We start from the raw sequence: 71,534 nt of genomic DNA, 5'->3' as shown, positions 1-71,534 counted from the left end.
TACTGAGCTGACCTGGACATGACAAATCCACTGCTCTCATCGACTAACGCCCTGCACCGCGGGGGCCACACATGAGGGACGCTTTAAAAGAGAAAACATGCTTTTAGTCTACGACAACTGAAATATTCATAAAGCAAACATTTCAGAGTAAAGTTTCAAACATGGCAAACAGGGCTTCAACGGGGGGCAGGAACAGGGGCCTCAGAGCTTCAACAGGGGGCAGGAACAGGGGCCTCAGAGCTTCAACATGGGTCCAAGTACAGGGGCCTCAGAGCTTCAACAGGGGGCCAGAACATGGGCCTCAGAGCTTCAACAGGGGGCCAAGTACACGGGCCTCAGAGCTTCAACAGGGGGCCAAGTACAGGGGCCTCAGCAAAGGGTCTCCTCTCAGCCTTCATGGTTGTTATATATGAACTAACTCCACAGACTGTAAATTAAGAATGGACTAATAACTCTCTTATCTGAAGCCGGCTCCGGACGTTCCTTGCTCTAATGGAAACGTGTTTGCCCGTCTTTCAGCCACTTGACCTCCGCGTGTGTCTCAATACTCGCATCTTTGTCCCATTTTTTCCCCTTTTGCTATTTTAACATTTGCCCTGTTCTAAATAACAGAGCTGGCTCCTAAAACCTAGACAGTACTAGCATGAACGAGCTTCAGTTAGCCCACCCTGAAAACTATGGGTGGAGCCTTCCTCTCTTAGTTCCATTCTAAATTCAGTCTTTGCTAAAAGCGAGTGAATGTCTGACCGAATGTCAGGAGTGGCCCACAGAAAAAGGGTCAAAAACAGATTTTTAATATTGGAGTAAGGCTTGTTTGCTTCTTTGAATTTTTATAAACAGGTGGAGAAATTAAACACATGTAGATTGTTAGCCAAGACTTGCATATTTGACACAGGGGATTGCACATATACAGGTATTAACATTCTGTAGAGATTATAACATAGTACTTGGCCGAGGGATAGATATCTGTTGGGAGAGTACATTCGGAAACAGGCTTGTGGCTGGTGCAGGCTTTTCATCCAACACAGCAAAAACATTCACCTTTCCTTAAATTACATTTGATGGACTGTCAATACACAGATATTTTTCTTATCGGTTTACAGTAAGACAAAGAAGGGTTTGGCATATAAATAAGTCTGCAGTGCAGCTACACAAATGCAGCAAAGCAGTTAAAGCAGGTGGCCAATTTCAGTAAATGATTGTCCATCCACATTTTTAAGTACACAAAACTTACTAAAAACAATTTTAACAAAGAATTTATACTGTGTGGCCAAAAAGTCCAAAAGCCTGGATAAATACAAGAGTAAACATATCTGTGTATGTGCTGCCACCAGAGCAAACAACAAGCACCAGAATGGTCTAATGTTGGCTTAAACTTCAACTCATTTTACTGTAATATACAAAGTTAAAATAAGTTTTAAGGTACATTTCTTTCCTGTCCATTTTATTGGAGGAACACAGAGTGTTCAATATGACACAGAGTACACAGTGGGACCAGAGGGATTTCATACAAAAACAGATGATCAATTGTGCTGGCAGTTTAGTGTCCGAGGTTCGACATCTTTACCACTGAACAAAAATAAACGCCTCAGGTCAAACACTGACCACATGAAGGTAGGACTCTGAGCAGAAACTGTCCTGTGCTTGTACAAAATGAACAGCCAGCGTGTTCAAAGGAATGCCACTCTTTTGCGAGAGTGGCCTATCAGGAGGAAGAATATTCCTGAATAAAACAAGTTTCCATTGGTTTTCAGAAGTCAGTGTGACGTGGGGCGTATGTTTTAGTTCTGTGTATTGCATCTGCATTGACTAATATTTTGCCGACCATCTCCATAATGTGAGGTGAGCCTGTGTTGTGTTATGATGGTGATCTGTATTGCCCTCTCTGGGATGGAGCTGATGGGACACACTGCGCCTCTTGACTGAATGAGGGGTAACGGTGTTGTGGGGGCTCGCTGAGTGGCTTCGTCCTGTGCTGGTTCAGAGCTGGTTCAGAGTTTGGACCAATGCTCTTCCACTGTAAGACAGAGAACACATGTTACCAAACCAGGACATGTCACCTGGGGCCTGTTGTCTGACTAAGGGGTTGGTTGTCACATGGCGTATTCGTATAAATGCTTGTAATAAATTGCATCATTAACTTTCGTTGAGGACATATTGTTGTACATTCCTACAGTTTGACTGCTGTAGGCACACCTGGCGCCATGGGTGCACCTGTACCCAGCTGTTCAGAGTGCACGTCTGTGCTCCACTCATGTGTCTGGTGCATGTCAATTCCACGTGTATGTTTGCCATCCCACAGCGCATGGAGCTGTATGTTGTGAAAGGGCACAGAGCAGAATCGAGCTGCTAATTGTTGGGAGCTTATTTTTAGCTCAGAAATGCAGATGCAGCAGACGTTTGCTCAGACTTTGAGTTTACATGAAGTTTAGTTGGTTTTAGGAAGTTAGCTTTGGGCAAACAGGCAGCCGTTGGTGTCGAGAGGGAGTCATATTTTGATAACGAGTGGCTTATGTGCAGATAACTGATATCTGCAGATAAGCCACTTCCGCAAGTTTGTCAAACCATGACATACTCTTCCCCAACTAAATTCTTAAGTTTCACAAAGCGAACCAAGTCCTACAGACCAATAAGTGCGAGCATGCTCTTGGTTTCCCCTGTGGAGACCACACACCTGCCTCACGTCTCTCGCTCCTTCTTAACAGTGACATCTCCAGCCGTGGCCCCTGGTCCTGCTGCAGGAGCGGGACTGGGGCCCGGTGCCGTGGCAGGGGCTGGGATGGATGCAGCTCCCGCTCCACCTGAGCCCAGGATGGTGGTGACCTCCCCCTGCATGAAGGCCCAGGGCGGGCTGTTGGGCGTGTTATCCAGTGGACAGCGCTCTCCACTGGGGCAGTACACTTCTCCGTCCGCCCTACGGCTCTGGATGTACACACGAGTGCAGGGGAAGCAGAACCTGAGGACAAGCACAAGAGTGTCATCTTTACTCTTCTTTTCCATCAGAATGACTCACATTATTTTGTACAATAATATTCAGTCAATGTACATGTTCACAAAAGCTTATGTAACAATTGGTAGTATGAATGTGACAATGAGGTGTGTCCGGTAGATCATTGGACACTGACCTGTGTCCTTGCACTGAGGGACACTGCACAAAGTGTGTGTCCTCCAGTCTCTCGTGGCACAGGGTGCAGGACAGCGTGTTTCCCACAGCGTGGCCGCTGCTGCCTGATACGGAGCCCAGCTCTGATGCTCCTCCGTGGGGTAAGGCTGGGGCAGTGGTGGCTGCTTCTACAGATGTGCTGGAACTCAAGGGCTCTCCTCCGGGCCGAGTGGCCAGGGGGCGTGGCTGTCTAGCAGGAGAAGATGCAGGCTTGGGGCTGGTCTGGCTCACACCTCCAGCCATAACTGAGGCAGTGAGAGGGAGACCTGTGGTTTTCCCGCAGCTGCTGCCCGCCACAGCAGAGTGGACCGGCGTCTGGGACTTGGACTGAGTAGCACTCAGCTCACGCTCCAGCTCTTGGGAAATGAACGGTCCTATGCCCATGCCGATGCCCAGCTGTCTGCGGCTCATCTCGGCCAGCACAGGGGCGGGAAAGATCATTGGGTTGCTTAAAGGGGCTGGTCTGGCAGATAAGCCCGCAGGCAGCAGCCCCGGGGGTATTCCAGCGATACTCTGAGATACAAGGCTGGGAGGGATGGCAGCACCCAGCATGGGCCGCCTGCTGCCACTGGGACTCTGGCGGTTCAGTTCCTGGGGATGTCCATCTCGGTGTAGTCCATTGGGGGGGACCCTGACTGCAGACCCGACACTCTCGCCTCTCCCCGCTCGCTCGAAGCGGTCAGTGTGCTGTGTCCTGGCCGTGTCCGCAGCCGCCTCTCTGCCTGACGTGCTGTGTTTGTTTGGGGAGGGACCCGGGGACCGCACGTTACCGTCCTGCATGCCGTGGCTCCGTTTGAGCTGTCGGGCGTTCGCGATCAGGAACTCGATCTGATTGGCGCCCTCGTAGTTGACGCAGCCACGGCACACCACCTCACTGAAGTCCCACACCACGGTCCAGGGCATCTTCGGCAGGTCGCACAGGTAGCACCACTGGCGCCTGGACGAGGACGGAGACGACATAGCGAGCGGCTAATGCTAGCTCCAGCCTCCACATAAACAACAGCAGCCCGCCGCTAGCCTGCTAACGGAGGCTACACGCTACTGTCGTGTTCAGCAAACTACAAACAACTAAAATATTACAGTTCCAATGGTTTCCCAACACTCGTGCCGCACATCACTGAGAGGAGATAAAGACATAGATTTGTTCGGAGGCGACGCTCTCGGACGCTTGTTTTGTTTGCAGACTTCGGCCTACTCTTCTCTGCTGTCAACTCCCGACAGGCGAAGTGACGTTACGTAACATAGTAATGGTGCATTGTGGGAGTTGCAGTCCCTAGTCTTCTTCTCTCGCGCTAGTGCAGCATCACTGGAGATACATTAGAAACTACTCTAGAAAAGGGAGCGGAAGTCACGTGTCCTTAGTCAGAGGTCAGAGTTCGTCATAGAAACGTGCGCATTTCAGAGCCACGCGCTTGGGCAAAACATCCGAGAACATTGTTTATTAGTTATTTATGAATCTTGAGTTAAAATGCCTCACGGCAGATCATCGACGTCCTCGAGGGAAAACGGGGATCCTGGCGCTGATGCACCGGCAGATCCAGAGCGGACAGGTAATGTTTACCCCCGACACACACGGGGCAGGGGAGAAACCTCCGTTCCTTTGGAGGATTCTGAGACATATTGTTATTGTGTATCAGAGATCAAACACCTGCTGAAGTAGTCTACTCTGAAAATGTACGTTTTCTGCTGGACGAGTTAGTAGTTAAACCATACGGTACTTTTTTTTACTTCTCTTTTTTACTTTTATTTGAGTAATATCATAATGAAGTATTATACTCTTACTTGAGTAAAAATCAAAGTTACTCATTCCACAGTGAGTAAATCTTAAAGCGGCAAAAACTTTAAAAATAGTTTGTTTCAAATGTACTTTTTTTTTTTTTACGGTGAAATTATGTTTTTCAGGCATTTCCTTTGGAAATACACCGATTTTTTACTCAATTTCATGTCTTGTTTCTCATCATTATGTCACAAGATCGTGAATCACACTTACTCAAACAGTATTCCGTACTCACACTACTCAAGTAGCATTTTCCTCAGGTACTTTTTGACTCTTACTTGTCATTATTTTGGTCACTATGTTTTACTTCTTGAGTCAAACCCTTTCAAAGTAAGGTTACTCTTACTTAAGTAAAGGTAATCTCCACTACCCACCTCTGGGTAATAGGTCATCAAGTCTGAACAGAACTGTGATTTGAAATGTTCTTGCACTTCTGTCGGTAATATTGGAAACACTCATCGGACATGACTTAGAGAAAGCACTAACATATTTGTGACTGCAGTTAAGCCTTGACGCCTAAACTTGTTAGACTTCGTTTAAGATGAAGACTATTTTAGCTTTATGTCTAATCCTAACCCTAACTCCTCCCTACAATAAATCATAGTTTGAACAAATACCGGTGTGCCAGTGAATCAAAGTGTGGTGTTTTTCCAGAGGGGGACAGGTTCCAGTGTCCGGCTGACTTTGTGCCCTTCAGCTACAAACCCTGCAGCTCCACTCTGAGCAGCAGTGACGGCAGCGACACCGAGCGCTGGCTCATCAAAGCCCCCGCCGGCTTCAACCCTGAGAGGTCAGTCACAAACACACATTTACTCTGAGCCGACGACTGCCTCATACACTGAAGGAGTTTGTCCTGGTCTGATTCTGGGCCAGAGCTTCAGAACATTTGAATTTCCACTATTGGCTCTGTGATTGTTGCCTCAGTATAGTTTAAATATATTGACTCTGGTGATTGTCTTTGATTCTACGTCACTGTTGGGAGGTCAGAGGAGTGGACTGGACATGGCTTGATCTTACCCACAGATGACATCTTTTACAAATAACAGACTATTGAAGCAGTTGAAGTGACTGAGCCTCGAATCACAGTTGAATCACTCCACAGTGACATCTAGTGGCAAAGTGTCATTACAACCACATTTCCAGTGTTTCAACCATGTTATTGATATGTCTGTGGGTCCAAAGTCATATGGTTTGACCATGTTTCAACACAGACGCCCCAGTGAAGGGTTTTTAAACAATGGTGTTTCATGAAACACTTCAGCCTGAGTCACGTGACGTGTGTTTCCGAGCAGTGTTTTGAAAAAGATGCGCTTTGGGATAGAGACCTGCACGGGAATGGATTTCAATCCCGCCCGCCTCCGACGCCCCCTTGCCCGCTCCCGAGTCTCCCGCGGGAGTGTCCTCACCTGGCCGCCAGAGGGAGTCGCACGGGCCCCGACAAGCGTGTGGGTGTGTTGCTCCTGATTTACTATTGGAAACTGTGCGTATTATTAGTGCCACAAATGTGATATGCAAATGACTTAACTGCGCGAGCACAGTCTGCGCAAACTGCAGCGGCTCTTACTCCAGACTTATTTACAAGTTATGACGGATAAATGACAGATGTTCACAATCAATAATGATCACTTTTTAATAAAACAGTAATTATTATTAGGCTGTAGCAAATAAATACTCTTGGCTTTAAAGAAAAAGCCAAGATTGACTGGGATTTGCGTCTGTTGCCTTTTAATTATTTTATCGTGCACATGGAAAGGGGGAAAAAACAAAAACAACTCCAACTCCATGTCAGCTGCTGCAGTACGGAGCGCACAGGCCATGGTCATGTCTGGGATGGAAACTAGCAGGAAACAGCTGAGCAGTGGATGTTTGTCCGAAGACTATGAGGTTTGTATCATGGACTCAAAAGCAGAGAATATAGATCCAGCAGGAATACACATGCTTTCCAGCCCGCATTTTGGCGACGCCCGGGGACGAGCGGCAGGTGAACAGCGAACATACGGCTCGTGCCTGCTCATGGAGCCATCATCAATACGCCGTCACCGTTGTGCACAAACCCCGTGGATTTTGTAAGGATTAAGGACTTTAAAATGACATGGGACAGATTCGTTTAACCTTTTTAATTAATGGATTTGCGGTTGTGAACTGCATTTAAAGGGACTATACGGAGTTTAAAAATGTTAAAATGAAGTATTTTCCTCCCCCTACATGTTTCAACAATGTCCTAATGTGTAGAATGAGCTCAGACCTGTTCACCACAACTGCCTCTAAAATCCTGCACTGTCACTCAGAAAGGTGTTAATTCGGGTCCAAAGTGCCATCATGCACAAGCTTAATATACAAGCTGCAGTTACACCTATGACCTGAGGTGGCAGTAGTGAGTATAAAATGGCTAGCTTGCATCTAGCCCCTTTAAGCATTTCATATATAAGGAGGAAAGGAGAGTGTTTCATAAAACATGCAATATCTCCGCTTCTAGGAAAAAAATCTGTGATTTTGATCAAAACTAGCCTCTGTTTAGCTTAGATTTCTGTCATGATAATATTGCGACTTAACAGTTTAATTGTACGTGCCTCGGTTCCTACCGAGGCACGTACAATTAAACTGTTAAGTCGCAATATTATCATGACAGGCCTAAAACCACCTAACATGTTCTGAAATGCATGTGTCCATATTTCAGTCTGTTGTCAAATCTAAATGCTCCTGGATGAGTTAAATCTGGACAATGTGGATAAATGTGACATGTTTGTGATTTCCCGTGTGGTGCAGCAGGACCTAACACTGTCCCGTTGTAGTTTCAGCGGCGTCCAGCTGCCCCTGCGCGGCCTGGAGACGGTGAGCATCACGTCGGCAGATGGGACAGAGCGGCCCTACAGCGTCCTGGGCTCCTCAGACCGTTGTCCTGAGCTCCGCCTCCTCACCCTGCCCACCTCGCTGGCCCCGCCCTTCTCCGGACTCATAAGCATATGCGAGAGCCACGGCGATCACGGCGGTGAGCAGACTCCTCACGTAGTTCGGGCCATCCCGCCCCCCTGCCTGCCCTCGGGGCTCAAACAGCGGTTTCAGCACTTTTCCGCGGCCTGTCCACGCCAGGCCGAGTCGCCGAGGAAGAGGAAGAGGAAGATTAAGAGCGAGCCGCAGGAGGCGAGCGAGTGTGTGGACGCCACGGTAACCGAGACGGTCATAAAGACTGAGGTCAAAGACGAGCCGCTGGACATGGGCTTCGCAGAGCAGCCGGAGGTCAAGAAGAAGAAGAAGAAAAAGAAGTCTAAAAGTGCAGAGTAGTTTGTGTCAAAGAGACTCACCTTAAAGTGATAGTCTGTAAGTTTAAATGTTTTACAAATGTTATAGATGTGTATAATTGACCGCCTAGGTCTGAAATTTGAGGTAACATAATTAAGTAATTTTTAATAGTCATATTTTTTCAGACACTGATCAGAATCCCTGGGATACCACTTTGACCAATGAGACAAGCTTTCCATGAATCGGCCTGTCCGGTCCAATCAGGAGGGAGTGGGAGGAGATTTCTCTCCTCACTTTGCAAACTTACAGACTATCACTTTAACCCTCACACCACCAGGTCAGAGCAGGTCTGTTCTCTTCGACCCCATGGAAGGGTTTTTGGTGTATGATATTTGTTTTCTCTCATCAAGCACCCATATTTGACCCATAGTTCAAAGGGGGGGGCCCGTGCTTACTCCCCCAGCCCCTCCGCTTGTGTTCGCACTGAAACCTCACTAAGAACGGCAAAAGATTCCTGCAGCACGGAAATGTAAATGCTTTGGTGATGAGCATTAGAAGTACTGTATGTTTATACGCTCAACCTCGTCCATCTGTCTTTGCTTTGTGCATCATGAGCAGAAGCAGTGACCCTGAATCCTCAGCTTTGTGCAAAGCCGAGTGCGATCTGGAGCCTTCGGACACTCTAAACTTTGTTTAAGCACAGTGACAGGTTCCACTATTCCAAGGAATAATATTCTCTGTATGTGCCTGTATATGACTTTGACAATAAAAACTCAACTGAACAGTGAGTTTTACTGTGTGCTCTGACCTACCAACAATTACTTAGTATTATATACTATATACTATATATACTTAAAGACATTTTATAACTATTGACGGCTATATGACGGCCATATGAAGGCTATATGACGGCTATATGAAGGCCATATGAAGGCTATATGAAGGCCATATGAAGGCCATATGAAGGCTATATGAAGGCTATATGAAGTCTATATGAAGGCTATATGACGGCTATATGAAGGCTGTGACGCCTACATTATTGTGAAAAATTGTTGCTCATCTGACTTGACTTGCATCGCATTTAGGGCTGTTTCAAACATTTTATATTTAATAAATATCTGTGTCTCGGGACAATTCTCCAATCAGAAAGCAGAATAAGCACTAAGAGCTTCTTACAATACAATTAAATCTGCAGAATAAACGATTACTAAAATGTTCATTAGTTGCTGTCTTATGGCGTCTGTCCTGCTGCTCTCACAGCTTCAGCTCTTCTAAGAACGTATAAGAACATATCTCAGTATGGAAAGATGAACTTATTGTTTGAATCACCTCTTCTCCCTTGTTTATTAGAAAGGTACTTGTGAAGTGACTGTTTCCTCTCCAGCCCTGGATGAACTCTCCCTCTCCCTGAGTTACAGGGAAAAGGACTGTATATGATTCTCTTTTGCATCAAATGAATAACTTAAACTTCCTTTAAGAACCTCTTCAGTCAGACCCTGCGCCAAAAGAAAATATGTGAGGTGACCAGCAGAGGGCAGCAGAGCTCTGTCGTAGTACAAGTAGAGAAAGGAGGGTAAATACATCTCGTGTTTTTTATTTATATTAGTGCTGTCAGTCGATTAGTTAATTGCTTGTGAAATTCGATTAATCACAGTGAATTTTTCTCTAGTCAATGTGATCATTATTAATACTTGGCCGATAAAACACCCAGGTTTAAAGCATTTGCTCTCATTTCATTAACCAAACATTCACAGTTTCATAATTCTAAGGGAAAAGCCTCAGTCTCAGCCTCAACAGTCTCGCTCGCCCAAGGCTTTAACATTTCTACAGGCACTTCATGATGACATTTTAGAGACATTTTCTGGTGCTGAACATTAGGAACAGAATTTGTAATAATTGTTTCAGTTCTCAGCCCCTCACTCCATATGTGGCTGAAGGGAACCTGCTGGATGACTTGTGACTGATGGTTCATAAAGGAGAGTTGAATTAGCATCGAGACTGCTGGATCACAATGTGTCGTTAATACAAGTGCTTAGTCTTCAGATCAGGTGTGATCACACGAGTGTGTGTGCGATGCAATGATGCGATTAATTCATGATTAATGCACTCATTATTTTTTCATTGAGAGTTTTGTATTATAGCTTTTATGTTTTCATTGAAACGATCCCCGTTAGCGCTGTTAAACTGTCGCTATTCTTCTTGGGGTCCAGTTAAAGATTTGACTTTGACAGCCTTAATTTGGAAAACATATTAGTTTTTGACATTTGTTTTATGTGGTGTAAAAAGTAAAGAAGTTTGTTAAATACCGGAGTAACTGAGCCTAAATCTGTTATACCTGTTTTAACGTTGATGTAATCAGACTGACATGAAGAATTCTGATGTTTCTAAAGTGTAGACGGTCATGCTTGATCAAAGTTTCAAAAGTCATACAAGAAAGTTTAGGTTTAGGAAAGTTAAGGATCATGTTTTGTTTAACACCTCACCCTCCTCGTACAGGTCTGGGGTGTGACTTACTCCAAATGCATCAAAAACATGATCAATGGGTAACTTAAAGCAGTATTAAGTAACTTGTTTACCTTAATAAATCCTTTCCGTAGTCCCACTGGGGGTAATACAAGTGTTAATGGGATGATTGGGGGGGTCTCTCATCTCCCCCTGGTGTCTCTGGACAAAAAACCACACTTGCAACTTCACTTCCACCGGGTCAGAGTCACCAATACACACTAATGGAATCACGGAGAAGAAGCTAACAGGCTAACAGGCAAAGCTAATTGCGGGCTAGCAACACTTAAACAGTATCTAGATATAAATAAAGGCTGGATATCTCATACACGCTGCTGGCCGATGGAGGGCGAGGTCCGCACACGGCGGCCATCTTGCCACAGGAAGCTCACTCATAACATTGTGTTTTATGGTGCATGTACTTTTAAATAACCACAACTTGCTCAATTTTCTACAGATTTTCAAACAGTTTGGTTTGTTATAAACCTCAGAGATGTAGGTATGGCACTGCATATGAATAAAAAATAAACTCTATATTTCAACATGTTCCATTCAGAATTATAGCCACGTTAAAAACGTTTGTAAGAAACCAAACCGTTGAATCCGTGAAGATTTGAGCGAGATACAAGGATTTGTGTTTGTGCTAATCACTCACTCACTTGAGCTCGCCAGAAAGCTTCCCTGTGGCAAGATGGCCGCCCGTTATGCCGAGAGTGACTCTGCCTTTTAGACATCTAGCCTATGTATCTATGGTATTTACAGCCAAGTTTGAGTGAAAAAAAAATATCTCCATTGTGTAATTGAGTTGTGGCAAAATGAACAATATCCCTCTCTCCCTTTGTCTGTTCTGTCAGCGTAGTATTTACTCTCACGGACAATTAATGAGTCAAAAACCGCAACATGCTACGACACCTGCAGTGGCGCTTACGGCCTCCAGGGGCACGAGTTACTTAATACTGCTTTAATCGTTCACTACTTGTTTATTCAACAAAAAAAGCCAAAATAGACTCTTTATTTCATTGTTTTGACAGTTTTTAATGTATAAAAAATGCACCAAATTTTGGAGCTAAAGTAACATTTGTGAAAGTTTATCAGGAGTTTTCCGCCTGTGTGCAGCCCGAGTCTGGACTTGGAGCAATAAAGCGAAGAATGCTGCTGGACGCTGAGTTTACAGTTGAGCTCACGCCTCACTTTTTCCACCTGGCCCTGGCTCTGATCCTCGACTCTGGCTCTGGCTCTGCTCCCGGGGCCCACATCTCTCCACCACACGGACACACGGACACACAGAAGACTTCAGCACCATGACACCAGGGTGGACCACGTTATCGGGGCCCTCTGCTGTCCGTCCTCTTTCTTGATGAGATAGACACATGTCCGTTTCCAGGCGGATTCAGGACGCGTCGTGGAATTTCTCTGGCCCTGATGGTGGGAAGACACTATCTCTGCCTCTCAGGTTTAGGAGTAAAGAATAAGTGTTGGGTCACTTCAGAGATGGATGGCATTTATGCAGTCAGGGATGATACGGTCGTTCTGTGACGACAGCCAACCTTGACTGTAAACAGTGTGGGGTTTTTAGGCCCATATTATGCTGAATGATCTTTTATAATCTCTTTAAAGGAACAGGCCTCCGTTTTTTCGTACTGAGATATGTTCATACCTGAGCTTAGACAAGTTGGTCTTTGTGCGTGCGCTCAGTCACGCAAAAAGACCAGAGACGTTGTTAGCATTTGGCCTCTCCCAGCATATTCTTATAGCTCCAAGCTGGGGTGAAGTCAGAGGCAACCAAGCTCTTCCTCATTTTCCCTATTTAAATACAGTTACACGATCCAAGTATGATTAGGATTAAACATACAAAAAGGAGTGCTATATTGTAAGGCGTAATAATGAAGCTGCAGCGCAAAATCAACCTGGAAGACGTACGTATCTCCTCATCAACGGCAGCCTTCACTAATCACCCAATCACGGCCCCAGAGCAAGCCGCACCTTTGCGTCAGCCAATCATTGCAGCTGCTTATTCAGCTTCAGCCACTCATCGTCCAGGTTCCCCTTCTTAAACTCCCTGGTCAATCAGCCGTTTCCCAGCTGTGCTGCGACCCTCCTCCGCCCCTCCTCCGCCTGGCCTCCCCTCAGGCTCTGCTCATTGAATTGACCGGCCGCATCGGGTCTCATCCTGAGGTCTGTCCTTGGGCAAGACACTTCACCCAATGTCTATGTGTGAGTGGTTGGTGGTGGTCGGAGGGACCGTTGGCGCAGATGTGTGCGGCCTCGCTTCTGTCAGTCTGCCCCAGGGGAAACTGTGGCTACAAATGTAGCTCACCACCATCAGCATGGAGTGAATGAACCCCCTTCCCTTTCATGTGTGAAGCGCTTTGGGTGTGACTTGTGTCATATGAAAAGCGCTATACAAATAAGATCCCCTTCCCTTCGTCCTACCATCATCCTACCATCGTCCTACCATTGTCCTACCATCATCCTACCATCGTCCTACCATTGTCCTACCATCATCCTACCATCGTCCTACCATTGTCCTACCATCATCCTACCATCGTCCTACCATTGTCCTACCATCATCCTACCATCGTCCTACCATCATCCTACCATCGTCCTACCATTGTCCTACCATCATCCTACCATCGTCCTACCATCATCCTACCATCGTCCTACCATCATCCTACCATCGTCCTACCATTGTCCTACCATCATCCTACCATCGTCCTACCATTGTCCTACCATTGTCCTACCATCATCCTACCATCGTCCTACCATCGTCCTACCATCGTCCTACCATCATCCTACCATCGTCCTACCATTGTCCTACCATCGTCCTATCATTGTCCTACCATTGTCCTACCATCGTCCTACCATTGTCCTACCATCGTCCTACCATCATCCTACCATCATCCTACCATTGTCCTACCATCATCCTACCATTGTCCTACCATCATCCTACCATCGTCCTACCATTGTCCTACCATCATCCTACCATCGTCCTACCATCGTCCTACCATCATCTACCAACGCCATGTATTTCATCTGATTACTGCAATCGTCCGCTGGGGTCTGAGCCCCAGTCATGATTCACGTTCAATAAAACTTTCTAATGCAGTCTGTCTCTGTGAGTCTTTTCAGGTTGAAATACTTTAGGAGCACTTCGACGTCTGCGCAGTAAAGTTGAATTGCTAACTTTTCACGTAACCGTATTTAAATAGGTAAAAGGTGAAACAGCTTGGTAGCCTCTAACTTCACCCCCTGCATCAACTCGTCTAAGCTCACAAATGCAGCTTAGTTTGCTAAGTTTAGGTTATAAGAAGTGGGTTTCTACAGGGCATAACAAACGCCTTAAAGTCGTTAAATTAATTGTGCCAAAGTCAAGACCTTAAATGTCATTAAAAGCATTGAATTGGATTCAAGCTGGCATTAAATGTACATTTCTTGGAAAATCATGACGTTGCTCAACATATTTTACGGTACAGTTAAGTTGTCCTCCATGCCACTGGGACAACCTGTCGGAGCAGAGAACAGCCAGCACAGGCCGGCGCTCGGCGACCCATCACCAGATGTGGAGCCAGGCTGGAATTACCCTATTGTACATGTTTTAGTGGTAGGGGAAAACGAAGTACCTGGAGGAAACCTGCGCAGACACGAGGAGAACATTTTGTTGGCCGTGTTTCTGCTGTTTGATGAAACATTTGCAAATCTTACGAAGCGAAATATGTGCGTATATCCCCACTGAGAAAAAGTAAGTACACCGTCTGGAATTTCTCACATTTCTGCCTAAGTTGGTCACTAAATGTGGTCTGATCTTCATCAAAATCACAGGAATGATTAAACAGTGTCTGCCTGAACTAATACCATCCAAACATTTACATTTGCTCATATATATTGGCCGTAACATGTAAACATTCACAGGAGAGCATGGAATAAGTAAGTACACCCCCCGAATCTCACTGAACTGCCGCAGTTTATACAGATCGTTGTGAGCGTCTAATCTGCAACTACAGGACAGCAGTTCTCACCACTATATATATTTTCTGCGTTTGTGGCATTAAAATATAGTATTTGGACATTAAAATAGCATTATAAAGCTTCTGCCTGTATAAACCCTGAATATGAGAAATAAATTACTCAGTGAACTGTTACATAATGTGGTGTTATTACAACATATAGCTGTCAGGGTAAACATGGGCCCAAGGCGTAATGTGGGCTCATTTGAATAAAACTCTTAGACTCTTAGATAAATAAGAGTTATCTGTCTGGTGTCATAAAGACTGGCTTCCTGTAAAGAGTCATTAATCCAGGCACAAGTTCACATATACATCTGCTTTTAATGTCACAAAGATGAAAAGATAGAGAATAAAGTTTAAAAACATAGAAAAAGCAGAGTGGTTAAAGCTACTGCACAGATGCAAAATATTGCTCCATCCTCAGAGTTGTGGGTTCGAGTCCCAGCTTTATATATTTCCATAATTGTCTCTACTGCGCGTCCCTTATCCTTATTAAAAGCCTAGTTTCTGCTATTTGTATTTAACTTTGCTGAGATCAGGTTTGATCCCTGGACCTTTGCCTTTCTAAACCTTTGCTGTGTATTTTGACTCCAAGTCCAAATATGGAGGTGCAGCCCCTGCACCTGGTTCTGCAGGTGTGTCTGACTGAAGAGAGGGATGAGGAGAACATTCAGTTCCTCCCAAACTGCTCTGGCTCATGTAGAACCCAGAGTTTATATATAATAATCTTATATATGAACACATCTGATCTGATTATTGGGTTATCTGATTACTCCACTTACATAAATGTAGCCACTGTAGTGTCCAGTATTTCACTTCTTACATCTCTATTCCTGAGCTCAACAGAGAAGCACAGATCCACTGTCATCTCACTGAAACTCACGTTGGCTGTGTGTCCTCCAAGAGCAGCAGCACAGGCCAGGACCCCCCCTTTAGGGGTCTTTCCACGTGCAGGCGAATGACTCTTTCAGCCGCTTTGTCGAGCTTTTCCATAACAAAGACCAGGGCCAAACTGGTCTGACCAGGTATAGGTTTTGGGACCGACCTCTGGCTGTGGCCAAAGCGCTGACCCGTGTCTGATGTGACGTGAACAGACTCTGGCCTCTGATTGGACGAGAGAGTGGACAGCCCTCACTATTAACACACAGGTCATAGGATTAAATATTTCTCAACATCATACTGCTGTTCTAAAAGGGGATTTTGCCCATATTAGCATTTAGCCGCTGTTAGCACAGCTTTAGCTGGTGTTAGCGTAACATTTGCATGTAGCTTACCTTCATAATTTATTTAGTGGTTTCTTTTCTGTTTTAATACAGCTTGGCTCCTCTGAATGATTCCATAAGTCCCACCAGAGGGCAGTATTTGTCCACATTTGTTCTCATTGCGGAACAAATGAGTGGGTCTCTAAAAACTTTGAATGACGATCTGAACAGCCTGAAGTGTGTGTGGGGTAGAGTCCGTACGTGCTCGTAGATCATGGTGCACGGCCGGGTGGCGCTATGTGGAACGACGTGTTTCCTGACGTGTGACGCGTACAGACCAGGGCTGCGTCTGAAACCATCACATTACAGCCTCTAACACAAACACTTACTGATCCTTAACCTTTCATGGGGTCGACTGTTAGATCTCTATGCCGTTAGTGAACTAGAGCTTCAGCAGCATTTGTCCAATTCGACCGTCCTTACCCAGAGGAAGGGGAAGTGACATCACCAACAGCTGTTTTTCTTCTTCTTCAAAGTTATTGGTGGAGTGCAGGCCAAACAAAAGCGCATGTCGCCCCCTACTGTCCAAGAACAACATAGTGTCCAAGCCAAAAAGAGAAAAAAAAACTCCAAATGACGACAACATGGATTTTGTCACTTTTATAAAGTTTGGCTTGTGCACAATCCTGTCAACCAACAGTGTTTGTGTATAAATCACTCGAGGGTGGGGGCGAGAGGGGTGGGGGGATTTGGCGCAGTGGCTTATGGGATGGCACCATGGATCTATCATAATAAGGATGGCACATAGCTCCTAATCACCGGTTAGTTAGCATCAGAGGTCCCTATGCTAAAGTTGCTATGCTAGTTAGCATCGAGTCCAATTTTTGCTGACTAAAATTGGACTAAAACTAAATTAAAAGTATTTCATGAGACTAAAACTGTGACTAAAACAGATATTTTTGTTGATTAAAACAAGACTAAATAAAAATGAAAAGAAGAGACAGCAGAGGACAGCTAATAACTATGACTATAATAAATATTATAAATAGTCGACCAAATTTTGTTTTAGTCGACCCTAATTGACTAAATCTAAAACTGACTAAAACTAAATTAAAATATGTGTCAAAATTAACACGGGCAGATAGTCTATTTATCTCTTTTTGTCATTAACATCTACATTTATTACAATAAGATGAAAAAAGGATTTAAGTGTGACTCAGCCCCAGTCTGTCCTAATGTCCCCCACCTGTCCTAATGTCCCCCGCCTGTCCTAATGTCCCCCGCCTGTCCTAATGTCCCCCGCCTGTCCTAATGTCCCCCGCCTTTCCTAATGTCCCCCGCCTGTCCTAATGTCCCCCGCCTGTCCTAATGTCCCCCGCCTTTCCTAATGTCCCCCGCCTGTCCTAATGTCCCCCGCCTGTCCTAATGTCCCCCGCCTGTCCCCCGCCTGTCCCCCGCCCCGGGCCCTTCCCCTCTCACGGTGTCGCCCTTTCTCTCGGTCAGAAGCGATCTTAAAGAAGGGGGCTTCCCACTCGCTCCGCAGTCACGTGACCTGGGCGCATACGGAGCCATGATAAAGGCCCCTCAGCAGCAGGTCTCTTTGTCCCGTCTGCTTTCACTGTGCTCCCTTCAGGGCCACTCGGAAATCACAACGCGCGCCGCACACGGGCCGGTGTCGCGTTGGCAGGATGCACCGGGGCAGTGAGGCCATTCGACCAGTTTATCTAAATTCTGTGTTATGCAGAGGGTCACATACCTCCTATGAACCTTACACATATATATATATCATTCACAAGATCACATGTTGACCTAATGACTAAATAGAGTCTACCTGAGTGTAATCTAATGTCAGCTCAAATACAGCTGCTCTGTGATGGTCTCACAGGTCTGTTAGAGACTATTGAGAAGTATAAAGCTGGGTTAGGTTATAAAAGAGACTCGGCCGTCCTCCTAAAATTATTTACTGAACAAGGAGAGTTTTAGTTTAGTTTAGTTTATTTATTTAGAGAAAAAGGGACAGTGTACAATAAACATGAACCTCAGGGGGAGAGATAGTACCAGGGCTAATGTCCACCCGTAGTCCCTGTGCAGGCTTATGTTATAGCAAAATACATAAAACATCATTATACATACAGGGGTAATGGCATTTACATTGACCAATTTTATAATTGGTCAATGTAAATTATAATAAGACCAGTATCCAACAACAAAATGAATGATTTTATTACTGTACATAATGTCCTTGAGAAATTCCAGTCTGGCTTTAGGGTAAACCACAGCACCGAGACCGCCCTCTTAAAGATTTTAAATGACCTTAGATTAAATTATGACTCACAGAAGGTCACAGTGTTGGTTCTTCTGGATCTGAGCGCTGCCTTTGATACAGTCGACCACACTATTCTTTTAACTCGTTTAAAACACATCGGCCTCTCCGGTGCTGGACACAAATGGTTTACTTCCTACCTCACAGACAGATGCACTTTTTAACTGCATTTTAGAATCAAATTCTGGATGGCAGAAAACTTTCTCCAGCTTAACCAGGACAAAACTGAAATGTTAATCATCGGCCCTGAGGCCCAGAGAGAGAGACTTTTACCCAAACTACAGTCACTGTCTTTTAATCCTTCCTCACAGGTGAAGAACCTGGTGTGATCTTTGACTCTGAGCTGGCGTTTATTCCACACATTAAGAATATCACAAAGATAGGTTTTTACCATCTAAAGAACATAGCCAGAGTCGCCCCATTCTCTCTCGGGCCAACACGGAGACGCTCATGCATGCTTTTATCACCAGTCGTATCGACTACTGTAATGCCCTGCTTTCTGGTCTTCCCAAAAAGAGTATCTCAGGTCTACAACTTTTACAAAGTTGTGAGAAGAGTGGCAAGAAGAAAAGAAGCCATTTCTAAAAGGAAATCATAACAAGTCCCCTTGTGGCTTCTGGCAAACAGCAAACGGGACTTCTTCTGGTTTTCTTTTAAAAATGGCTTCTTCTTGCCACTCTTCCATAAAAGCCACACCTTAACCAAGCACTTTTTCTCCAGTTCAGCATTACTCAAGTCTTCTTGAAAAAATCTAAATGAAAAAAGGAGATGGAAACAAGGATGAAAATGCAACAAAAACAACTCAAATAATACCAAAAAAGTCACAAAAACACAATGAAAAAGTCACATAAAAGCAACAAAAAACGTCAGTTTTATAGTTCTTAGCTTTTAGATTTGGGTAAAGCTGAACTGGAGAAAATGCGCTTGGTTTTATAAAGTAATATTAAAACAGCGTTGACATTTCTAGTAGTTTGCCCCGTGTCTGCGTAGGTTTCCACTTTCACTAAAAACATGTACAATAGGGCAGAATGAATGAGAGTGTGTGTGAGTGTGGGACAACGGATGCAAATTAGCCCATGGCTACAATCCAGCGTGGTGTGTTCATTAACATGCACCGTTTTTACCAAATAAACCGCCTTTGCTCTGCCCAATCCCGTCAGACCTTGGAAGCTCAGCAGGGAAGGGCCTGGTCGGGACTTGGATGGGAGACCGTTTAGTAACACCAGGAAGCCTAGCGAATGTAGTGAGTGAGTGAGTGGTCGGTGGTGGTCGGAGGGGCCGATGGTGCAGACTGGTTGCCTCGCTTCCGTCAGTCTACCCCAGGGCAGCTGTGGCTACAATAGTAGCTTACCACCACCGAGTATGGAGTGACAATGTAAAGCGTCTTTGAGTGTCCAGAAAAGCGCTATATAAAACCGATGCATTATTATTATTATTATTATTATTATTAATAAACCAATGAGTAACTATAAGAAGCAGCCCACACATGCCCACGTGGAGTGAGCCAATAGTGCAACGTAAAGCGTCTTTGAGTGTCCAGAAAAGCGCTTTATAAAAAACGATGCATTATTTTTATTATTATTATTAACCACTTACCCACTCACTCTCATTCATACACCAACGTACGCAGTCTCTGGTGGAGGGTGAAGTGTCTTGCCCAAGGACACAACCACAGTGTGCACCTTCAGGAGGCAGGATAACAACCCCCCCCCCCCGTCGCCCCATTACCACATTAACAGCAGCCGTTTATTCAAGGAGCCAACTTTAAAGGCCCTATACCTGATGTCTTCCCTTCTGTACACGTGTGGAATAATAAAGCACACGTCTGACTGTAAAGCCTTTCTCTTGATGGTGAACTTGCAGCTGGTTGTTGTTGTTTACTGTGTTTACTTGTTTACTGTGTTTACTGTGACAGTGTTGCTTCTAAAGGTGGTAAAGCGTGTTTATGAGCTCATCACCGGAATGGGAGGTTAGTAATGAGTTAAGGCTTGTGCTATGAACATGTGGCAGCTATTTTGATTTTGTTTTGTATAAATGCCTGAATGTATCCTTTTTGTTTTCAACAGGAAATGGATAGGTGTTTATTTATAATCCGTCAAAACCGAGAAAATCTGTTCTTTTTATGTAAATGCTTGCAACTGTATTTGATTTGTATTATCACCACATCAATGTGAAATGTATGAGCTCCTTCTTCCATAGTTTGTGAACAAAAGGGTTGGCTGTATTAAAAGTTCTTTTTTTTGCAGTTTTATTTTGCACTGACTCACACACGCACTTAAAAAAAGCAGCTGAATGTGTAACAGCGCAGTTTGGGTCGACATGTTTTCTGCGCGCGTCACAAAGACGTGGAAGTTCCGATTGTCCCAGTGCACGTGAAGGCGTCTCCGGGCTGTGGGTACGTCAGCCGCCCCCTGCGCTCGCTCCAGCCGCCAGTGAGAGGGAGATGCTCTGAGCACCGCAGCCTCCTCCGTCATTCTGCGTCTCCAGCCCGGTGAAAGTGCACGGCCACGGGATCCATCCAACCCACTCCTCTCGGATATCTCCGGACACCCACCCAGCCCGCTCTTCCCGGATACCCACGCACACCCCTGGGCTCCAGTGCAGACCGTGCGCGCGGCGAAAGGCTTTTTGTTGCTGCGTTGCGGAGGAGCGCCATCATCTTGCAGTGGCGCTCACGAAAACACGCTCCGGTCCGGAATGACACACTTGCCGTAGCCGGGGTTTACTGTGATGGAAAACTGACGCACTTTGGCACGTTTTAGCGCTCCCAGCTCGCTCCTTGGCATCTTTGTCCAGAGCGCGCAGCATCTTTCCGTGGTCACGTACAGGCCTCTTCTCCGCTGCCCTCCTTCAAGGACTCCTCTCCGCGGTGACGGCTGCGCAGCGAGAAAACACAAAGGGGACGGGATCTAACGCGACCGCGAGCATCCGAGAACGAGCTCCAAAATGATGGCAGGCGGAGCAGTGCAGCAGAACGGCATTTTCGCCACCGCGCACCACCACAGCCAGCAGCCGCACATGGAGGCGGACCCGCCGGACTCACGGAAAAGACCCCTGGAGACACCCACGGAGGCCAGCAGCACCAAGCGCACCAACACGGGAGGTAAGAGCGTGCACGGCGGGCAGGTGCGGCTAGAGCAGGCTCAGCATCCGCACAGAGCGGGGCTCGCCTCGTCCTTATATCAGTGAGTAGGGTGGTAGGGAACAAAGGCGCCGTGGATGAGGGGACACCAGCGGCGGATGACCTTGTGCTAATCTCACATCAGCCTCCGCCGCCGCTTTGTGCCCAATAACAAAAGCGGATAAACAAGCGCCGTTAGAGCGGCCTTTCACTGCGACACTGGCTCCGTGCGCGCGACAGCCGGAGCGCGTGAGTGTGATGGTCGGTGGAATATGGATATGTTACCATGGCAATCACCATATTTGGTTTTTGTTTACATGTCATGTGCCAAGCATCTCCATCACCGGCATCCCAACCATCAGCAGCCTGCGGCCATAACCATCCTGGACATGTGCTATAGCTGTGTTTACCCTGAGCTGCTGCTGAGGCTCCACTACGGCCTCAAACAGCCATCAGCGGCCATTCATGTGCTAATGTTCACTTTCACATCTCTGCTGCTCAGGCCAACCCCCAGGACAACCCCCAGGCACACTACCATGAGGACATTCAACACGCTGCACATGTACACAAACACATTCAACACACTGCACATAAGGCTATTCAACACACTGCACATGTACAGAAACTCATTCAACACCCTGCACGTAAGGCTATTCAACACACTGCACATGTACAGAAACACATTCAACACGCTGCACATAAGGCTATTCAACACGCTGCACATATACAGAAACACATTCAACACACTGCACATGTACAGAAACTCATTCAACACCCTGCACATAAGGCTATTCAACACACTGCACATGTACAGAAACACATTCAACACGCTGCACATAAGGCTATTCAACACGCTGCACATATACAGAAACACATTCAACACACTACACATGTACAGAAACACATTCAACACGCTGCACATGTACACAAACACATTCAACACCCTGCACATATACAGAAACACATTCAACACAATGCACATATAAAGAAACACATTCAACACACTGCACATGTACAGAAACACATTCAACACGCTGCACATATACAGAAACACATTCAACACACTGCACATGTACAGAAACACATTCAACACGCTGCACATGTACAGAAACACATTCAACACGCTGCACATATACAGAAACACATTCAACACGCTGCACATGTACAGAAACACATTCAACACACTGCACATGTACAGAAACACATTCAACACGCTGCACATGTACAGAAACACATTCAACACGCTGCACATGTACAGAAACACATTCAACACGCTGCACATGTACAGAAACATATTCAACACACTGCACATGTACAGCAACACATTCAACATACTGCACATAAACATATTCAATGTGCTGCACATAAACATATTCAACACGATGCACATGTATAGAAACATATTCAATACGCTGCACATAAACATATTCAACACGATGCACATGTACAGAAACATATTCAATACGCTGCACATAAACATATTCAACACGATGCACATGTACAGAAACATATTCAATACGCTGCACATAAACATATTCAACACGATGCACATGTATAGAAACATATTCAATACGCTGCACATAAACATATTCAACACGATGCACATGTACAGAAACATATTCAATACGCTGCACATAAACATATTCAACACGATTCACATGTACAGAAACATATTCAACACACTGCACATGTACAGAAACATATTCAATACGCTGCACATAAACATATTCAACACGATGCACAAAAACATAAACAGGGATTATCCCAAATGTCATTAAGCTGTGGTTTGGATTAGCAGCACTTAAATTTTGGTTTGGTCTAGTACTTATGTTTTGGTTTTGTAGTTACGTTTTTGTTTAGTACTTATGTTTTAGTTTAGTACTTATGTTTTGGTTTGGTTTAGCAGCACTTGTGTTTTGGTTTGGCAGCACTTATGTTTTGCTTTGGGTAGAAGCATTTATGTTTTGCTTAGGTTAGCAGTGCATGTGTTTGGTTTTGTTTTGTACTTATGTTTTTGTTTGGTTAGCAGTACTTATGATTTGGTTTTGTTTAGTAGTTATGTTTTGGTTTGGTTTGCAACAGTTATGTTTTCGCTTGCTTTGCAGCGCATGGGTTTTGGTTTCATTTAGCACTTATGTTTTGGTTTGGTATAGTAGTGTTATGTTTTGGTTTTGTTTAGTAGTTATGTTTTGGTTTTGTTTAGTAGTTATGTTTTGGTTTGGTATAGTAGTGTTATGTTTTGGTTTGGTATAGTAGTGTTATGTTTTGGTTTTGTTTAGTAGTTATGTTTTGGTTTGGTATTGTAGTGCTTATGTTTTGGTTTTGTTTAGTAGTTATGTTTTGGTTTTGTTTAGTAGTTTTGGTTTGGTATTGTAGTGCTTATGTTTTGGTTTTGTTTAGTAGTTATGTTTTGGTTTGGTTAGCAGTGCATATGTTTTGGTTTCATTTAGCACTTATGTTTTGGTTTGGTATAGTAGTGCTTATGTTTTAGTTTTGTTTAGTACTTTTTTGGTTTGGTTAGCAGCAGTTATGTTTTGGTTTGGTTAGCAGTGCATGTGTTTTGGTTTCGTTTAGTACTTATGTTTTGATTTGGTTTAGCTGTTTTGTGTGAGAGTGTTAGTCCTAGACTGATCTACTTCCTGCCTGTTACTGCAGAGACTCAGAGGTGAAGTGAACACACTTAACACACTCCACACACTCCACACACTGAACACACTTAACACACTCCACACACTGAACACACTGAACACACTTAACACACTCCACACACTGAACACACTGAACACACTTAACACACTCCACACACTGAACACACTTAACACACTTAACACACTCCACACACTGAACACACTTAACACACTTAACACACTCCACACACTGAACACACTTAACACACTTAACACACTCCACACACTGAACACACTTAACACACTCCACACACTGAACACACTCCACACACTCCACACACTGAACACACTTAACACACTCCAGACACTGAACACACTCCACACACTGAACACACTTAACACACTTAACACACTCCACACACTGAACACACTCCACACACTGAACACACTTAACACACTCCAGACACTGAACACACTCCACACACTGAACACACTTAACACACTCCACACACTGAACACACTTAACACACTTAACACACTCCACACACTGAACACACTCCACACACTCCACACACTGAACACACTTAACACACTCCAGACACTGAACACACTCCACACACTGAACACACTTAACACACTCCAGACACTGAACACACTCCACACACTGAACACACTGAACACATTCCACACACTCCACACACTGAACACACTCCACACACTGAACATACTCCACACACTGAACACACTCCACACACTGAACACGCTGAACACACTGAACACACTGAACACACTCCATACACTGAACACACTCCACACACTGAACACACTTAACACACTCCAGACACTGAACACACTGAACACACTCCCCACACTGAACACACTGAACACAGTGAACACAGCAGCACTAACACATGTTAAGAGTGGCTCAATGCAGCACTCTGAGGCCCTCACACTGGCTCCTCCGGGGATTCCTCCAGACAGCAGCAACACATTTGTCAGAAACACAGCTTTTTATTCTAGTTTTGCACTTGGACTATATATATTAGTATATAGTGGAAGCAGTAGTAGTAGTAGTCGCAGTAGCAGTGGAAGCAGTAGTAGTAGTAGTGGAAGCAGTAGCAGAAGTAGTGGTAGCGTTGGTGTTTGTCGTAGTGATGGCAGTGGCAATAATAGAAGTAGTGATTGTTTTTTTTCTCATATTATGGCAGCCGTTTTATGGTGTGATCTTCATTGCAATAAAAATAAGTTAACATTATTATATCCCAAGTTGATTCTATTGATAATACATTAATAACTGTGACTGTTAAAGTAAAGTTGATGCAAGTTTTTGTTAATATTATGCTTTATTTTTGTACAAATTTGAGAATTGTTCATCTAGCATCTGTATATTAATGTGTAAAAAGTTTGTATAGGCCTTTATGGAACTACTTTAGCTGACAGAAGCACAGGTGAATCAGTGCGGTATGTGGAATGTAACGCTGGCCACACGCCCCTGTCTCCTTCTCTCTGTAGTGGCCTTCCTGCAGCCTCTGTTTGAAACGGAAGGCATTGTATTCCCTCCGCCACAGGACTCTGAGACTCATGGTAAGCCTGACTTATTTTTGCTCTTCTCTGTCTGCCCCGTGTCCCCCGCCCCCTGTCCCTTGCCCTCTGCCCTCTGACCTGAGGGCCGGGCTGGGCGCTCCTGCACACTCCAGGTAGTGCATGTTCCAGTCTGTCACCCACCTCCACCCGCTGCTTCTACACCGCCTCACCCCATCACAGTCCACCCATCACTGATCACTCATCCCTGTTCACCCTGACCAGTGTGTGCTAACCAATATGACCAGTGTGTACTAATCAAAATGACCAGTGTGTGCTGACCAAAGTACACTGACCATGTGTGTACTAATCTAAGTATACCGAACTGCGTGTGCTAACCAATATGACCAGTGTGTACTAATCAAAATGACCAGTGTGTGCTGACCAAAGTACACTGACCATGTGTGTACTAATCTAAGTATACCGAACTGCGTGTGCTAACCAATATGACCAGTGTGTACTAATCAATATGACCAGTGTGTTCTCACCAATATGACCAGTCAATATGACCAGAGTGTCCTGGTCATATTGACCAGCATACACTGGTCATATTGTGTGTACACCGGTCATACACAATATGACCAGTGTATGCAAACCAAAGTACACTGACCGTGTACTAATCTTAAGTATACCGAACTGCATGTGCTAATCAATATGACTAGTTTGTACAAATCAATGTTCACTGACCAGTGTGTACTAGCTAAAATGACTAGTCTGTACTAACCAAGAAGGCTGCTGTGCACTAACCAAAGTGTGTACTAACCAATATGACTAGTGTGTTCTTATACCATACAGTCGAGTGTGTACTAGCTTGTTTGTTAAAAGGGAAGATTTGTTTTTGCCTCATCGGCAGCAGTGACATGACTGTGAAACTGTTTTTTTTTAACCAGCACACTGGTTGAGAGCCGTGGGTGTGCGTGTCTTTCCTCCAAAAAAAACCTGTTTGTTAGCCTGGCTCTACGTATTTGTCACTGTACACTGTTCAGAGGAAGTCGATCTGGTGTCGGAAGACAGAATGTTTAAGAATATGAACGCACATATTACTAGCTTAAAGGCACTGCACCGTCAGCTGTGAGGCAGCACTAGTTTGTTGTGATTATCAGACCATCAGCCATCGTCTTTTGATTTCAAGCCACTTTTATCATTTGTTTTAGCCTAAAATATGTGTTTAATATAATAAAAGGGGCATAAAGTAAGTCAAATATGAGAAAAACATACTCACTATGATCATATATTTTTATATTATTTTTTAGCTGTATAGAGTAGACTCCTACTTTCCTATACCTCTTATGGACCTCTTATGCGAAAACAGTAATGATAAAGCAATAATCTCTACTTTGATAGCTCTATGTTAAGCTAAACTTGTCAAAGTGGCTAACCATGAATAAATCTGCCGGTGTTTGGCCGGTGCCAAAGGCTAACATTAAGCCTTGGTGATTACATTGAATCAAACAAAATATCCCAAACTTGGAGCCAGGTCATATACTGGCTTTTACAGTCGCCCAAAAACTTTTGATACTGAATTAGCCCATCACTAATTAGCCCTGAACGTTTAAAACCTTTACTGTGATCAGGTTTACTTCAGGAAACAGAAAGCGAGAACGAAAAGACACTATCAGGGAAGTACAGTCAGAACAGTGGAACCCGAGGCCACATCCAAGCAGCACCAAAGCCACCTTCTCTGCAGAGGGGCGGGACCAAGGGTATTTCTGTTCATGTTCTTTATCCCTTCATGTTTTCAATCACCTTCACCTTCACACCAGGCAGTTCATGAAGAAACACCATGTTCATCTTTGCCTCACTTTTGTACCCACATATTTCCCTGTAGATTCAAAATGTCACAAATAGAGTCAGTAGGAACTTTTTCTGTCAAACTTCCCCACATTCTCTCACCTCCCATTAGCAGCATTCCAACTCCTTCACTTGGCTGAGCCGCCATGTTTGTTTACCCAGAGCTGCACTACATACTGTATCAATATCACAACAAGTTAAAGATAACTGACAAAATCACAGACGCACAGAATGACTTTGTAAAATGCTTCTGTTTGAGTCATGATTTCCCTCGTTTCGTCTGGTTTTTCCTGATTTAGGATTTAGTCTTGTTTTACACAATCTGACGGGGGGAAAAAAGTTTCCTCACAATTTCAGAGAACGTACTTTGTTGAATTAGTTCAGTTCTCTTGTTATCTCGATCTTCGACACTTTTGTCGGATATCGTTATCCTGCGGTCAGTCTGGCCCACTGGAGAGGATCGAGTGTGAACATCTTCCACTGTAACATGAGAACAATGGAAAATGGTGAAACTTCTTAAATGTAGTGATATCATTAAAAGATGTTGATTACTGACATGAACATGAGGGGGAAATGTCCAAAATTGTTTTCATCAACACAATCCGAATAATGGGATTTATTTGTTTATTTATTTGACAGGGACAATGTTCATTAATCAACATTTCTGTAAATGTAGCGGAATTAGCCAAAAGGCTCTTTTTCATCCGTCGTCCCTGGACAGATGTAAATAGTCTCCCTAAGACAATAAAACATTCAAAGTCAGTGCAATAAAATACAAATGATGAGCCAGGTTTAAATGTGTGGGCTCATTTTGTTGCTATATTAGTTACAAGAGGGATTTTGGACCTTTTATTTATTTATTCCCTTTATTCACCAATTTGGCACTTTCACAGTTATCATTTATTTATTCATTTAAAGCGACAATGCATATTAATGAACATATACATGTAAATATGTCAGAATTAGCCAATGGCTGCTTTCCACATCTGTAGTCTCTGGCAGATCAAGAAAATACACAGACCAGTGTGTAACATTACAGATCATCCACACAACTTGAGACATGACACATAAGGATGATGGTCAGTGGTCACAGGTCTGATTCCCCTTCAGCCAACCTTTAAGTTTAGTTTGAAATAGTGAGTGTGGTACAGTCTCAGATGTCTGCTGGGATGCTGTTCCCTTTCACTGATACACCTGTGACTAAACACTGTGTGTCTATGAGGAACCTCACACTGGTCACTCTAACACTTGTACTGGATATAGAACTAACCTCACACTGGTCACTCTAACACTTGTACTGGATATAGAACTAACCTCACACTGGTCACTCTAACACTTGTACTCGATATAGAACCTATAGAATCTTATAATCTTATAAACCAAACAAGCCATTTTAAATGTTCTAAAATTTTAAACATTTTGAATGTTATATTTTTCAAGTATTTACCGAGTCAGACTCGTCGGTGACCAGTTACTAGTATACATATATATATACACATATACATACATACATACATATACATATACATATACATATACATACATATACATATACATACAGTGGGTTGTATCCGCTCCCTTTTTGACATTTTGCCACGCTATGGTGCACACACATTAATCTATATCATTGAAATTGAATGTAAAAAAGACAGTGACGTGAAATGAAATGTATACATGATTTTGAACCTTTTCCAAAAATCTATAATATAAAAATTTTGCTTTCACGTATTGTGAGCCCAGAGGTACATTTTATTATAAAACAGCTTTGAAAGCATTGACAATTTTATTCTAAGATTATAACTACTGTCCTATAACCATCATTAAGCTATTTCATTTCAAAACCAACTTGTAACTTTATATATTGTACTTGTACTGTGCTGCACCAAACCGCGGGTCCTGCACCGTGAACCGAACCGTGAGAGCTGAACCCCTGATATTTATCCATACATATTCCACTGTCTCTTATTTCCACTGAAATCAATTTCCTGAGTTTAGTGAACACGTTGTAGTGGCTCATTCTGCTGCTCTGGACACCGGGCTCACTCACTGGACTACACAGTCCTCACAGTGGTTCTATTGCAGAGGCTCAGGGCTTTGTCTGGTCAGAGGGTCATGAGTAAAAATCATCAAATATAAGAAAGGAGTCCGGGTGCATCAAACACTCCAATTACAGTTTGAAATTATTTTTAGCATTCATTCTTTTATACATTTGTAGTGGCCACAGTTTTTGGACTGGGTCGGGAACCCCTGGTCTACAGTTATACTGAGTGACGGGTTATAGGGACATTTCTTTGTAATCACTCATAATCTCAGAATATGACATAGCGAGGCCCGGAGTGTGCAAAAGTATCTGTACTCCCTGACTTAGTACTTGTGTCATGTCTGTATCAGTCCTGCACATCTGGAGACTGGATTTGGATTAGATAAAGAGCGTTCATTCAGAACATTTGGAGAGTGTGATGTGAACATGAGGAGCCCCCACACGTCCTGCCTCCGCCATCTTTCAGCCTGTGCACAGCTGCTGCAGGGACAGAGCAACAAAAGCAGCGGCTCTGGGGGGCCGCGGCAAACGGGGATGAGATTCAGCAAAGGGGCGTCCCAGACAAAAGCCCCTCCCCCCCTCCCCCCTCCCCTCACACACACTTTCGCTGCTTAAGGCGGACGGAGCGTTTCCAAGTCCCCTGAGCACCGCGGGAGGGGGGCCCTGCCGGAGGACAGGGTGAGGGGCCGCGCAGTGTCCCACTTCAGGAGGGATAACTGGGACAAAAGGCCCAATGCTACATTACCCGTGGTCCCGTCAGAGCCTCACCGTCAGCCGTGTTTACAGATTATCATCATCATTCTGAGGCTTTAGTCCAGAACATTCCTGATGCCCTGAACATAAGAACAGGTAATGCAGGGGCACACATGCCCAAGGAAGAACATTTTTGTGCAACTTGTTTTATTAAAAACAGCCTTTGCCCTCCTCCCGGTGTCCCGTCCAGACACACTGCCTTGTCCTTTGCCCTTCTCCCGGTGTCCCGTCCAGACGCACTGCCTTGTCCAGTGGCTCTGAGGTTCCACATGCATGTTCCCAGTGCCAGTGTGAGGACAAATGTGCTGATGGTTCTGCAACACCATTCAGTGCAACTGGACGAGCCATGTGTGGACAGTACACCGGCAGCCTCTAGGACACTCCAGGACACTCTAGGACACTCTAGGACACTCTATGACACTCTCGGACACCCCAGGACACTCTAGGACACTCCAGGACTCTCTAGGACATTCTAGGACTCTCTAGGACACTCCATGACACTCCATGACACTCTCGGACACTCCATGACACTCTAGGACTCTCTAGGAGGACAAAAATATGTCTTTATTGGGAATGGAGAAAAAAAATGGATAATTACAGCTATTCTAAGTGATCCCATTATGCCGGTCTGGCACTGTTGCATTCTCCTCAAGCGCCGCTAGATGCACCACCATGTGCACCACCATGTGCGCCACCATGTGCGCCACCATGTGCGCCACCATGTGCGCCACCATGTGCGCCACCATGTGCACCACCATGTGCACCACCATGTGCACCACCATGTGCACCACACTCGCTAACAGCAGAAGACACACCTCATCCCCACATGTGCCCCCCATGTAAACACAAACACGTGAACAAGAGATCGCAAATGTTTGAAGCAGAAGACGCAGCAACAGTTAGCGGCTAACAGTTTAGCATTATGGCAGAAGTTTACAACAAGATGGTGAACTGACAAAACCTGACGACCTGCTCTGATGCAGCTGAAATCCTCCTGAAATGCCACCGACGGGTTAGGATTAGGGTTAACAATTACTTATACCCAAATCTCAAAGCGTGTTGACTGGAGAGTGTAATGTGATACCTCATTTGAAAGCCAAGACCTTCTAGTTTCTAAAAATATGTGTGAGATCTGTGTGAGTGACGTTACATTTGCTGTTCTTAACCCTTGTTATATCCTGACTAGGGTTAACTAACCCTGATCAGAGGACTCTGTTCCATCCAGAAAACATGCCAAAAACCTTTAAAAGACGGAAATAAAATGAATCCTGGAGCCACCGAGCCACCCATACAGCCGGGTCAGTGGTATCAAAAGTTGCATAATGCACCTTTAACTTACATTTTTGTACCTTGTATCAATGAAGTAATACTGTAGCACCATTCTCTGTGCCCGTGTTTCAATTGCATTGAGCTGCCTATTGATGATGGGAGAGTGTGACCACTGCACAAAGCCTTCTGAAGCACATGCCACAGATTCTCCACCCCTGGAGTTGGTGTAGTGAGATATTAAAACAGCTGTGGAGATCAGTGTCCTTGGAAAGCTTTGGATTGGACCTGCGGCTGTGCGGGTGGACATAAAGGCAGAAGACAGAAAGACGTGGGACGTGGCTTCGATGCAGTCAGTGATATGGGAGATGTGCCATTCAGCTAAAATGAGTGACTGTGCTTGTGTTTGACTTGTGTGTGAGCTACTGTTTTAGAGAAACATAGTGACAGGAAAGGCACACATGTAGATCCGGGACGGGGTCAGCAAACTGGACTTTCCGCTGACCACAGTTGTGCTTTTGTGAGTGAATGATGAGGCTGTGGAGAGAAAAGGATTTCAGTTCTCGTGCTGCCACAGGGGAAGACTTTACACCAGTCGCTGATGTTCGGCCGAACAAATAAAGGATTTCACATGACTGATGAAAGTGAAGTCGTTTGTTAATGTGTTTGTGAGAATAAATCAAGTTTGTGTTAATATTAAGGACGTGAATGGACTTCAGACAGCATCATCTGAAAGTAACACCCAGGACAGAGATCTGTCTGTAGAAGATTTAAAGGAATAGGCCACCGTTTTTACATACTAAGATATGTTCTTAGCTCACTTTAGTCGAGTTAATATATCCCCGTCTGGTCTTTGTCCGTGCGCTCTGTCACGCAAACGGAGCACATACGCAGCCTCTCCCACATGTCATATAGCTCCGAAAAAGCTCACGATAGAAGCTACCAAGCTCTTCCACGTGTTCCCTATTTAAATAAAGTTACGTGAAGTGTTTTCATGCGAAGTATATTTACCCAGAAATGTAGCATGTCGATTTTATAAGCAAATAAAAAGGGGGACTATATTGTGAGGCGTAATGATACGAGGAGTAAAACGTTTTCTGGGTAAATATACTTCGCATGAAAACACTTCACGTAACTTTATTTAAATAGGGAACACGTGGAAGAGCTTGGTAGCTTCTATCGTGAGCTTTTTTGGAGCTATGTGACATGTGGGAGAGGCTGCGTATGTGCTCCGTTTGCCTGGCAGAGCGCACGGACAAAGACCAGACGGGGATATATTAACACGTCTAAAGTGAGGTAAGAACATATCTTAGTATGTAAAAACGGTGGCCTATTCCTTTAAAGTCTTTGAGGTGATGGGCAGCTAAGAGTTATGTGGTGGTAACTATGGTAACCGTCCAGATGCTGTTGTTTGGAGCTGGTTTATAGTTAATCGGCTGAGTTCATGTGAATTCACGACATTCTTAAAAGTAATGAAGCGGTTCAGGCGAGCATCCCATGGTGGTAACTATGGCAACAGTCGTAGTTTTTGGTTAATATCTCTGTCATTGTTCTCTCTTGTCATTTTCTCCAAAAGTGGAAACAATCTTCAAAAACACGGTGTTGGTCAGTAGAGAGGACTTCCAGCCAAAAGAGGACGGGTGTGGAGTCAGTCGTGACCGGGGTCCACAGTTTGAGTTTCGGGCGGGGCCCCTCGTCATGTGACCGCAGTACAGTTTGGATGCTTTTTGACAGCCTTATTGAGTGCCTTAGACACACTACGTTATAGTGTTGGAAAAAAGTTTAGGAACTACCAGTATGGAAAAAATAAAGGTATCGAAAGCACTGAACTTACTTCTCTCTTTAGATCCAGGTTTATTATTTCCCCACAATGTTGCTCTTTTTTTCTGTATTATGTTTTTGCCCAATGCTTGACCCATTTTTAATAATTTTTCTCATTGACTGCCAGACATTTTGAAATCAGAGAGCTCTCCACTGCCAGAGGTTTCTCAGGATTTTGACAGAAAATGGAGTTCTTGGTCTATGTCAACACCAAGAGAAAGATTAGACTCTTCTTTCATCTAAAAAAAGCTTTCTTTGTACCTCTTTCCGTTCTTTAGTAATCGTCCGTAGAAAGTAGGTGAAATCAAAAAGCGGAGACAACGAGCTTTTGTAATCAAGCAGAACGATGACTTCGACGCTAATATTTTTCTGCGTCTGAACAGTGTTTCCTTCTATAAAACAGAGGCAGACTCTCGTGTTCTTCTCTCACACGACATTAGCAATAAAAGTGCCATTCCTCCTTTTCCCACACATTACTTGACATTGTAAATGTGCAGATCGTCCACACACTGCTGTTCTGTTTTCTGCTTCTAGATAACAAATAATTTAGTATTGGTGATGGAAAAAGTATCGTCGAGGTATCAGTATCGAAAACCAGGTATCAGTGTCAAAAACAAATCTTACAGCCCTTATTGATCCTTTATGAAGGCGCTTCACTTTCATTGGGGAAAAAAGATATGGACAAAAGCTGAGCGGGTTAACTGAACCCTGTGATATTATATGAATGCACTTCATCATTGTGCCCTGTCAGGGAGACCCCCCCCACCCCCAGCTCCAGCCCTATGCCCCGGCCTGGCCCTGCAGTGTGGACACCAGATCCCCGGATTTGAGCCTCCGTCCCGGGCACACTGCACCTATTCTGGGCTTGGCGGCCCCGCCAGGGCCTTAGCAACATCGCGCTGTTTACTCCGGGCCCTGTTGTGGTGGACGGGGGATTATTTGTTGTGGGCATGCCTCGTGGTCATTGTGTCAGTGTGTGTGTGTGTGTGTGTGACCTCGGCCTGACCTTTGAGCTCACACTGTCTTATGATACTTTTGGTTAAGCCGAGGATTCTGTGGCGAAATATTTGTCCATCTCCACTTTTAGCTGAAACGTGCTCCTTCACGCTCCCACAGTGACGTCACTGATGAAGCCACACAAACATGACCAAAGTGTAACAACAACGCAAAACAAAAAGAGTTTAGGTCGTAGCTTCCAAGTGAGGCGCGACACAGGCCTACAGGCTGTAAGCTCTCAGGTCAAGAAGCTTTTAGATTTGGGTAATGCTGAACTGGAGAAAATGTTCGTGGTTAAGGCGGGGGTTAAGAGGTTAAAACGTGATCTCATTTTTTACACCGACCAAAATGCTTTCCTGAAGATGGAAAATCGACTTCTCAATTTTTTCTCGAAAAAAATTTTCTCTGTAGAAAAGTATCTCTCCTTAAGTGGTCGGGAGGTTATGTAAAGTCTGTGCACAAACTCCCAGGAGCAAAACCAAAAGAGAATCTCTAACAGACTATTATTCCAAACTTTACTTTTCTACAGTTAGTTTGGGTGACCCGCAGGGCTTTGGCTGCCGCCTACATCTCTGCAACACTGAGCAGTTCTCCACAGAGCAGTGTGGGAGCTGTGTGAGGGCAGTGTGGGGGCAGTGTGGGGGCAGTGAGGGGGCAGTGTGGGGGCAGTGTGGGGGCAGTGTGGGGGCAGTGAGGGGGCAGTGTGGGGGCAGTGTGAGGGCAGTGTGGGGGCAGTGTGGGAGCTGTGTGAGGGCAGTGTGGGGGCAGTGTGGGGGCAGTGAGGGGGCAGTGTGGGTGCAGTGTGAGGGCAGTGTGGGGGCAGTGTGGGGGCAGTGTGAGGGCAGTGTGGGGGCAGTGTGGGGGCAGTGTGGGAGCAGTGTGAGGGCAGTGTGGGGGCAGTGTGGGGACAGTGTGGGAGCAGTGAGGGGGCAGTGTGGGAGCAGTGTGGGGACAGTCTGAGGGCAGTGTGGGGGCAGTGAGGGGGCAGTGTGGGTGCAGTGTGAGGGCAGTGTGGGGGCAGTGTGGGGGCAGTGTGGGGGCAGTGAGGGGGCAGTGTGGGTGCAGTGTGAGGGCAGTGTGGGTGCAGTGTGAGGGCAGTGTGGGGGCAGTGTGGGGGCAGTGAGGGGGCAGTGTGAGGGCAGTGTGGGGGCAGTGTGGGGGCAGTGTGGGGGCAGTGTGGGGGCAGTGAGGGGGCAGTGTGAGGGCAGTGTGGGAGCAGTGTGAGGGCAGTGTGGGGGCAGTGTGGGGGCAGTGAGGGTGCAGTGTGGGGGCAGTGTGGGGGCAGTGTGGGGGCAGTGTGGGGGCAGTGTGGGAGCAGTGTGAGGGCAGTGTGGGGGAAGTGTGGGGGCAGTGTGAGAGCAGTGTGGGAGCAGTGTGGGGGCAGTGTGGGGGCAGTGTGGGAGCAGTGTGGGAGCAGAGTGAGGGCAGTGTGGGGACAGTGTGAGGGCAGTGTGGAAGCTGTGTGGGAGCAGTGTGGGGGCAGTGTGGGAGCAGTGTGGGGACAGTCTGAGGGCAGTGTGGGGACAGTGTGGGAGCAGTGTGGGGGCAGCATGGGGGCAGTGTGGGAGCAGTGTGGGGACAGTGTGGGAGCAGTGTGGGAGCAGTGTGAGGGCAGTGTAGGGGCAGTGTGGGAGCAGTGTGGGGGCAGCATGGGGGCAGTATGGGAGCAGTGTGAGGGCAGCGTGGGGGCAGTGAGGGGGCAGTGAGGGCCGTGAGGGGGCAGTGTGGGAGCAGTGTGAGGGCAGTGTGAGGGCAGTGTGGGGGCAGTGTGAGGGCAGTGTGGGAGCAGTGTGGGGGCAGCATGGGGGCAGTGTGGGGGCAGTGTGAGGGCAGTGAGGGTGCAGTGTGGGGGCACTGTGGGAGCAGTGAGGGGGCAGTGTGAGGGCAGTGTGGGGGCAGTGTGAGGGCAGTGTGAGGGCAGTGAGGGTGCAGTGTGGGAGCAGTGTGAGGGCAGTGTGAGGGCAGTGTGGGGGCAGTGTGAGGGCAGTGTGAGGGCAGTGTGAGGGCAGTGTGGGGGCAGTGTGAGGGCAGTGTGGGAGCAGTGTGAGGGCAGTGTGAGGGCAGTGTGGGGGCAGTGTGAGGGCAGTGTGAGGGCAGTGTGGGGGCAGTGTGAGGGCAGTGTGAGGGCAGTGTGGGGGCAGTGTGGGGGCAGTGTGGGTGCTTGTTTCTGTATGTTTATTTTGTAGAAAAATATATTCATAATTTTTGGGCAATTCCAGAGATCTTTCAGACAAAGAACAATATAAAAGTATTCAAAACAAAAGAGCTGTGAAACACTACAGAGGGTTTCTGTCGAGTGAATGTAAAATTCGAACCATTGCTGCTGAAAATATCACACCTCTTTGTATTTCTCGGATGGAAAAGTTGTCTACAGTGTGTCCAGAGCAGGAAAGGGTCATGTGACTAAACCCATGAATGGCGTTGGAACAGACTTTGGAGTGAGTTCTGATCGCACGCTCTCCCAGCTCTCGTAGCGTTAGCCACGTGTAGCAGCCTGCTGTTACGCACACACGCACCGCTTCAGCGTCGGCGTGTGGCAGCGGGGGTGTGGCGGTGAGTCATGCCGTGCCGTGGGGGCCGCTGTGGGGGCCCCTCTGTGAGCATGTGCTGAGTTTGAGGCTGGATGCTGTAATTCCCTGCTCTTATTAATGCAGCGGGTTATTAATATCTGTCCTCAGTGAAGTGGGCCAGACCTGCTGCACACTCCACCGTCCCACATTCGGCTTCACACATGGACCAGTGCAGAGCAGCAAAGTGTTCGCTCGGGTCACGGTTGGAAAATTGATTAGAAATAAAAGAAAAACAATCTAGAAATTGATCAGTTTTGCTTGAAGGTCAGTAACCATGGCGACACACTACTAAGTAACAGCCATAGCAGATTTCCACTTTTCATCAAAATCAAAAGGAGAAATTAGATTTGATATTGACATATTCATATAGTCCAGGAAACCTTTCAGAATTCTGTTTCCTGTATCTTCCCTAAAGTTGTTGTTTACTGTGATCCCACTGAAAGGTTCACTTTCACCGTCAACCCACTCAAAACTTTATTCATATCTCTGACATTGATGACTCATTTAGATCACCTTTGTGCCACTGATTTCCCACTTGTTCATGGGAACATCTACTAGCCCATAGCTTAGCTACATTTCCACAGCGGTACAAACACGGGCAAACAGGAAGCAGAGTAAACCAATCAGTGAAGGGCGCCTGCCATTGATGCAGCGTTATGAGCGGTTCTGCATTAGGATTATGAATCATGAAACTCACCTACTGTCATTCTGGTCTCACCAGGCTAAACGCTGTTTCTTCATGTTAAATCTGATTGACCTTCCTTCCTACAGCGCCGTGTGTGTTGACCTCAGTTTTCAGCTGATGAACAGTGGAGCTTTCCTTTTGCCCTGTTTATCACGGCAAGAGCCTCTCACTGTGCAATGATGATGGATCTGTTTCAATGTAGATTTGAAATGTGCATACCTTCTGTAGATACAGATGGCCCTTTGTCATGAGGACAGGAGCTTGTTAAGGCAATCCCAAAATTGTTCACTCTTTTCAGATGTTTTCTGACTATAAGCATAGTTAGTGCACACAAATCCCTATGAATGTTTAGTCTCATTCTTGCATTACAAAATGAAATAGATCTTTCTGCAGAAGAGAAAAGAAATAAAATTAAAGCTGCAAGCGACAATAGAGGCCCTTGCCCTTTGGGGCAACTCTCTTCTGCACGCCTGCCCCCGTCACGCTCTTGCCCACACCCGGTGTTGCAACCGACCGGAATCATGTTCGTCCCCAGCCTCACAATTCACACTGGCCTTATCCGTGTTTTAGGGGGCGCTATAGCATGGCCCGTCACTGATGTCATGGGAATGGATTCATTTTCATCCAGTTTATAAGTGATTACATTTCCAACTCAATCTGACATGGCACATGCGAATTATAAATGTGCACGCATAGAGGTGGCCACGCCCACATCTATCAAAACATCCTATAACTGTAAGATATTTTTTGTTTTTTGTTTTTTGTGTACAGTATACCTGCAACGTCTCTTACAAATCGCTCAAACTGGGCCTCGTTAGCAAGTGGACCGGCTAATGAGTGTGTTCTGTCCAGTTTGGGCCAGTGCATCAGTGATATATCATCATAGATCTTTGCATGTTTGAATTCTACAGGAAAATATGCTTTTGGAGAGACATATGCATTGGCCACGCCCACATCTTAGAAAACCTGACATGACTTGCATATTTTTCGATCTGTTTTATCTTGTAGAATATACCTGCAATGTTTCATACAAATCGTACAAACTAAAATGTTCAAACTATAGATAGGTGGCGCTGTACTGTGGTGAAGTTGCGCCAAGTGTGATCTGTTCGTTAAAACATAAGATTAGTCAAAATTCTGGATTCTGGATTTGGCCGACTTCCTGTGCGTCTGGGCGTGGCGCTCCGATTCAGTTTTGGTTTGTCTTGACTTTCACAACCGACGGTTTTGGCCTATGTCAAAAAGTGCATGTCCAGATTTGAATAGGGATCAACTTTGAGGGGGCGCTGTTGAGCCATGTTGTTTTGGACGTGGCAAAATCATCCATTTCCATTAATTTTTACGCCGCCTGAATGTCTCCGCCAAGTCTGGTTGGTTTTCAGCGACGTTGAGCGGGTCCAGAATGTGATCGTTGATGAACTGACACAAACCAGTGAGACAGAGGTGTTTGCTGCACAACAGTTGTATTTCCAAGTCAGTTCTTTAGGATGAGATTATGTAAAAACAAGATACATTTCTCTCATTTGGGGCCACAGTTTTGTACTTAAAGCAGAACTAAGTAACTTGTTTACCTTATTAAATCCTTTCCGTAGTCCCTGTGGGGGTGATACAAGTGTTAACGGGATGACTGGGGGGTCTTTCATCTCCCCCTGGTGTCTCTGGTCAGAAAACCACAATTGCAACTTTATATGCCACCAGGTCGGAGTCACCAATACACACTAATGAAATCACGAAGAAGAAGCTAGCAGGCTAACGGGCAAAGCTAATTGTGGGCTTGCGCCACTTAAACAGTATTTACAGCCAAGTTTGAGAGAAAAAAATGATCTCCATTGTGTAATTGGATGAACAATATCCCTCTGTCCCTTTGTCTTTTCTGTCAGCGTAGTATTTACTCTGATGGACAATTACTGAGTAAAAAAACACAACATGCTACAACACCTGCTGTGGTGCTTCTGGCCTCTAGGGGCATGAGTTACTTAGTACTGCTTTAAAGACCTTTTCCCCACAACCCCTAAATAAAAACATTCATTTGAATGAAAGTATGAGTGTGTCTGATATGTCAGTGAAACAAGCCCATAAACAGACAGATTGTCACCACAAACTATTTTATTTGTTTGTTTGTTTTTGTTTTTTTTACAATGAAAATGAAAATATAAAATTAATCTGACAGTTGCTACATCATTTTTCTCATGTTTTTGTCAGTAATCTACAAGGACAGTTTCAAATGAATATTTCTAAATGACTACAGTATCTTTATTCCTGTTCCCTCCAGCATCTCGCCTAAAGTTTATTATGAAACAGCTGTGATGTGGCTCAACTATAGCACAGTGTTCTATAAGGATTCAGTTTGCAGCTGATGTGACGCATAAAGAGCTTTTAGATAGTGCTAATTCACAGCTCAAGGTCAGGCCTTTCTACACAACTTACAATAATAACATATTATTATTAATGCAAAATGTATTTTCAAACACACACGTACAGTACAACACATTCCTTCGCTCACACATACTCTGGTACATATGGTACATCCAATACTTAACCTTAGAAATGAACATTTGAGACTCAGATCTGGTTTGTAAGAAAAGGCAGCTCATATGTTACTGCTTCTGTGACTTGGACGCTGAATTGACTCCTGCAACTCGATGGATTTCAAACATCAATTTCCCGGATCCCAAAGTGAAATGATCCTAGCCATCATCTCCTCATTCTTTAACCCTTCATCTCCGCACAGGCTGATCACCGTGTGTTTGTGTGTCCTTCGCTGCGCCGCTCCTCACTTCCTGTTTCCTGTTTCAGAGGAAGGCGAGTATTTCCTCAAAGTGCTGATCCCCAGCTACGCGGCAGGCTCCATCATCGGGAAGGGGGGCCAGACCATCGTACAGCTGCAGAAGGAAACTGGGGCCACCATTAAGCTGTCCAAGTCCAAAGACTTCTACCCCGGTAAGACCCCGCCACCATCAGCCCCCCTCACCGCCACACTCACACAGGGCCCACAATGCAACAGCGGCCCCCAATGTAGCCGCTTATTGTCTGTTGCTCACCTTTTAAAGTACATTTAGGAAAGTATGTAAAGTCTGCAGAGTTTAAGAGAGGGTAAAGTTTAAAATGTTATAGGTGGTACAAGCTAATTCCTATCTTTCCAAACGCATTTCCAACATCTGCTCTTACAATGCACTGAAGGACAAATCTTTATTCCATTACAAGAAAAGAATCGGGTCCTTTAGAATAAGAGGCCATATGTACACGAGTGGCATAATATATGATATCACCAAATATCACCAAGATTTTCAACGAGCTGCTCCAAAAGTGATGGGCCTGTCTTTAGTATACTGTATTTTCCGGACTATAGGTCGCTCCGGAGTATAAGACGCACCAGCCAAAAAATGTGTAATGAAGAAGAAAAAATAACAGGCTGATTAGGCGTACAGTATACTATTATAACACATTGGTGGTTAGCTACATGAAGCATAAACAACAGACTAAATAAGTGTCTGGTCTGTTAACGTCACATAAACAGTTTAGATAACTATAGCATAAAGAACATGCCAAACTCTCCCTCTCACTCCAGATCACTAAATCTATTGAAATCTTCATCCTCGGTGTCACTTCTGAACAATCGCCTTGGCAACTACCTGGGCACGGAGGAGTAACTGCACCATTGATAAGCCTCTCCCGGCAGCATGTTTTTCAAGCTCTCATTTGTGAACTCGTTCCTCTGGCTGTGGCCATCGAGCTTTTAGCCTGTATTTAGCCTCCGCTACTCGCTCACTCCAAACTTTCTTTCTGCTGCTCGATTAGCCTGCCGAATGTTTAAAAGACAAAGCGAGACCATCTGCATCTCACTGTGTCATTAGTTGATTTGTGTATGACATCACTGATTCAGAAAACAGTGAGAGAGGCAGGTCCGCGGTGTCCGGAGTTCACCAAATAAGAGTCGATAGGGTTTAGTGACTGTGTTAAAATAGAGTCCCTCAAATACATCTGGGATAGGGCGTCAGCTAGAACCAGGTGGTTTATACAGTATTTGACAGTCGGCCCCTTCAGAACCGTGGAGGGTTCACTCAGTCAAACTCATTTGGACCAGTTTGTTGGTCTTGTAGCTTGTCTGTTGAGTTTTGTCTGGTCAGCCTTGGGCCCCTGTGTGTGTCTTTAGCACCTGCAGACGCTCTGATGTCAGCGTTGTCTCTGTGAGAGTGTGCACATACAGGTCCGGCAGTGATCAGAGCAGTTCTCCCTGGGTACGGGGGCCGAGAGAGGCCGAGAGCCTCCCCGAGCTGCCTCCGCCCCGGGCATCTGTATGCTAATGCGGCTGCCTCCTTCCTGAGCCACAATCAAAAGGACCACCTGCTGCAGGGGCCGACACAGGGGCCGCACTCAGGAGCCACAGAGCCTCATTCTGCCGAGACTTCCTCTGCTCACAGCTGAGACCTGCGGCGCTCCAAAGAAAGCAGAGCGCTCTTCAATGACGCCTTAGATGTTTCCTCAGTATAAATCTGCTCCTATAGAACACATATACACACCCTCCTGTGTTAGTGTCCGGGCACCAACCTCACAAGCTAACATTCTGGGCCGCTCTTACTTTAGAAATGCCCCTAAAAGATGATCTGACAATTTACTTACGGAAAAAAAGACACTGGCTCCATAGATCTCATAAGAATATTATTATCACCTTGTTCTGCAGCCGCTGGACTGTCAGGAGACCTGAATGTTCAGTCTCACAATAAATCCATTTGGAAATCTAACAGTGGATTAGACATTTAGACCAATCAGGTGACAGTAAGTGGGTGGAGTTTAACATTAAAAACACAGGTTACAGATTTAAAAATCAACATATTTTATTACTTGTGCTTTTGAGTCAGCTGCAATTAAAGGTAATAAAGAATGTGCACGTCGACGAGCGTAGAGCACAGAGCGTTACAGTCTTCAAGATGAAAGGAATGTGTTTATCCCTTTTAGAACTGGAGCGTCCCCGCAGACGCAACCCTTACCCTAATACTGTTCAAATACTATTAGGGTTTGTCTGTTTTTGATAATGCACCACACAATCCTTATTTTGCTTTTCATGAATGGCCCCCGTGTGAAACGATAGAACAACCATAACCTGCAGTATGTGTCATGTGTGGCATCGCCCATAAACGTCCCGTTACAGACACTACACAAAAACTCAGACAATTCCATTTTCAATGGTTCATCATTGGAAATGATGAAATGATCAACTGTGATATTTTTAACACACGTCCTGTTTTAGTTTCACTGCTCCACATATTACACTGAACGACCTTGGTCTGACCCTTTCTAACGACACAGTTTCAGAAACAGAAAACCATAGAACAGCATTTTTGAGGAGAAAATGACACATGACCCAGTTGATTGAAGCTGACCCGCTTGGCCACAAGACAAAGTAAAATAAAAAACAAGGTGCGCTTGATCCAATAACCAGCCGATATCTCAGTAAACGTTCCAACCAGAGCCTCACCAGATGAATATTTCTGTGCTAATCATACTATGCACTGTTCTACCAATCTGGCCCTGTCTGCTCTGTAATAAATACATTTCATATAAAGAATTCAGGCACCAAGGGGAGCAAAGGTTCCTCAGACACCACAGAGCACTTATCCCAGATTGTCCGACACTAAAACCAAGTGTTTCTAAGTGTCCATGAGGAGTGTCCCAGGTGCGCCTGGTAATAATGGACCGGTGAGTGTGCAGCTGCTTCGCTCAGAGCCTCCGCTGTGTTCGTCTGGTGACAGTGGAGTGAATGTGGGGCCGGTCCGTGCTCTGGAGTATAGCGGAGGAAGTGCTGCGCAACGGGTGACCTTGCCTGACCTCCCCCTCTCCACATGCCACCTGTTCGTGGATGCAGTGGCGGCGGATCTCCCGGCACAGCAGGCCTCTGCGTTTGTGTTCAGACGCTAACACTACTGCACTGGCAGGAAGAGCAGACCGAATAATATCTAAGCCTTGGGGCCATCCACAGAGGCGCGTTTGTACCCGAGGGTTTGGGGAGAACACCGCGGCTTGTTGGTGATGGTAAACAAACAGCGCTTGTACATGTGATATTCATGAGACAGCTGTCCTAACCAGCTCCGGCCCCGTCCTCGTCTGCTCTGCCCGCTCACGCTGACCTGTGGCTGGGTCACATACGGTGCGCACTCCGCACTCATCTCGGACAGCAACCATTGAACCATTGTCTCCATGCACACTGACCTGGGCTCGTTCACTCAGTGCTCCCTCCCATTCTGTGCCTTTTTCGCCGCCAAAAAATGAAAAATATTTGTAAATAGTGCAATGCCCCTGCCAATCTGAAGGGGGTGCTGTGTCTGCGCAACACATTTTGCAAAAAATGGACGAGTTTAAACCCGTCGATATATTTCTCTGCACAGTTTAAGAGAGGAGTTTTGAAAGTTAAGGGGTGATTCAAGTGTATTGACTAGACAGGCTTCTTGAGGATGAAATGTGACAAATGTCTATAGTGCAAATGACGGAGACATGACTTGCTGTCCATGTGATGTATCAGGATAGTCGACATCGTATCACGTAGGTGGGCGAGGTTCGTGCATTGTATGCTGTCTTTTAATTTTCATATGCAATATCGTGAGAATGCATTTGTTTCTCCGTCTTTCCACATGTAGATATGTGACTGAGGTGGAGTTCAGTGGATACGCAACACAAATACACAATAACTTGAGTTTATTTGTCATTCTTTATTGTATTTACCTAATTGTTTGTGGTCTGTGTACGTTCAGAATAAAATGAGAACTTGTGACTCAGCAAGCAAATGTAGAAATGTGGAAACACTTTGGCAACATACTGGTTTGGAGACCAAATATCACTTGATGGGTTGATCTCTGATGGTTGAGGTCTCTTGTGGTTGAGGTCTTTGGTGGTTGTGGTCTTTGGTGGTTGTGGTCTCTGGTGGTTGTGGTCTTTGGTGGTTGTGGTCTCTGGTGGTTGCGGTCTTTGTTGGTTGAGGTCTTTGGTGGTTGAGGTCTTTGGTCGTTGAGGTCTCTGGTGGTTGAGGTCTCTTGTGTTTATGGTCTCTGGTGGTTGTGGTCTCTGGTGGTTGCGGTCTCTGATGGTTGTGGTCTCTGGTGGTTGTGGTCTTTGGTGGTTGTGGTCTCTGGTGGTTGTGGTCTCTCGTGTTTATGGTCTCTGGTGGTTGCGGTCTCTGGTGGTTGTGGTCTCTGATGGTTGAGGTCTCTGATGTTTGTGGTCTCTGATGGTTGAGGTCTCTGGTGGTTGAAGTCTCAGGTGGTTGCGGTCTCTGGTGTTTGTGGTCTCTGATGGTTGAGGTCTCTGGTGGTTGAAGTCTCTGGTGTTTGCAGTCTCTGGTGGTTGAGGTCTCTGGTGGTTGTGGTCTCTGATGGTTGAGGTCTCTGATGTTTGTGGTCTCTGATGGTTGAGGTCTCTGGTGGTTGTGGTCTCTGGTGTTTGCAGTCTTTGGTGGCTGTGGTCTCTGGTGGTTGAGGTCTCTGGTGGTTGTGGTCTCTCGTGTTTATGGTCTCTGGTGGTTGCGGTCTCTGGTGGTTGTGGTCTCTGATGGTTGAGGTCTCTGGTGGTTGAAGTCTCAGGTGGTTGCGGTCTCTGGTGTTTGTGGTCTCTGATGGTTGAGGTCTCTGGTGTTTGAGGTCTCTGATGTTTGTGGTCTCTGGTGGTTGAAGTCTCTGGTGGTTGCGGTCTCTGGTGTTTGTGGTCTCTGGTGTTTGCAGTCTTTGGTGGCTGTGGTCTCTGGTGGTTGAGGTCTCTGGTGGTTGCGGTCTCTTGTGGTTGAGGTCTCTGGTGGTTGCGGTCTCTGATGGTTGAGGTCTCTGGTGGTTGCGGTCTCTGATGGTTGAGGTCTCTGGTGGTTGTGGTCTCTGGTGGTTGTGATCTTTGGTGGTTGTGGTCTCTGGTGTTTGTGGTCTCTGATGGTTGAGGTCTCTGGTGTTTGCAGTCTCTGGTGGTTGTGATCTTTGGTGGTTGAGGTCTCTGGTGGTTGTGGTCTTTGGTGGTTGTGGTCTCTGGTGGTTGAGGTCTCTGGTGTTTGAGGTCTCTGGTGGTTGTGGTCTCTGGTGGTTGTGGTTTCTGGTGGTTGTGGTCTCTGGTGGTTGAGGTCTCTGGTGGTTGTGGTCTTTGGTGGTTGCGGTCTCTGGTGGTTGAGGTCTCTGGTGTTTGAGGTCTCTGGTGGTTGTGGTCTTTGGTGATGTTTGTGATCTCTGGTCTGTTTTATCTCTGGTTGGTTGATCTCTGGTTGGTTGATCTCTGGTGGGTTGATCTCTGGTCTGTTTTATCTCTGGTTGGTTGATCTCTGGTTGGTTGATCTCTGGTCTGTTTTATCTCTGGTTGGTTGATCTCTGGTGGTTGTGGTCTTTGGTGATGTTTGTGATCTCTGGTCTGTTTTATCTCTGGTTGGTTGATCTCTGGTGGGTTAATCTCTGGCGGGTTGATCTCTGGTCTGTTTTATCTCTGGTTGGTTGATCTCTGTTGGGTGGATCTCTGGCGGGTTGATCTCTGGTGGGTTAATCTCTGGCGGGTTGATCTCTGATGGGTTGATCTCTGTTGGGTGGATCTCTGGCGGGTTGATCTCTGGTGGGTTGATCTCTGTTGGGTGGATCTCTGATGGGTTGATCTCTGTTGGGTGGATCTCTGATGGGTTGATCTCTGGTCACTCCTCGAGATGTCTCCTCTCTCCTGGTCACAGCTGGCGTCCGGGCCACCATTTTGAGTCCTCCTCTAATCCCTGCTCTGATTGCACTTCTAGTCCTGTAATGTCCCGACGCAGCCTCCATCAACATGGCCGAATTCTGCCATAAGCCTCTTACGGCTCTAAGCCCCCGCTCCGAGACGGAAACCAAAACATTCCCCTTTCTCTCGTACAGTGCTGGACCATAACCTGGGGATGTCAGTCTGTGAGAGAGCTGAGTGTCAGTGGGGAGGGACAATACTGTGAAATAGTGTTTCATTACAGAATCCTGAATACTCGACTTGAAATGTATTTTGAAATGTATTCCATTACTTTATCCAGGCAGAGTACTGCATTCTGTACACTTAGAATACTTTCACTTTGATTTTCATTTTATTTATGTATAAATGAGGTGTGTGATTTAAAACATGTTGACCTGTTGGGAACTTCTTAGGAACATAAAAAAGCACTTTGTAAATGCAGCAGGAGCAGCAGAGCACAGATGTCACAGATGTCACATGATGCACGGTGCACATGTGTTTGAACAGTGTAAATATTTACAGCATGTTTTGATCGTTTCTTTATTATTAATGTTGTGCAATATGAAGCTGAAATGACTGAGAACCGCAATGTAACTGTATGAGAGAGACAGATTCATTTCTTCCTTTGCAAACAGAAAAGTCTGTTCTCTTCTTTCTTGCGTCAGGTATTTAAGAGGAGAGTCCTGTCTCCTGCCCCCCCCCCCCCCCCCCCCCCCCCCCCCCCCCCCCCCCCCCCCCCCCCCCCCCTGGTCCTCTCACTGGACAAGAGCGCCCAAAGACTGTCTACATTTCTACATACGCTTCATGAGTCAAGGTGGTTTCTGTCTTCGTGAAACAGCTCATGTGAAGTCACATTTACATTTATAGATGCATTTTGTCGCTATGGCCCACATGACTCTGTCATGAACACATTTTACTCAATCTGCTAACACTTAAAAATATACTTGACTGTGCAGTAAATACAGTCAAGTATTAGAGGCTTCTAAATGGATTTCTTTCTTTCTGTTGAAATATCACCTTGGTGACTCACTGTCCTTAAGTCCCAAAGTTATTCATGTATCTTCTAAGCACAAGCACTGCTGTTTTATTTCACAAAGGTAACCAGGGAAGAAAACAGGTTAGAGATCCTGCTTTAAGGAAATAATGGGCCCAAAGTCAAATACTGTGAGTACAGTTGCTCAAGATTGTGTCCATAACAGGAATTCATGGACATGAAGAACATATATACATACATATAATGACATGACCAAGTTCTGCTCTGATCTGCTCTGACTGGACGGACTGTAATAATGTAAAATGCAATCTCTCTAATGCCGTCCATCGAAGTAAGACCGTGCTTGTTTAGACTAATGCATTGGTCCTGCTCATTCAGACGCACACACCGCAGATCAATAGCCTCCATCTCCACTCCGCGTGTTTAGACTTTTAATCAGGACGCGCTGAGGGCCCCAGAGGGACCGGCCATAACCCACAGCGCAGCAGCAGGACGGCCCCGCGCTGATCCATGCTCTCTCCTCGGGTTCTGTTGTCCACTCGTCCTCTCGCCAACAGCGACCAGCTGAGGGACACCGCAGTGTCAGCAGGGCTTACCTCACTACGCAAAACATATACAAGAGGGTCCCACTGAGATCCGGAATTAGAAACAAAAGAATAATAAGAATTATATTTGGTTTGTGTAAAATCAAACCTATTCATGTTTGGATTAAGAACAATAATCAGACACCTTCTTATGAAAATCAGGCAACTGAGAGAAAGTTCATATGTTACGAGAGCAAACATGTAACAATAATGTGTCCTCCAGCACGGAGCCCTGCACTCACTGTGGACCAGTTCATATAGTTTAACATGGAACCATTGGAGTTCATGTGGAGATTGTAAGGTTGCACATCGCATGTCGCCTGAACTGCTCTGGGTGTAGAAGGTGAGGGCCCAGTCATTCTGTAAAGGGTGGGGGTGGGGTCCCAGGAGAAAGTGAATAATAAAAGAATGGGCAGCAGCCCGAGTGTTCCAACTGTCAAACACAAAGGCTGCACAGCAGCGCCATGACAATAGGCTCTTTGACCGGGTCATGTGAGGGGGGGCAGAGGAGGGGCAGTGGGGGTCCCTTCTGTCTGACCACATCTGCAGGACACTGGCACTAAAGCAAACATGGGGTGGAGGCTGTTCTCAAATGCTTTAGCCTGGCCATGAGAAGGGCAGACTCATGCATGTAAACACGCCACACCGGATTATAGCCATTATTGATTTATTTATTTGAAAAGGAGGGACAATACATATGAATGAACATTTTATTTTAAACATTATAACCTTAGGCTAATTTCCATCTGCAGACCCCCTGGAAGGTTGGTGTTACACACAAGTTAGTAAAAACATACAGATACACTATATACAGACTATATACAGACTATATACAGACTATATACAGACTATATACAGACTATATACAGACTATATACAGGCTATATACAGACGAAACAAACGATAACAACAAGAGTGGACGATGTTGCACATGCCCTGATTATCCTGATATTGCACTGACTCCTATTGCCCTGCTCATGTTATTCTACTCTTATTGCACAACCCGTATTACACTGACTCTTATTGCACAACCCGTAATACTCTGGGCCAGATCTTGCGGTGGCGCACGGGGCGGCGCAGGCTCTTGGCGAATTATTTTCCGAGTGGCGGCGCTATATGTGCCATTGGCCTCCGCCACCTGTGAGGGGGCGTCACAAGAGGAGGCGACTGCACTGATGGAAACACGGCTGACATTCACTTCCTCGTTTACATTGCGCTGTCTTGCGTTCTTTCTTAAGCCTTAGGCTCTCACAGGCCAAACTAAAAACTTTATTTACCCCATCGTGAGCTAAACCATGTTCACGTCTGGAGAGAGAAAAAGAGCTACAGCGTCCGCTGTGGCGCGGATCGGCCCGTGCTCGGCGTGAACGCGAAGCAAAACAAAAACACATGTTCACCCCATACAACCACACAACCACTCTCCTGGACGTGGAGTCGATCTGGTTGGAGGAAAATGTGTGTGTCTCCACCCACTTAAATGCGCTAAGTCTGGAGTGGCAAGATCACAAAGTGCTGCTACTGAGGCAAAATGTCACGCTATCGTCTCCGTTTTGATGCACAAGATCGGGCCCACTGACTCTTATTGCACAACCTGTATTACACTGACTCTTATTGCACAACCCTAGTTACATCCGTCGTCCCCCACTCGCACTCTCAAACACACTCTCATTTAATCTGGTCTATTGTACATGTTTTTAGAGGGGAAGAAACCTACACAGACACATATATACACAGTATACTGTATATTTGCTGCAGTCTGTCGCCTCCTCTGGTAAACCTCCGGGTCCACGCAGGTTTGCCTGGGACTGCAGAGGACTGGCCGTGTTGCCATGGCGACTGCAGTGGTCCTGATGTGAGAGAATCACCTGTTGCCATGGTGATGTGAGCTCCACGCCCGTTGCCGTGGAAACTCTCCCGTAGGACCCATCCCCCTCAGCAGGTACAAGGAGACTTCAGACAGGAGCCTCCCCCAGGGCGGCTCTGACTGCAATCCAGGCAGTTAGAGAAAGGCTGGAGTTATCTGGGTCATAGTGTCCTCTGCAAACAACGAAACATCACGCCTGACTAACCCTGTAGTTTAGACCTCTACAAACATGTGCACTTCTTATTTCATATTCGTGCAGCACAACCAAATTGGGCATGAATGTTTCCAGGCATCTTTTGTGCCAGAAAAGCCGACCAGCAACATCAATATGGTCAATATGGTTTTCTCATGTCTTTATTGTGTTGACTTGACCTTGGCCGTTACAAAATGGGCTGAGGTCATTTATTCTAACTTTCTAACTAAGATTCATTAAGGGGCCTGGTGTTTTTACCTTTTCAAATATTACTCTTTGTATATGCCAAAAGAAAAATCTCCATACAAAGTTCCGTCGTTTCAAGGTGTGAATGAGTGGAACTGTTTAGAGGATGAGCTTCAGGCCTGTTCATCATTATTTGTGTTTAAACGAAAGCTTAAAGATAAAAGAATGAATTCATTCACAGACGAGAAATTGTAAAATATTCTTCTGAAATTGTATTCTTGTTTTTGTATGTATATTCTGTAAACTCACTTAGTTAGTGTGCAAATTATAGTTTGTGAAAAGGGTCAGCAAAATAAGCTAATCTTCAGCCTATGCTATTTTACTTTGGACTGAAATAAACATAACTTAACCTTATCTAAAGGACATTTCCCGCCACGGCCTGGAGACGCACCAGTGTTTGACTTGGGCTGATGATTTTTGGGATGATGATGTTGATGCTGCGTCGCTGATTAGATGATTCTGATTTGGTGATTGCACGGCGGTGACACTGATGCCGTCTGTCACGGTGATTGCGCCGACTGCTGCAGTTGTTCAGAGGAATCTCAGCGGCGCCGCGGTGAAAGAAAGACCAGCCCACACCCAAACACAAGCACACACCGACACTCGGATGTGTGCTCGCTGCCGATTGGCTCCACAACAATGACACAGCGTCGGTGGTTGCCATGGTAACAGCCCTGTCTGCACAAAGGCTCCAGTCTGAACGGCTCGTCTCAGGCCTGGCCCCGCTGTCACTGCTTCACTGCAAGACACTTTTGTACATTTTTAATTTGGAGTTCCTAAATTTCTCCAAAAGGTAGAGAGAAGTTTCAAAAGAGGCATGAACCGGGCATTGTCAGATGTTTGACTGATGTAACTGATGTTTATTTCTATGATGTTACTAGCTGAGACCCGGCCTTCGGCCGGGCCTCGCTAGTCTCCACATTTGATATTCTGGGATTATGAGTGATTACAAAGAAATGTCCAACCCGTCACACAGTTCAGCTGTAGACCAGTGGTTCCCAACCCATTCCAAAAACTATGGCCACTACAAATGAGTAAAAGAATGAATGCAAAAAAAAATGTCAAACAAACTGCAATTGGAGTGTTTGATGCACCCGTACTCCTTTCTTATAAACTACAATGACAATATTTTCGCTAAACTCGGGGAACAGGATTCAAGAGACAGTGGAATAATTATGGAGAAATATTAGGGGTTCAGTTCTAACGGTTTGGTTCACGGTGCAGGACCCGTGGTTGGGTGCATCCCGGTAGTGCACAATCCAAAAAAAAGTGAGTAGGGTTTGAAATGAAATAGCCTAATGATCGTTGTTAGACAGTATTTATAACCTTACAATAAAATTGGCAATGCTTTCCAAGCTGCTTTAGAATAAAATGTACCTCTGGGCTCAATACGTGAAAGCAAAATAGAAAGCAAATGGTCCAGCAGCAAAGTAAAAAAAAGATAAAGCAGTGCAGGCCATGCGCGCGTTAAGTTGTAGTGTCATTGTCGCTTTTACGCACACGGAGGATAAATCAGTCGGAGCAGCGCGTGTGATTAGAGGCTCGTGTTTGAGCAGGTTTGGGGCGCACACGCACACACATACACACACGCACACACACGCACACATACATACACACACGCACGAACACACACACACACGCGCACACATACAGACGAACGCACACACGCGCACACAGCGCCCTGTTGGGATGCGCACGCGCACACATACACACACACACGCACGAACACACACACAGGCGCGCCCACACACATCGCCCTGTTTGTACGCGCGCACACGCACGGCAGTCAGATCTCGTGCACTCGCGTTTTTGTGACAGCGGGTTGTCCTCGGACAGCAGCACCGCGGTCCATAAGGACCCGTGGCCAATGCACGAGGCCGGTGGGACTCGTCACGTGGGGGCCGGCCGCGGATGTAATAACACCAACCACGCACACACGCAGTACTGTCGCCAGGCTTCCTGGTGTTCCCAAACGGTCTCCCATCCCAGTCCTAACCAGGCCTTTCCCTGCTTAGCATCGGAGGAACGGTCTCCCATCCCAGTTCTAACCAGGCACTTTCCTGCTTAGCTTCAAAGTCGGTATGGGAAATAAACATGGCGGCGCCCAGGCGGCGGCCATTGAGTTAGCGTTTTCTATAATAGATTAGTCATTTTAGATTAGCATTGGAAATAGTTAAAGGCTGAAGGGACATCCCTGAGGAACCCCTCTTCAAGGCATTACACATGAGGCATTTAATGGTTGCAATTAGGAGAAGGGAAAACTGTTGAAGTGAATCCAAGCAGGCCTATGTCCCCACATGGTCGCAGATCTGCTCAAAGGGACAGGTGCTTTGATAGAGCGTCCTCGCCGCCTCCCCCATCGACCAAGCACCTTCTGTGGCTCTGAAACAGAGATACACCCTTCCCTTCCCCCGTGACAAATACATGTTTATGTTTGTGTTCATACATGTATTTTCAAGTGAACCTTAATGTTGGATGTTCAGTTCCAGCCATGACCAATGCCCACTGTTATCATGTCACCTTTACTGAGTGAAGGTGTAAATGCGATCCAGTGGGGCTGTATGCACAGATTGGCTATAGAAGGTATGCAGATGATGTCAATTCTACTTAATTTGTTTTGACAGTTGCTAAGAGTTCTCTTTAGAATGAAAGTCGTACTCTCGATAGCAGGGGTTCTCAAACTTTTATGCATCGACAACCCCCAATCATGGGACGCAAAAACGTCCTCCTCCCCCATCAGTGCGACGTGACAATGAACTCAGGGCTTTCATATCCTGTGTAAAGACATAACAGAGTGTTCTAAGTGATTTTCATATTAGAATAGTTGGTTCCATTAAATGATTTGAAGATTCGGTAATTGCAAAGTCTGTTGAATATCAGAACAATGTCAAGGGCTCTGTACGTATGGCTTCAAGAATATTTGTTTTCACCACAATGTGACCGATAAGTGAAGGAATAAGGCAGTAAATGTGAAGGGTTGACTTGTCCACTGACACTTCCTGCCCGGCCCAGTGCCAGCTCTACCCCCTGGTCAGACCAGCGTCAAAAGGCCTTATTCCACAGGCAGGCACATATCAGCCCAATGCCTGGCCATCCCGGTTTCTCAAGCTTTTCCATAGCGGAGGCCAGGGTCGAACCGGTCTGACCAGGTACAAGTTTTGGGACCGATCTCAGCTCTGGGCTAAAGCGCACTGCACTGACGTGAACAGACTGCTGGACCCTGATTGGCATACACAGCATCTAGCTGCTGGTAGCATGACTTTAGCTTGAGTTGACATAACATTAGCATGTAGCTGACCATTATAGTCCGTCTTAAGCTGCTTCTTTCCTCTAGTTTTTGCCTTGGCACCTCAGAATGATTCCATGAACTCACGACTCAAAACGTTTCATCTCAGTTCTGTTGTTCCTTCAGTAATGTGAATTCTAGTGTTGCGTGACCTTTGACCTCGTTGGTATGCTGGTGCCTCAGAAAGTGAGGTGTCATTTATTGGCTCCTTTCTTTAGTGCTTAAAGGCCCATTTATGCTGTGACTTCTATAAAGACCAGTGTGATCCAAGCATTATACCAACTGTTTCTAATGTCCAGCATGCATTATCAACAATCACCAGCAGGGGCGCTAGAGGGACACTAGAATGCAACAAAACAGAAGAAAAGGCTATCATGATACAAACATGGTGGAACTGACAGTGTTGTTTTTATTATTTTTCAAGACGACGCTGTTGTGACGGTGTATTTTCAGATGGATAATCACTTTCTTCGAGTGCAGCCTTTGTTCCCAGCTGTGTGCAGCAGCGCCCCCAGTGGTCAGGCCACGTGCTGCTCCTTTGCTGCACAACAAAAGGCTTTACATAAATGGAGCAGGAGCAGACGGACAGAAGCTCTGCCTGTATAACAAACTTTTCCATCATAGAGCAAAAATGAGTCTTTACAGAGGATGTTTGGTGACTCATTGTGGCTGTTTACTTTACTGTGACAGAAGTGTGCTCTGAAAACTGTGAAACATTCTTATAAACTCAGACCGTACGAAACTGGGATGTGAGGAATGTGTTAGTAAAGTTAGACTAAGGTAGTAATGACAATCTACTACAATCACATGTTTAACTATTGCCGTCACTCAATGTTTCTGCATCAATTTATTTGGGAAATTGTACTTTCAAGGGCCATTTTCTCAAAACTGCTTATTTTAAAAAGATCGTCAACGAAATAAAAATTTCACCCGCTTGATCCATTATTTAGATTTTTGGCCATTTTTGGCATTAAACACCTTATTTTCATCTGAAAACATACAATGATATCTCTAAATCAATAAAAAATCCCTATTCACCTGCAGCATCTCGCCTTAAAGGAACAGGTGTGTATGTGTGTGCGTGTGTGTGTGTGCGTGTGTGTTAGTGTGTGTGTATGCTCGTGTGTGCGTGTGTGTGTGTGCGAGTGTGTGTGTTTGTGTGTGTTGGTGAGGTCCTCCTCCTGCGAGCTCCCAGTGCCTGGTCAACATTTCTGTGGCCGTAAATCACAAAGCGTTTTCCATATGCTCGCCTTGTTGATGAGGTCACATTTTCAGTCAGGCCGGGCCGGCTGCACATGCTCAGTGCAGCTGACCAAGGGCTTTAAACGCCTCGTCTGACTCCTCTGTCCATGTTGCACAGAGTTCTCACCGCCACATCGGACCCAGAGACAGGCCTCCACACTGTAGGAATACAGGCTGACTTTTAGAGCTGGAGTGGAAAGTGCTCTACACCTTTGTAAGCAGTTCACTCACCTTTTCATAAGAGGTTGTCTCTACAGGTTTACAAAAAACACTGAACACTTTTCTTGCGTGTCTGTCTGTGAGTGTGGACAGAATAATCATCAATAATGATTATGACACTTCTTTACATTTTGCAGCTTTGCACTATCTGCTGCCAGGACAGAAGGTGTTTTTGTGTCATTTGTGCTGACTGACAGGTGTTCAACATTGTGGCAGGTTTGTTTCGTGTGGACAGGCCCAGTAACTACAGTTAGCCTATTGAAGATAAAGCATGATCATGTGCTTGCTTTCTATTCACTAATGTAGCTAATTGTGTCATTGAAGTTCGGCTGTTTCACTGACCTCATACAAATGCCATCCTGTCAATGCCTCCATGTTTAAAAAGTGCATTAGAAACCGTCCTGAAACACTTTTTTCCTAATATATGTGTGCCATTCTGAGGAATTGTCACCTGAATCCAGAAACGGCGTTGCTGAGCCTGTTCCTAGTTTAACAGTACAATAATGGTGACAACATTAGGCATGTTATAATGGCTGTAGTTTCTCAGGCATTCACATATTAAACCAGGAGGTCTAGTAGCTGCTGGATGTGTGTCCGACATCTGGATCTTTCATCATTTGTGATGTTTGATGGCTAAAGGCTAAAGCATTAACATTTGAGTTTCCCAGACGAGCCGGCTCGCTAACTGCACAGAGGATACTTTCATTTTCATCTTGTTGCCATAGAAATAAAAAGGAGGAGCAGCGTTTGATCCGAACCATTAGCAAGTCGGCTACTCCGGGAAACTTTTCAGAACTTTAGCCTGCTCACTGTATTCCTCATATAGCCGTTAGCGTTAGCCTCAAACATCACACGTGATGAAAGATCCAGATGTTTTTAGCTGTTGTCAAGTTAGGTGAGGTCAAAGCCTATTTGAAATGATGAATGGATGTACAGACCTTTTGATATTTGACTCTGTATACAAATGAGACATGTAGTGTCTGAGCTCAATGCTAAATCTAATTCAGGTCAGTCTCTGCCTTTTGTGGGTCAGAATCACATCCAATGTCCACTAAACATCACCTTATAACAAACATACCTCACCATACTTTAATGTAGGGCCTGGCTTCACTGTTCTCAATTGAAACAGGTCCAGGGGTACGTGTTTGTGGGGACAGGCTCAGATAAGCTAAAGGCATTTCTATGATCTCAGTGGTTGTCACCAGTGGAATGTTTAGTTTGGAGTCGTTCATTACTATGGCAGCGGGCCTCGGGTCCCGCCCCCTCTGCCCCTGCACAGACAGACTTGTAGTGGGACAGAGGTGTGGGAGAGGCTGAGTGCGGACAGCTGCAGTTAGGCCCACAGAGCCGGGGATCCACCGGGGCTTAGAGCAGCTGACACTGTCCACCACACGCCCCACGCCAGAGGAGCAGAGATGGAGATAAAAATACGGAGATGAATCCGGGCTTAAGTGGCTCACATGTGCCCCCGGCCGACCGCCCGGTGTTTCGGACAGCTTTGCGGGGCTATTGTGGCGCGAGCGTGCGGAGGGAGGGGGCGCGGCGGTGGAGACAGGTGGAGACACCAGATCTCAGTGCGGTAATGAACTGTGGACAGACAGCGGCCAGCAGAGCGGCCAGCAGAGCGTCCCACACCGTCCCCCCCACTCGGCCTGTTTACACTGCGCGTGTTCGGGACCTCCTGGGGCCGCTCGGAGATGACGGCATCCCAGCAGCAGCGTGTTCGCTCTGCTCCACTTCCATGACCTTTACACGCGCCCTCTAGTGGCAGGTTCAGTCGGCGCGGACATCTGAGCTGAGAGACTTTACAGGAGAGACTTGGATTAGATACAAAGCCTCGTGAAATCAAGGCTCAGAATAGTTTCTTTATGTTTAAATATAGTTTGGCCGTGGACTGCAGCTCGTACCGAAAGGTCGCACACGGTACTGGCCATTCAGGAGGAAAGATGGGAAACATGAACGGGATTATGGAATCAACGTCTGCTCTTAAAACAAACAAAAGATTGATTAGGATTAGACTCAGTGGATGGTTTTATAACAATAATGACATGAAATGATGTAACCCTGACCCTGAGTAAAAGTCTGACAGGTTCATCATTGTCATGTCATCTAATCCAGTGTCATTCATGTTCGGGTTGTTTACCTGTGTACTTAAAGACACAAGTTAAACTCACATTTCGTAATGTATTTTTAAAGTGTCAATTACACAGAAGGTTTTTTGTGTATGGCATGCTCTGCTCAGGTATTTAGTATTTTTTTATTCATATACATGGTTTTCCAATGACATCACGCATAGTTCTGTCGGCAATTTTGAACACTGAAGTACATGCAGTACTACAACAGGTAACAATATCGCTACAGGATTTACTAAAGATCTGCTTCACTCCTCAGACTAAATTAATACAAAAAGGAAACAGACCTTTCTCTGTGATTTTTACAGTTTGTCATGTTAACAGAGTCTCAGTCTGAGTCGGTGTTTAAGCTGCTCAAGACGTTAGCATGCTACCGGTTAGCAACTGTCAACCAACTGTCAATGGCTGCAACACGATCAACACATGTGTGGCCACATCTATGAACACGGAGGAAATACTACAGGACCTCTGTCACATGTTGTAGATGTTTGTGGGTCAGGACTTTCTCTTGGAGAGGTCAGAGCTGAGCTGTTGAAGCTAAATGCTAACCGGTAGCATGCTAACATCTTAAACACTGACTCACTGGTTTCTTCACATAAACATTTGTCTCTGGGGCCGTGTTTTTACTGTTTTCTTCTTGAGCAATGAGTACGAGTAAATAAAAATGCCACTGTCGATCAGTCGTCTTTCATTTTCATCCAGAGTAGAGATATTGTTACATATTGTAGTACTGCATATTTCTACTTCGGTATTCAAAATGGCCGCGATAACAACAAAAGTCACATGACTGAAAAGCGAATATATGTTTAAAGCTGCACTAAGCTTTGTCTTTTTTAATGTTTTTGTCAGTAGATGTCAGTAGTGAACCCTTCATAAACATACTGCAGGTAGCTACAAGTGTGTGTGTGTGTGTGTGTGTGTGTGTGTGTGTGTGTGTGTGTGTGTGCGTGCGTGCGTGCGTGCGTGCGTGTGTGCGTGCGTGCGTGTGTGTGTGTGTGTGTGTAGTAGAAAAGAGAGATGAAAGGAGTGAGGGAGAAATATATATACACACATACACCCACACATATACAGTACATACACCCATAAACAGTATGCATACATACATACATACATACATACATACATACATACATACATACATACATACATACATACATACAGATACACTACTGGTGAGTTAATGTACCCATACCTCAAGCTCAGTTTGGAACCACCCAGAGGCCCGGGACGGCCAGGGAGCCCCATAGTCCCAGAGAATCTAATGTATGACTTTATTCAGGACATTTAAGGCTTAAAGGAATAGGCCACCGTTTTTACATGCTAAGATATGTTCTTACCTCACTTTAGACGTGTTAATATATCCCCGTCTGGTCTTTCTCCGTGCGCTCTGCCAGGCAAACGGAGCACATACGCAGCCTCTCCCACATGTCATATAGCTCCAAAAAAGCTCACGATAGAAGCTACCAAGCTCTTCCACGTGTTCCCTATTTAAATAAAGTTACGTGATGTGTTTTCATGCGAAGTATATTTACCCAGAAATGTAGCATGTCGATTTTATAAGCAAATAAAAACGGGGACTATATTGTGAGGCGTAATGATACGAGGAGTAAAACGTCCGCGCAGTAACTCCTAAAGGTTATTGACGGAAGTGAGCGGGGGAAGTCTTTAGGAGTTACTACGCGGACGCTGTGCTCCTCGTATCATTACGCCTCACAATATAGTCCCCCTTTTTATTTGCTTATAAAAATCGACATGCTACATTTCTGGGTAAATATACTTCGCATGAAAACACTTCACGTAACTTTATTTAAATAGGGAACACGTGGAAGAGCTTGGTAGCTTCTATCGTGAGCTTTTTCGGAGCTATGTGACATGTGGGAGAGGCTGCGTATGTGCTCCGTTTGCGTGACAGAGCGCGCGGACAAAGACCAGACGGGGATATATTAACTCGACTAAAGTGAGCTAAGAACATATCTTAGTATGTAAAAACGGTGGCCTATTCCTTTAAAGACTTTGCATTTGTGCTGTCCAATGATAAAAATGTTTAATCTCACGAATTTCATGATTAATCGCAAATTAATTGGACATTTTGATCAAATGAAAGAAACAAGTGATGATTTTATTTTTTGTATTTAACATGCTTTTTAAAAATCATTATTTTTTGCAGATATTCTCATTAGGCCACACAGGCACAGGTTTTATGTTATCACACGTGTGCTGCCCTGCTTCACTAAACACTTACTGATGTTCTGATGAACAAACTGAGGAAGCATCATGTTTGTGCTCTTCAGGGTTGCCAGGTCTGAGCAGCCAAACCCGCCCAAAAATATCGGAAAACCGCGGAAAACCTGCGAACATACGGCGCGGCTGGAATTTTCAATATTGTTTACTAGTTAACAGAGCCCATGTGCTCCTGCGATGAGGAGAAACCGCCCCGACCCCCCTCCCTTATTGAAAAAGCAGCTTAAGGAGCCTTGAATTTGCCTTTGAAATAGTGATTTTGATCAAAAATAAGATGGAAGTAGACAATTTGACATTGATTACAGCAAGGCAAAAAACGCGGACAGTTTTTTTCACCCGCGGAATGGCTTTAAAAAACGCCCAATTCTGCGGTTTAACAGCGGACCTGGCAACCCTGGTGCTCTTCCTCTCTGTCTACGCTGAAGCAGAGCGGCAGCTGTTTGTTTACATCTGAGTCTCTTTACGAACATTCTGACAAACTTATATGATGCAGTTTTTGAACTCCAGGATGTTGTTTGATATTTGACTCGTTTCTTAAGGCGTCCTCAGCGATGCAGAAGGTGCTCTTCCTCCTCCTGTGAACCCGCAGACTCGTGACATTTACGTTTTGCTGATATTTTATTGTTAAAATCCCTAGAATTCGCTGTGTGTGCGGCTCTGACAGTAACTTCACTGGGAGCTGGACGTCTCCGGCTCGTCTCCATGGAGATGTGACTAAAGGCAGTAATGTTCGATCCATCCCACTGCAAACAGCCTTTTCTGTGAGCAGCAGCTTTTGTTTGGCAACAGTCGGATCCAGAATGTTCCGCAGTGTGGCTTAAAGTCTGCTACAGTGTTGAACTGTGCAGGTTGTGATCAAAGTGTGGTCTGAGGCCGAGCGTGAGAGTCTGCGCTCCTTTGTGGGTGAATGGAGCAGCTGCAGAGGGGCTGAGCTCACTGCTCAGAAATGCTGCTTTCTCTTCTCGGGCTTTTGTCATTATTGAGGGGCTCAGCTTTATTCGGCAGGTCCCGGGGTTCAATAGGAGCGGGTCCAGGGGGAGGGTGCTCTCCTAACACTGACCCGAGCGCCATCTTGTTCCTCAAAGTCCCACACTGTGAGAGTGATGCTTTAACTGGAGGTCAAACAGGAGGTCTGTGTGGCCTCATGTTCTCCCCACGTAGGTCTCTCACATGTATTTGCTTTTTCCTGCCCACTAAAATATGTACAATAGGGCTCCTTCTGGGGCCAGGATGTCCCTGTATCTAGAAGTAAGTTGTTGTTGTTTTTTTTGCACTCAAAATGTGAAGAAATGAGAAGTCGATCACCTCAGTTTATTTTAGAACACGTTTCTTATTTTTTGCTGCCAAATCCTCAGGTTTTGGGTCAGTTTGGTCTAAACATTTAAACTTTCACCTGGAATCAAAACAAGCCCTCATCTTCACAATAACATGTTTCTCCATAGAATGATTTGGGGAAGTGTCATTTCAAGCTCCACTTTTTCAAAATGCCCAATAATTCTTGACTGATTTACTTTAGAATAATAAAAAAAAAAAACAAGGCCTAATGTTATTATTTTTGAAGATTTTTCCACAAATAACCATCATACATACAAACAAACATATTTTGAAACTAAGATCCTACATACCTCCTGAAAAAGTATTTGTAGCTAAAATATCAACCATAAAATTAAGCCTGGCTCCATTCACATTTTTCTGAAAATGTTATGCATCAAATGCCTTCTTTTGGTATGAAAACATAAAATGTGTGAGCGATATGAACTTATCAAGACCAAGATCTAACAGTGAGAGCAATGAGCCTGGGACAGCTCGCAGGTCAGCGCTGGTGTGTGTGGTCAGCCTCTACGCCCGGGCCGACACGAGTCCAGACTGGACTGTGGACAGGTGCAGGGATTTTGGTCACAAACATAAAGATCGTTTCAGTCTTTGGATCTGGCAACCCAAAGTATGGAGCGCCAGAACCCAAACATTCAGCCTCTTCTGTGTAAAATGAAAGTTGAATCAGTTCAAAGTACGACTGTGAAATCTGTGGTGCTTGATTTGGAAATATTCTTTTCGAAGTTCCCCCATGTGTGAAAACGCAGGAAGGCAAAAACAATGAAGGTTATTTTGGGACGTTTCTACAGTTCCAGTCTGGGAGAGCAGATAAAGGCCTTACACCTGAGTTCAATCCATGTAGCTCCACTCTAAAAGTTGGACTGTGTGAAAAAGTGTCCTTTTTTGACTGTGATGGTGAAACTGAGCTCGTCAGATTGGGACTAAGAAGCTTTTTGTGTTAAAAGACCCTTTTAGCCCAAATGTGATGTAAAAGGTACAAATGTTTGAAAGGTGGGTTGACCTGCTGCTCCAGAGGGTCAGGGTGTGAGTGTGCTCTGACTCCACATGTGTCCAGCTCCTCACGGCCGGCTCCTGACCACTGACCACTGCCCGGTTCACGGAAGGAGGAGCCACTAATATAAATCCACACGTAAGGGAGAGGCCAACATGTCATCTGTTATTTGAATAATAAGGGAAAAGACTTTAACGGCTTTAATTGTGCAGCTTTAAACAGAACTTTTCTCTCAGTTTCAGACTGGTTTACTTTTGGGAAGATAAACCAATGGCCGCTGGCTGCCCTGCTTTTTGACCACAAACGTGGGGGCCCCCATTGCTCCGCCGTTGCTGTAGTACCTCCATATCGCCACTAGGTCCCCATCGAAAAGCATTGGACTTTAGACACGTTAAAAACTACTTTAAAGCCTGGTTTCAATTGTTTCAACACTAGACTAGGCTAGATCTTCCTCCTGAGAAAACGCTGGGTTAATCACAATATATGAAACCAATCTGGTTTTCGTAATATGAATTTTAGAAATCTCGTACTTAATGAGGGTGGGACTGTTAGCATTGGAGCAGCGCGAGCTACACATCACGCAAGGGCCGAGTCTACAGTGAAGATCCCGCCCTGATGTCCTTTGTAGGAACATGCTTCATCAGAGCTGGGGAGGGGGAGTCTGTAAATCCACCATGAATTGAATTTCCCCACGACCGTGTTCATTCTGGTAAACGGGGAGGAGTGAGCGTAAGACGTCCATTTTTTTTTTACAGTCTATGAGATAAACCTGTGCTTTCTTTGTAATTTCCTTTGAAGTGTTGCCAGTGTGCACTGCAGAGGTGTGGGGGCTCCTGGGTCCAGTGGCAGTGGACTGATGGTGCAGTCAGTGGTGACGGCCCTCAGCTTCTGTCCTGTGTGTGCCGTGTGGGGACAGTCCTGACGCAGAGCACAGCTGTGATGTTCTCTGACAGACTGGCCTTTCAGCCCGCCCCACTCTCCCTCAGCCAAGACAATGGCCCGCTAATCCTCCCCTCTGATTGGAGCGCAGCAGATTACCCAGAGGCCACCAGCTGTCAGGAGGCGAGGCCCACTTTCTGCTCCTCAGCTCAAAGAAAAATGCTAATGCTGCTACTTTGTTAGCTCCACATGTCAGCACTCTGCAGGAATAGAGCCCTGTAATGGCCGCTGATGGGCCCCGGCGCTGGAGCTCACCCAGACGCTGCACCCAGACCTGCCCAGGCTATTTATATTGTCCTGAGGCACACACACACACTCACCTTTCACACAGTATGAGGGCAGGCTTGTCCCATCACAGGACACTGAGACTCTGCCCTAAACTCCAACCACTGCAGACCATTCAGTGATGTGCTAAACAAGCTTTTCACTTTGGATTTGATTCCAGTCAGTTCAACAGCATTAATCGTTCTGATACCAGGAAAGGAGTGCCTCATAATCAATCATAATCTACATGTATTAACATGAGTCTGTGTCACAGACATTCAGAACTAAATATTCTCATCTGCAAATGGCAATGGCAACTATATCAACAAAAATGACATACTACTAATATTCAGAGGTGTGACATTATTCCAAAATACTGTTAAAAGCTCCCCAGGCACACTTGTGAGAACATACTCACATCCATGACCAGAGGACATGAAGGTCATGTTTCCAAAGGCACAAACAGTGACCGTGTCTAAATGAACAGATCAAAAGTGCCATGAACATCCTTCAGCAGCTTCTTTATCCCACTGGGCGATGTACGGGACATGGTTAATGATGATGTGTGTGTGTGTGTGTTTGTTTGTGTGTCTCCAGGGACCACGGAGCGCGTGTGTCTCATCCAGGGCACAGTGGAGGCCCTCAACAGTGTGCACGACTTCATCGCAGAGAAGGTGCGGGAGATGCCCCAGAGCAGCCAGAAGACGGAGCCAGTGAGCATCCTGCAGCCCCAGACCACGGTCAACCCGGACCGCATCAAACAGGTGAGGCCCCCAGGCCCCCACACAGACAGGGGAGGGGCCCACACAGACAGGGGAGGCAGCACACAGACAGGTGAGGCCCCCAGGCCCCCACACAGACAGGGGAGGGGCCCACACAGACAGGTGAGGCCCCCACACAGACAGGTGAGGGGCCCACACAGACAAGACCAGACCAGGGTCAGCCCCTTTATGTAGAGGAAATGCTGCCTCACTCTTTGGAGTCTGGTGTGAACAGACGTGGGCCCCCAGTGATGTGTGATGTTCCCTCAGACCCCACCACAGTAAGACTAGTGACTGCACTGTGGGATCTGCCGTCATGTCTCAGGAGGTTCCCCTGTTGGTTGGAGAAGATGACCCCGGTTTAGGACATATACTCCTGCCATTCTTTATTCTGTTATGTTTTAATAGAGAAACAGTTATTCAGCATGTGTTTGTGCACAAACATCGGGGGAGTTTTCAAAGCAGGACAGAGGGAGGTTCAATAACTTCCACAAACTGATTGAGCGCTGGATAAGAAATGTCCCAAACTTAGATTCCTTTCCACGATCCGTAAATGAAAGTGTGGTCATTTTCATCATGGATTCTGCTGAGGGGCAGGAGAGCTACGGCCACTTCCTGTCGGCGCCCACTCACTTCCTGTCACCTTTCACCTCCAACGCCAACACCTGTTTCCTTCTTCCTGTTATTCTCCACCGCTAGCCCCGCCCACAGAGGAAAGGGAGAAGGCGAGCGGCTTCCTTCTGGTGCTCTGTGCCTGGACTTACAGCTGGAGAAACGGCAGGAGGCGGGACATGAGTGATGTCCTGCCTCAAGTGCAGAGGACACTTTCATTATGACAAACACAACAGAAGATGAGACTTTATTGGTCTCACAATGGAGAAACACGGGTGCAAAAAAGACAGGAAATGTGCAATCAAGTAATAGTAACTAGAGGCATCATACATACAAGTATATAAATACAGTATATTGTGAATTGTGTGCGGAGTATTGAGCACAGCTGAATATAAGAATATAAGCCGCACAACAACATTTGTTATTTTTTTTATTTTTTTTACCACACTGGTCTACAAGCCACAGCTATTCCAAGCACATTAGACTGGAAATACTGGGCTTTTCTCTTCGTACGTAGTCAAATTTACCCAGAGAACGTGGCCTACAGATACATTCACTTTCTAAAAGTGTATTAAGAACCTTGATTATATTATTCTTCAAGCATGCATGTGTTCATTGTAGCCAAAGCGCTGCCCGCTCAGCGACTCCTCCGTGTTTAGAGCCGCTCTCATCGCTGGACCCTCCAGAATATTTCAGCCGTGAGAGAATTAAACCCGTTTAATTTGCACTCAAAGCCATGTTAGCGACAGCACGGGAGGGCATCCAGCTGCCCCGCTCTGGTGAACAGCAGCCTGAACACCAATTTAAACAAAACTAGTTATAAATATTAAAGATATGCAGGTGCAGGTGGTTGATAAAGAGACGCTAATGCACATGAGTTGCTTTACAGTATGGTGTATAGTCGGGGGGGGAGGAGGGACCTGGGGTTCTGGTGTAAAGTCCTCCCTCGCTCCTCTTTACAGGGCTGTAACAATGCACCGAGAGCAGATCTGCCAATATGCATCACACTTCTTAATATTGAAGCCCGTGGCGTGTGTCATGTGTCTATACACCCAAACATGTGTGTCATCATGCGCTGCGTCTGGGCCTGGACTCCCGTGAAAAAGAGGTTTTTAATCTCAATTAAATAAAGGTTAAACAAAATAGCAGGCGGTCGACACTCCACACCTCTACAAACACACCTGTGTGGCTTTGTAGAGGCTGCTCCTGATGACCAGGCTGTGGTCAGTGATCACAGTGCACCAGGCTAATGCGTAAGATCCTGGTCATAATCTGCCTCAAAAGCTTTGTTTACAAAAAGTCCAAGCACAATGTTGTCCAAGAACAGCCTAAACACGGCCTCCAATCACACGCTGCTCTGAGTGTTTTTAAACCCAAAACTAAACGGCACGTGACGTTCCTTCAGACATTACGGTTTAGTTTCTATTTTGTTTTGCACCGTGAGCCCAGGGGCACATTTTATTATAAAGCATCTTTGAAAAATTAGAAAGTATTGGCAATAAATTCCAAAAATAATCCAATAAATTCTGAGATTATAAATACAGCCTAATAATGAACATTTCAACAGTTTTATTTCCAAACCAACTTATTATTTCTGTCAGCCGTGCACCGTGCCGTGCCTGCCCTGGGTGCTGTCTGACACAGTCGCCTCCATAAGGCACACAGCGGCGTGGAGAGAGGAGTGAGCGGTTCTGAATCTACCAGAAAGTTTACTAATGCATGGTGGTCTTTAGTGACGTGTTTCGCTGCTCACGACTTTTCATTGTGGGAAATATTGAGTTCCCTGTTTCCTCTCGGGACATTCGGACACAGGATGAAAGGACGTGACCACGATAGTTTACTGTCACAGGGGGCGCTAGCACACAGCCCACAGAGAGAACAAAGTCATGTTCAAAAAGCGGTGACAGTGGAGAGAATGAGGCGCTGCCAGCTGTCACTAATCCTCCTCTGAGCTCAAACACGCAGGGCATTATGGGTAGGAAGCGCCCCGACGCAGCTGCGATTAAGAAAGGTGCAGCATCGACCGCAATTATGGCTTTTATGGTTGAAGTTACGGCCCAGTTGAAGGTGGTCGGAGTGTTTGGCAGAGTGTTTAGCTGCCTGAGTTCTGCAGTGGTTTCCATGACAACCCTGACCCTGAGCGTGGTGCCTCCTCCCACTCTCTGCACCACTGCTGCCTGAGAAAACCTCTGCAGCCGCTCAGTCCATGGACCTTCTTTTGTCTCCCTCCTTTTTACCAATGCTGCTGTTTGACACATGCATGACCTCACATCTGTCCCAGCGGGCACATGTGTGCCCCCCAGCCCTCCTCTGCCCTCAGCCCTCTCTCTCAGCCCTCTCTCTCTCAGCCCTCTCCCTCAGCCCTCTCTCTCAGCCCTCTCTTTCTCTCAGCCCTCTCTCTCTCTCAGCCCTCTCTCTCTCAGCCCTCTCTCTCTCAGCCCTCTCTCTCAGCCCTCTCTCTCTCAGCCCTCTCTCTCAGCCCTCTCTCTCTCAGCCCTCTCCCTCTACCCTCTTTCTCAGCCCTCTCTCTCAGCCCTCTCTCTCTCTCAGCCCTCTCTCTCTCTCAGCCCTCTCTCTCTGCCTTCTCTCTCAGCCCTCTCTCTCTCAGCCCTCTCTCTCTCTCAGCCCTCTCTCTCTCAGCCCTCTCTCTCAGCCCTCTCTCTCTCAGCCCTCTCTCTCAGCCCTCTCTCTCTCAGCCCTCTCCCTCTACCCTCTTTCTCAGCCCTCTCTCTCAGCCCTCTCTCTCTCTCAGCCCTCTCTCTCTCTCAGCCCTCTCTCTCTGCCTTCTCTCTCAGCCCTCTCTCTCTCAGCCCTCTCTCTCTCTCAGCCCTCTCTCTCTCAGCTCTCTCTCTCAGCCCTCTCTCTCTCAGCCCTCTCTCTCTCAGCCCTCTCTCTCAGCCCTCTCTCTCTCTGCCTTCTCTCTCAGCCCTCTCTCCCTCAACCCTCTCTCTCAGCCCTCTCTCCCTCAACCCTCTCTCTCAGCCCTCTCTCCCTCAACCCTCTCTCTCAGCCCTCTCTCTCAGCCCTCTCTCTCTCAGCTTTCTCTCTCAGCCCTCTCTCTCTCTCTGCCTTCTCTCTCAGCCCTCTCTCTCTGCCCTCTCCCTCAACCCTCTCTCTCAGCCCTCTCTCTCTCAGCCCTCTCTCTCAGCCCTCTCTCTCAGCCCTCTCTCTCTCAGCCCTCTCTCTCAGCCCTCTCTCTCTCAGCCCTCTCTCTCAGCCCTCTCTCTCAGCCCTCTCTCTCAGCCCTCTCTCTCTCAGCCTTCTCTCTCAGCCCTCTCTCCCTCAACCCTCTCTCTCAGCCCTCTCTCTCAGCCCTCTCTCTCTCTCAGCCCTCTCTCTCAGCCCTCTCTCTCTCAGCCTTCTCTCTCAGCCCTCTCTCCCTCAACCCTCTCTCTCAGCCCTCTCTCCCTCAACCCTCTCTCTCAGCCCTCTCTCTCAGCCCTCTCTCTCTCAGCCTTCTCTCTCAGCCCTCTCTCCCTCAACCCTCTCTCTCAGCCCTCTCTCTCAGCCCTCTCTCTCTCAGCCCTCTCTCTCTCAGCCCTCTCTCTCTCTCAGCCCTCTCTCTCTCAGCCCTCTCTCTCTCTCTGCCCTCTCTCTCAGCCCTCTCTCTCTGCCTTCTCTCTCAGCTGTGTGTTTGGTGATGATGGTGTCCCGTCACATGTTACTTGTTTTGTAACTGTCCGCTCCTCTGTCCTCTGCAGGCCAAGCTGATCGTCCCTAACAGCACAGCAGGCCTGATCATTGGGAAAGGTGGAGCGACAGTGAAAGCAGTGATGGAGCAGTCTGGGGCGTGGGTGCAGCTTTCCCAGAAGCCAGAAGGTATCAACCTGCAGGAGCGAGTGGTGACCATCAGCGGGGAGCCGGAGCAGAACCGCAAAGCTGTGGAGATCATTGTGCAGAAGATCCAAGAGGATCCTCAGAGCTCATCCTGTCTCAACATCTCCTACTCCAACATCACAGGCCCTGTGGCCAACTCCAACCCCACAGGCTCTCCGTACGCCAACTCCACCGAGGTGATGCCTGCAGCAGCAGCCGCGGCCGCTGCCACAGCCTCCTCCCTGCTGGGACAGGCCGGGCTGGCAGGAGTGGGGGCCTTCCCCACCACCATGTCCAGCCTGTCAGGAAACGACCTGCTGACCATCACATCGGCTTTGAACACGTTAGCGAGCTACGGCTACAACACCAACTCTCTGGGACTGGGCCTCAACCCGGCCGCCGCGTCAGGAGTCCTCGCCGCTGTGGCTGCAAACGCTAACCCTGCAGCCGCAGCTGCCGCTAACCTACTAGCATCGTATGCTAGCGATGCATCTACCAGTGCAGCTCACTCTGCGGCCAGCCTAGGGGGCTTCTCTTTGGGGTCCCTGGCTGCAGCGACAGGGGCCACTAACGGATACTTGAGCGCTTCACCGCTGGTGGCATCGTCACTGCTGGCTACGGAGAAACTCGGCGAAGGTGCAAAGGAGGTGGTGGAGATCGCGGTCCCAGAAAACTTGGTAGGAGCCATTCTGGGTAAGGGTGGGAAGACCTTAGTGGAGTACCAGGAGCTGACTGGGGCCAGAATCCAAATCTCCAAAAAAGGCGAGTTCATCCCCGGGACGCGCAACAGGAAGGTGACCATCACAGGATCACAAGCCGCCACGCAGGCCGCGCAGTACCTGATCAGCCAAAGGATCACGTACGAGCAGGGCGTCCGCGCCACCAACCCACAGAAAGTGGGCTAAAGCGGGGAGCAAACCATTGAGGAAAGAAGCGGGGGCTTGGAGGAGGAGTGTATCAATGATGAGAATGTGTGAGGGAACGGTCTTGGCCGGTTCCTTCAGCCAGTTTCCAGTATTCTTAAAAAAAAGGCGTATTTGCTGAACCTGAGGAGGCAGTGGAGGGAGATATGTTTAAAAAAGAAACAAGAAAAAAATTGTAAAATGTAAATAAGGTTTTATGACTTTTGAATTGTTTACTCTGTTCTGCTGGTTCTGTCCGTTGTCTGTGTACTGTGTGACAAGGCTGACCGGCCACCACCAGCTGCTGCTGGGATTACTTTGCCCTCTTTATTTGCCCTGAACGCCCAGAGTCACTGCCCCCGGGCCCCGCGAGCCGGCCCAGGCAGTGCACCTCGGTGTGACTGAAGCAGCAGCCTGTCATGGGGCTGCTCCTTCACTCACTCCTGCCGCTGACTGCACTGTGCTACTTTACTGAACACCAGTGTCCACCGATGAGCGCGACACTGTGCTAGCTATAGCAAGTCCTCAGCACTGCAGTCTGCCAGCTGGCTATGATTTTCCTTTGTATTTGAATAGAAACTATAATTTTATTTATTGAGGAATTGACCCATGAAAGCTCAGCTGTTCTTTGTAAATCTGTTCGTTCAGGTTGACATGAATGTAAATGAGACTATTGTTTCTGTGGAATCTTTTTATTTAAATAGAATGAAGATGAATAGTGTAATATATGTCTTATTTAAGTCCAGTTCTAAAGCCCACTGAGGCTAATGACCCAGCTAAGCTATCACTGAGAACAGGGAAGTCCACTGACAGAGTCCAACTCTATGACGCCATATCTGGTGCTGATCTCGAGCATATCCCAGTGAGATGACCTCTGTGTGCTCGGCCTGTGCTCTGGGCCTTTGGAAGCTCTCTCACGGCCATCTGCTTCCTGCTTCTTGCTGGTTCACGGTCTTCCTTTAGTCCTGTACTGGCACTCACAACATTTCAAACCCCTGATGTGACAATTTGAACCACTAAAATGACACTTTGAGTCCCTAAATCCAACAGTGAACAGAAGCATTTGAAGCCTGGCCTTGCGAAGAGCTCCAGGTCAGAGCCGGCGGAAGCACCCCCCCGTCATGTACTACTGACCGAGTCCGAAACACTGGCGCCCCCTCTGGTCTGTCTGTACCACTGCCAGTGAGCCACAGGGCCGCCCCAGCAGCCCCCCACACTCACCACGTAGGGGCGCTGTGTGGCTCTTTTGTTTCTTTCTAATGGAATACACTTGTTTGTCTTAATGCACTGTGAAGCGAGGGCGCGGTCCTCGGCCCGAGAGGGACTTGGCCCACAGCATTGTGACTGTTGGTCTGTATGGCAGGGATTTGTGTAATATGTTGTGTGTGAACTGATAGGTCCATGAAGAGGTCGCTGAGCTGAGGGCAGCTGGAATGGGTTCGGCCTGCTCTTGTGTAAAGATTGTAAGCGGGGCGTGGGTTTATGTTCTCCGGCGCGAGGCAGATACAAGACCTACATTTACATTTCCAAAGCATATCATTGTTAACGCGCAAGCAAAGCGTCAGCGCGCATATCCAACAGGGGAATTCCTGACACAAAATGCTCCAATGTACTGAACGCATATCACACGATCTGCTACCACTGGCCAAAGGCGTGCGACCACTCCGCAGGTGTCTGTGAGGCTCGGTAAGGAGGCTTCTTTATCCATCTAACACCTCCACCCTCTCCTCAGCCACTCCTCTGAGCACTCCCATCCTAACACCCCCCATCGCTCCATGGGTGACTCTGTCTGGGCCGCACCGCTGAGGTGTATCTGTGAGGAGACGACATGCAGGTCCCACTGCGAGCCCGCTGTGCTCTGTGACCATGAGGGAGGGCCTCAGCCTGACCGGGGTCTAAGTCTAAGAGTCAGAGTATCCCCAGCCTAGGCCAGTGCCCACCAGGCCGCACAGAGAGTTAGATCCACAAAACGTTGAAATCACCTTTCACAGTTTGATTAGAAACTGAGGCTGTTGTTTGTGAATGTGCCGTATCAACCCTCCTCAGGACTAAGACAGGACCATGTCATTACCAGAGACTGTCCTGAAGGGGGCGCATGTGTGGGTCGGGCACAGCGTGGCTGCAGTGGGTGAGGCCACCTCCTGGTGAGAGCTGGTACTGTAGGACATAGTTGAGTTTAATGTGACGAGTTTTAAAGCAATACATGTGTCCTGTCCCTGTCTGTGCGAGCTGTGTGCAGCGGAATAGTTTACACTAGGCAACCTCCATTTGTAACAATGCTGCTATTTGATAAACCTGTCCAAGTCAAACATATCGGCGTCATTTAGCTGCAGAGGCTGCTCTGAAATGCTATTTTTATAGCTCCAATTCAATTTGTGCCAAAACCATGTACTGCTTTCATGCGGGTTAAGAAAAGACTTACTTTTATAAAAACTAGAAAATGTGAAAAGTGCCAAATGAGCATGTTTAAAAGCCCACCCTGTTGTTCTGATGAAGTGGCAAACGGCCTCCAGAGGGCGGCGTGCTGTCCCCTGGGCTCTAACCCAGGCTCTATAGGAGTAGGTTAGCATACTAATGCGACATATAATGTGACTAGACAGCGGTCTTACATACAGCCTTTTCTAGTTACTCAAATGTATTTTGTGACATAGATGTTCTCTTTTTGCACGTTGATATTGCATGATCTTTAAGTGAAGCGTGAGCAGAAAAAAAGGCTAAGGAATCAGCTGTGTGTCTTCATTTTGCAT

At 46.3% G+C, this 71,534-nt stretch overlaps 3 protein-coding genes and 1 long non-coding RNA gene across 5 annotated transcripts; 3 read left to right on the top strand and 1 right to left on the bottom strand.

Moving 5' to 3' along the window:
• The first annotated feature begins 169 nt into the window (after positions 1-169).
• On the top strand, positions 170-620 carry LOC306965780. The gene is made up of 2 exons (XR_013793066.1): positions 170-257; positions 360-620. It is a non-coding gene; the product is annotated as an uncharacterized lncRNA (long non-coding RNA).
• Positions 621-2,650: 2,030 nt separating this feature from the next.
• Positions 2,651-4,133, bottom strand: LOC306965451 (interferon regulatory factor 2-binding protein 1-like). Its single transcript, XM_079559895.1, has 2 exons — positions 3,126-4,133; positions 2,651-2,956 (listed from the first exon to the last, which is right to left on the bottom strand). Exons 1-2 carry the CDS (start codon positions 4,121-4,123, stop codon positions 2,680-2,682), a joined length of 1,275 nt encoding a protein of 424 aa, XP_079416021.1. The 5' UTR covers positions 4,124-4,133; the 3' UTR covers positions 2,651-2,679.
• Positions 4,134-4,570: 437 nt separating this feature from the next.
• On the top strand, positions 4,571-8,624 carry polr1g (RNA polymerase I subunit G). Its single transcript, XM_079560188.1, has 3 exons — positions 4,571-4,713; positions 5,595-5,730; positions 7,733-8,624. The coding sequence occupies exons 1-3, from the start codon at positions 4,632-4,634 to the stop codon at positions 8,220-8,222; spliced, it is 708 nt and encodes a 235-aa protein (XP_079416314.1). The 5' UTR covers positions 4,571-4,631; the 3' UTR covers positions 8,223-8,624.
• An 11,991-nt stretch (positions 8,625-20,615) lies between these two features.
• On the top strand, positions 20,616-69,802 carry nova2 (NOVA alternative splicing regulator 2). Of its 2 annotated transcripts, XM_079559733.1 has the most exons (5): positions 20,616-21,314; positions 25,472-25,543; positions 40,260-40,403; positions 63,294-63,460; positions 67,771-69,802. In XM_079559733.1, exons 1-5 carry the CDS (start codon positions 21,158-21,160, stop codon positions 68,788-68,790), a joined length of 1,560 nt encoding a protein of 519 aa, XP_079415859.1. In that variant the 5' UTR covers positions 20,616-21,157; the 3' UTR covers positions 68,791-69,802. The 2 variants fall into 2 exon arrangements, with proteins under 2 accessions (XP_079415859.1, XP_079415860.1); XM_079559734.1 differs by lacking the exon at positions 25,472-25,543.
• Positions 69,803-71,534: the final 1,732 nt, after the last annotated feature.

Source organism: Gobius niger (genome assembly GCF_951799975.1).
Source record: "Gobius niger genome assembly, chromosome: 1".
Taxonomy (NCBI): domain Eukaryota; kingdom Metazoa; phylum Chordata; class Actinopteri; order Gobiiformes; family Gobiidae; genus Gobius; species Gobius niger.
Note: the sequence above shows the minus strand (reverse complement) of the source record. Positions and strands in the feature narration are given on the sequence as shown.

What these genes read in the sequence shown, in the direction of transcription:
- LOC306965451 (XM_079559895.1), bottom strand. Translation starts at nt 4,123, where the DNA reads ATGTCGTCTCCGTCCTCGTCCAGGCGCCAGTGGTGCTACCTGTGCGAC. An exon ending in CCCTCAGTGCAAGGACACAG is followed by an intron (nt 2,957 to 3,125) that starts GTCAGTGTCCAA and finishes GCTTGTCCTCAG; the next exon opens with GTTCTGCTTCCCCTGCACTC.
- polr1g (XM_079560188.1), top strand. Translation starts at nt 4,632, where the DNA reads ATGCCTCACGGCAGATCATCGACGTCCTCGAGGGAAAACGGGGATCCT. An exon ending in GGCAGATCCAGAGCGGACAG is followed by an intron (nt 4,714 to 5,594) that starts GTAATGTTTACC and finishes GTGTTTTTCCAG; the next exon opens with AGGGGGACAGGTTCCAGTGT. An exon ending in GCCGGCTTCAACCCTGAGAG is followed by an intron (nt 5,731 to 7,732) that starts GTCAGTCACAAA and finishes GTCCCGTTGTAG; the next exon opens with TTTCAGCGGCGTCCAGCTGC.
- nova2 (XM_079559733.1), top strand. Translation starts at nt 21,158, where the DNA reads ATGATGGCAGGCGGAGCAGTGCAGCAGAACGGCATTTTCGCCACCGCG. An exon ending in CAAGCGCACCAACACGGGAG is followed by an intron (nt 21,315 to 25,471) that starts GTAAGAGCGTGC and finishes TTCTCTCTGTAG; the next exon opens with TGGCCTTCCTGCAGCCTCTG. An exon ending in ACAGGACTCTGAGACTCATG is followed by an intron (nt 25,544 to 40,259) that starts GTAAGCCTGACT and finishes TTCCTGTTTCAG; the next exon opens with AGGAAGGCGAGTATTTCCTC.